Source organism: Cherax quadricarinatus, chromosome 9 (genome assembly GCF_038502225.1).
Source record: "Cherax quadricarinatus isolate ZL_2023a chromosome 9, ASM3850222v1, whole genome shotgun sequence".
NCBI lineage: Eukaryota > Metazoa > Arthropoda > Malacostraca > Decapoda > Parastacidae > Cherax > Cherax quadricarinatus.
This window is the reverse complement of record NC_091300.1, coordinates 49,590,815-49,662,903: the sequence shown is the minus strand read 5'-3', so window position 1 is coordinate 49,662,903 and position 72,089 is coordinate 49,590,815. Positions and strand designations below refer to the sequence as shown.

Sequence of the window (72,089 nt, the reverse complement as noted above, 5' to 3'; positions counted from 1 at the left end):
GCAAAAAGTTTGGTGGGGCCTCACATCTCACTCAGGTTTGGGGAAAGTACAGACTCCTTCCGCTCGTGCTGCATGTGAGTACAAACTTGTTCTACTGGGGCTTATGGACGTGCAGATTCATTTCACTAAGGCTTCAGGTGAAGGGATGGGATGTATAAGCAAGCCTTTGTACATCGACTGCACAAGTTCAGCCAGCAGTAGAGACGCAGAAGCTAGTAGACTGTTGTGAATCATCCTGGGAAAGAAGCCCACAGAACTTCGACAAAAGTTAGCAACAGTACTTGGGTTTTTTTGGGTAATTGACATTCCAGGATTACAAACCCGAAAAAGTCTAAACTCTGCCAAGATTTCTAAGGCAAATGAATAGGTAATTACTCTTTCTCCCCTTTCCAATGATCACTTGTTGGTACAATTTCCCCCATTACCTTCCCCTATCTTTTCTTTTTCTTTTTATTTTTCCCCTTTCTCTTCCGCCTCTTCTCGTCTTTCGTCTGAGGGCTTTGGAACAAATAAAATAAGATAGAAAGAAAATTGAACATGCTGATAGCTGGCCCGTTGAAACGTTATGCAAGAAACCCTTTTTGAACTGACTTTTTTTTTTCTATCTTTCCGGGGGACTATTCTCTGGCTTCTGGCCCTTCCTTCCACCAGTAATGTAGGCACCGTAGGCAGTGAAAAAAACTCTCCGGCATCGCGTTTAAAGAGTGGTATAAACAGAGAATCACTGAAAAAAGGTTTTCTGGGATGGAAAAAAAAAAAATTCATTTAATCAAACCCCTCTGCTTTAAAAGGCTAGATCCCCCATAATTTTTATTTCTATCTATAACACTTTTTAGTGATTGCGAGATCAACCCAGGCCGTGATGGCATTGTGAATCTGGCGGGCAGCTGGCCCAACACCCGGGTTGTTCTGTACCGTTACAAGAAATCTAGCCCTGGGCCCAAAGGGGGGAAATGGTGGTGATCCCGACAAGAGGGAAAAGACATTTATGTAAATTGGGGACTTTATTAAAAAGTTTCCCCACGAGTGGTTTTCAATCAGAAAAACAAAAAACACATATAAAGGGGGGGGTCGGGTGATAAGCGTGGGAAAAGGGGGAAGATGTGTAGTAATGGAATAAGGAGGGGGGGTTGGGGCCTTTTGGGATCAAGTAACCCCATTTCCCGGGAAATTTCTTGGTAATTTTGAAATACTGTAATACGTTTCGCTTTATTTTCTCAAAATTAAAAGTTTTTTTTCTTTTTAAAAATAGTTTAGCTTACGAATTTCATGAGGGGTCCTCGTCCTATGTTAAACCCTGGTTTTGGGTTTATTTCCAAAGGTTTTGTGTTCTGTATCGTGTCAGAGCTGGCTGTTTTTCCCCCACATATACTTTTTTCACCCCTGGGAAGTGGATTCCGCACTTGTGCCAGAACATGCTTTTTTTTGAACACTATTGGGGAAACCGTTACAAAAAAGCAGTTTTCTAAGTCAGAATCCTTTTCCCTAAAATGGACAAGGTGGGAAAAAAGAAACTGACATCAGAACAACCAAAAAGCTTTCAAAAAATCCATGTGTTAACATGGGATGTTGAACTCATGAAAATTATTGAAAAGGGAAGCAAAGGGATTGGCTGCACTATTGTCGTAACCTATAAAACAAAAAGGAGTTGTTTCAAATTTCTAAGCAGGAATTACCCTCCCGGGAACTTTTTCTGATAAAATCCCCCTATCCTTTTCTACTCCTCTCCACCTCTCCCCCGCTTCCCTGCCCCCCCTTTTTTGTTTTTCATTTTCTGTTTAGAACTGAAAAAACCTTTCCTTTTAAAAGTCTGAACTGTACATAGTTTTTTCCACCCTAGGAAAAGGTTTGAGGTTGATCTCTCGAAATGGTTAAGGGATGAGGAATGATCCAGAAGGAAAAAACCTATCCCTTCCGTTTCTGGGGATTGTGGGCTTGTGATTTGTTGCAGCCTTAGTATTGTGTATTTTGACAGCATTAGGGGTCTTGTATGTTTTGAACATAAAAATTTTTAAAAGGCAACAATGGGTCTCCAGCATGATCCAAGAAACTGAACTTACATCTCCTAGTTTCTGTACCACTTTGACAGGTTTACTGCTTCCTCTACATATACTATTTTCCTTACTGAGTTTTCCATACACTGCTTGAAAATAATGGTTATTAGTGGCTAGTTACTCTTGATGTTCAGAACAGTGTGTGTGTCTGTGTGTGTGTGTGTGTGTGTAACGGAGACCAAAATATACAACTCTGTAAACGTATATTTTGTGCTAACAGATGCTAGAGCGATGCTGTTGTCTTCCTGTCTGATATCTGTTGCCGGATGGTCACGAACAACCAGACGAGGTAATACGAAAGTTTGCTTATAATATTACACACAGAAGCTATTGTTTCATGAATTTATACACATTTATATAATTTGTATGTCATCAATCATTATTATCACTATTATCCTTATCAGTCACCATCATAGATACTTTCTTAGAATGATTTATTTGCAGTGTTTAATAAGAATTCTACCCTCCCAGACAAAAACTCATTTTATCGACACAAAGAAGGAAAATGTAATAAAACTCGTACATAAAATTCAGTGTAGGGAGGGGGAGGGACTTACGTAAAAGTTCTGTCCTGTTGTAAGAATGAATTACAAACTATTGCATTGCTGCCCTTCTGCAAGATTTGCTTTTATTCATGGCTATCAGAGATGACCTGGAGTTATAGATGCATTAAGACACTTTACTTTACTCAGTTTCATATGGAATTTTTATTTCTCTAACGTGTATTGGAATCCTCTACCAGTATGTGTGAGCGATGTAGAAGGTAATTAACCACTTCCACACAGATATTTAAAAGCCGGATTTTTAAGTTGAATGTGCGTGGCGGAGTATGGCAGGTGAAAAGATGATTCTCTCTCTCCTCTCTCTCTCTCTCTCTCTCTCTCTCTCTCTCTCTCTCTTCTGAGTTAATAAGTTATGCTTTAGGTCGTTTTAACAAAATCGAAAACCTAGATGGCAGTGGAGATTGGATCATTAGGGAATGAACGATTACTGGATTATTAATTTATATTAAGCAGTTTGGTAACAGACGAAACATGGTCAAAAGAAAAAGGAAAAAGTCATTTTATTATATTTGTAAAGAATACTAAACCTTGTACGGTTATTTAGGTAGATGGCATGTTCGATATGAATTGGTCATTGTTTAGTGGTGAAGTTATTGTAAGATTAGGAGGAAGATGGAGAGCAAGAAGGCAGCTGAGAACAGTGAATCATTATTAGAATGTTTGAGATTAAGAAATAGCTTTGGGGAGAGAGAAGAGGTAAACATGACAACAAACTGACGTCTCAAAGCGGAAAAGCATGAGTCTGATAATGAAGATAGAATTAATATATTGTGTAATCACCTAGTTGTACTAACTAGTTGAGGTTGCAGGGTCGAGTCCAAGCTCCTGGCCCCGCCTTCACTGGTCGCTACCAGGTCACTCTCCCTGAAACTGTGTATGATCATACCTCCGCTTAAAGCTGTATGGATCCTGTGTGTGTGTATGTGTGTGTGTGTGTGTGTGTGTGTGTGTGTGTGTGTGTCTGTGTGTCTGTCTGTCTGTGTCTGTGTGTGTGTGTGTGTGTGTGTGTGTGTGTGTGAGAGAGAGAGAGAGAATGAGATTTATGAACTTCACGTACGTCATTAAGGTCACTGTTCTCCCCATAGATATTATTGTCTAACTCTAAAGTAGACATTAGTGTCTGTTTACGTCAGTCTCTATTTTAGAGATAAGGCATTTACCGGTGATGGGCCTGAGGTGGGCTACTGTTGGCCCGTGTACGCCTGGAGTGATCGCCCTTCCGAGGGTGGGATAGGGATGGCTGCATGGTCCAGGTGGTGGCCAGGATGTCCCGTGTGGCGGCCTGGGTGGTGGCCTGAACACTTTTTTTTTATTCGCCGGTACTCTCCTGGCCTGGGCCCAATAAATCCTAAAATTAAGTCTCAGCAAGTATAGTCACGCTCCGGCGCAATTGTATCAACAGGGATAAACACTTCTCGGCACTTTCAGTATTTATACACCAGACATATGCCTTATTAGTGGTAAATAGCCAACAACACCAAAAGGGGAGTCATCTGTCAGTAGAGGAATATATTGTCTTGGGTTGAGAAGGAAACACGTCTGTTGTTTACATGGGAAGACAGGTTGTGCGATTGAATATATCTTCACATGACTTTTTCTGAGTGGCAGTACACATTACATTCTCACCTCATTCTCCTCTCCCGCCCTCTTCCTCCACAACGCCTCCCTCCTGCCCCCACCACGTGAGTCACGAGCCTGGTCAGGTAGTCAGTATTACACACTGCAGGTCCTTATCGCTTTGTTCTGTCAACTAGGCGCCACTCCGTCTGTCACATGGGATTGCCACGGTTTCTGTCCTGCTTTTAAATCTTTTAAATTGTCTGCGCAATTTTTCAAATTATTTTTAATATCTATGGAGAAGCAGGAAACTGAAGAGGATACGCAGTGTCGGGGGAAATGTGAAGGTAAGGTAATCAGGCTTAATTCATGTATGTAAGATGATCAAGAAATCGTAATGATTAGAACAAATTATACTTGGCTGGATGAACCTGGGCGGTCATAGTCTCTGAAGCTCCAGCCTGTCGCGCGTAAATACCAGACTGCGGGTTCAATCATTGGGGGTATGGCTTGGAAGGGGAAAGATGCTCTAATTCCTTCAATTATAACCCTTCACCCGCATCATAGAAGGGCTTTTTGTTCAAAATCAAAAGATGCGTTTTATAATGCTTGTTTAGAGATGTTAATGTGTGTTTAAAGTTGATTACGAATACAGATTTATCCTAATAAAACAGTAAAATATAAATAAAGAAGTGCTTAGGTCTGTCTCCTCATACAGGGGCAGAATTTCTCAAACTCATCCCTTCTGAGATCAAAGGCATACAATACCAACACTGATGAGTAAGACGCAACACCTGGCGCGTCACATCTTCATTCACAATCATTCTCACTGTATTGTCCAAACTATTTTTAATACTAACGTTTAAATAATGACTACTAGATTGTTCCACTCACCCACAATTTATTGCCAAACTAGCTCCTTGCCAAATAATTTCAAAATCTGACCTAATCTATCTTGAATCCATTGTCTGAGATATTTCTGATTTTATATATTTTTTAGCACCCATTTATCTGTTGTCTAATCTTGTTTTCCACTGCTTAACCTCCATCATATTATATTTTCCCATTCCACATTCTTCAGAAGTGTAGGTTCAAGGCCTTCACTAGATATATATAAAAAATCTTTATAAATCAGTTTCCATTCTCTGCGTGTTCTCCACTCCATTGTAGAGCACACTCCATTCTGCGGTGTCTAGACTCGAACTGATGGGTACAGTCTAAGGAAATCCTCAGCGATGCTGTGTAGAACTGAGCAAGACACGTGAGCAACAGTTGGGTAATTTCATTGTCAAACTTTTCGCTCACGTATTAGGTTTCTACAGTCGAATACAAATACAGAGGAGACAGCAGAAAGTTTGAGGTGATCAGTCCTCGCCAGGTGGCTGTTGACTGACCACTAAACTATTACTCGTCACTCCATCTTCACTTCACTGCACTGCTGTCTTTGTACTCCACTGAAGCCTGCAGTAGGCGAAATATTTCGACAATAAGGATATCTCCCCAAGCTGCACGTGCTACTCATCTACTTGTAGGTAGTGCAAGAATGGTATATAATATCGATAAGATGAATAAGACACATGTGCAACATCTGGGCATATCTTGATAGATGTGGGTTATCCAGTTGGTTTCATCAATACAAATTCCAGAACATAATCCTGAAAGATAACAGGATCATATACAAGATGATAATCAGTCCTGAATTTGTATTTGATAAAGCCACTGGATGAACGTTCACAATAAAGATACCCAGATGCTACATGTCTTACCTAATCACTCGTAGGTACTGTATACCGTTATTAAAATTGTGTGAAGCTGAATTCCTACCGTTTATAATTTTTGATAAACCCAAATGGTCTGTTACCGTAAATAAGACAAGTGTAACACCCGGATTATTCGAACTGGAATCTTGAGGTGTATGCAGTTCCTGCACGCCAAATAGTGTGATATTTGCTGTTTGCGGGTCATTTGAACTGTCGCATCTGCGCGCTCTGGCAAGGCAGTGTGAATAATATGAGTTTCTTTTTCGGTTCAATTCTGTGTATAGAGTACCTGAGAACAATTTGACACCGGAGTTTACCCAATAGACCCTGATAATTTTCAAGAGGGAGCTGACATACTCAAAGTCAAAAAGAATCAGCTGGCTGTGGTTCGTACGTTGGACTACGCGGCCAACAGTAACAGCCTCGTTGATTATGCCCTGATCCACCAGGAAGTCTGGTTATGGACCGGGTCGTGTTGATCCCCGAATGTCCTCCAGGTAGTTACTTATAACAGTGTGAGATCTCGTGTCATATATCACGTAAGATGTATCTTTCTGTTATCGTGGTTATAAGTTTATCAAGAAAGCGCCGAAGGTGCCAACATCATTATTCTAAGGATATTAATGTTTCTGCTCAGTTTAGTATGTTGCAACAGCCTATAGACTACATGTTAGATAATTATAACTAACTACATGTTTACTGCAGAGAATGTTTGGTTCTAAAAATAAGGATGAGTAAATTTGGTTTATACACACTTGTTTACTCTAACGGACTTTACTTTACTCAACTAGTCATATCTTATCATTTTAATAGCCCAATATCTCTATAACAGATACAAAATCGCATTTACTCATTGTGCAAACTTTGTCTGTTTTACAATATAAATTAGAGCAAGATTCTATATATATATTTATCGCATGTCTGAGTTGGACACTATATTCATTAAGAAATTCAGATTTTTTTTTTTTGAAATATGAGACGGTTCTTTTCATAAATTGGGCTTATTAAGACATTTATTCTTGCAGGAGTGTTGATCTGAACCGAAAATTGAGCCCAGTTGTTCTGTTTACTCAATTAAATTTGGTTTTAGGGTGCTCTGGTTTCTATTTCATTAATCCTAATATAGACTGGGATACGAAGTTGTTAGTGGAGGTTAGTCACCAGGTTTAAACATTCAACATTTACACGTTCTAAATCAACCCCATTATCACACCCACGGGGTAGTACGTTATTATCACTGGCACGGGGTAAAGCAGCACATCACACTGGCACGGGTAGTACAGCATCATCACACTGGCACGGGTAGTACACATTATCACACTGGCACGTAGTAGTACAGCATTATCACACTGGCACGGGTAGTACAGCATTATCACACTGGCACGGTAGACAGCACATCACACTGGCACGGTAGTACAGCATTATCACACTGGCGCTGGGTAGTACAGCATTATCACACTGGCACGGGTAGTACAGCATTATCAGCACTGGCACGGGCAGAAGCAGCATTGGTCACACGCACGGGGTAGGACAGCATTATCACACTGGTACGGGTAGGACAGCATACACACTGGTACGGGGTAGTACATTACTACACCGCACGGGTAGTGACAGCATTATCACACCGGCACGGGTAGTACAGCATTATCACACTGGCACGTAGTGCAGCATTATCATTAATTGGCACGGGTAGTGTTAATATCACACTGGCACGTAGTGCAGCATTATCACACTGGCACGGTAGTACAGCATTATCACACTGGCACGGTAGGATAGCATTATCAGCACCAAAACGCGTAGTACAGCATTATCACACTGGCACGTGCAGTGCAGCATTATCATCGGCACGGGTAGCAAGGCGCATTAATACACCGGCACGGCAGTGCGATTACCAACCGCACGGGCAGTACAGCACATCACACCGCACGTAGATATTATCACACCGGCACGGGTAGTACAGCATTATCACACTGGCACGTAGTACAGCATTACCACACTGGCACGGGTAGCAAGGCATTATCACACTGGCACGGGTAGCATGTTAATATCACACTGGCACGGGTAGTACAGCATTATCATACACTGGCACGGGGTAGGGACAGCATTACCACACTGGCATTTCGTAGTACAGCATTACTCACTGGCACGGGTAGCAGCATTATCACACTGGCACGGGTAGCGCAGCATTATCACACTGGCACGGGTAGTACAGCACATCACACTGGCACGGGTAGCGGCATTATCACACTGGCACGGGTAGGGGCAGCATTATCACACTGGCACGGGGCAGCAGCATTATCACACTGGGTACGGGTAGTACAGCATTATCACACCGGCACGGGTAGTAACAGCATTATCACACCGGCACGGGTAGGCAGCATTATTACACCGGCACGTAGGACAGCATTATCACACTGGCACGGGTAAAGGCATTAATTACACTTTTCGGCACGGGTGGAGAGCAGCATTATCACACCGGCACGGTAGACAGCATTATCACACTGGCACGGGTAGTACAGCATTATCACTAATGGGTAGTGCAGCACATCACACTGGCACGGGTAAAGTACAGCATTATCACACTGGCACGGGTAGTACAGCATTATCACACTGGCACGGTGGCACAGCATTATCGCTAGCTCACGGGTAGTACAGAGCATTATCACACTGGCACGGGTAGTACAGCATTATCACACTGGCACGGGTAGTGCAGCATTATCACACTGGCACGGGTAGTGCAGCATTATCACACTGGCACGGGCATGGCATTATCACACTGGCACGGGTAGTACAGCATTATCACACTGGCACGGGTAGTACAGCATTATCACATTGGTACGGGTAGTACAGCATTATCACACTGGCACGGGTAGTACATTAATACACTGGCACGGGTGGTACAGCATTATCACACTGGCACGGGTAGGGGCAGCACATCACACTGGCACGTAGTACAGCATTATCACACCGGCACGGCAGCAGCATTATCACATCAGCTGGGTAGTACTGTTAATATCACACTGGTACGGCAGTACAGCATCATCACACTGGCACGGGAAAATAGCACATCACACTGGCACGTGCAGTACAGCATCATCACACTGGCATCGGGGCAGTACAGCATCAATACACTGGCACGGGTAGTACAGCATCAATACACTGGCACGGGTAGTACAGCATTATCACACTGGCACGGGTAGGCAGCATAACACCGGTACTGGCAGCGCTATCATCACACTGGTACGGTATACAGCATTATCACACTGGCACGGGTAGGACAGCATTATCACACTTACACGTGGTAGTACAGCATTCACACTGGCACGCAGTACAGCATTATCACACTGGCACGGGTAGTACAGCATTAATATACGGTACGGGTAGTACAGCATTATCACACTGGTATCGGTAGGGGCAGCATTATCACATTACACGGGTAGGGCAGCATTATCACACTGGCACGGGTAGTACAGCATTATCACACTGGCACGGGTAGTACAGCATTATCACACCGGCAGCGGGTAGTACAGCACATCACACCGGCACGGGTAGGTTGCGTACATACACCGGCACGGGACAGCATTATCACAATGGTACGGGTAGGCAGCATTATCACACTGGCACGGGTAGGACAGCATTATCACACTGGCACGGGTAGACAGCATTATCACACTGGCACGGGTAGTATGGCATATCAGCACTGGCACGGGTAGTACAGCACATTGCCATCAGTACGGGTAGTACAGCATTATCACACTGGCACGGGTAGTAACAGCATTATCACACTGGTACGGGTAGTGCTGTTACTATCACACTGGTACGGGTAGTACAGCATTATCACACTACACGGGTAGTACAGCATTATCACACTGGCACGGTGTACAGCACATCGGGCACTGGCACGCAGTACAGCACACACACTGGCACGGGTAGCACAGCATTATCATTATCGGCACGGGTAGTAGCAATAACACCGGCAACGCAGTGGCATTATCACACTGGCACGCAGTACAGCATTATCACACCGGCACGGGTAAATACAGCATTATTATCACACTGGCACGGTAGTACAGCATTATCACACTGGCACGGTAAAGCAGCATTATCACACTGGCACGGCAGCATGTTAATAGTCACACTGGCACGGGTAGGGCAGCATACTACACCGGCACGGGTAGTACAGCATTATCACACTGGCACGTAGCGCAGCATTATCACATCACGGGAAGGTTGTTACTATCACACGCTGGCACGGTAGTACAGCATCACACTGGCGCGGTAGTACAGCATTATCACACTGGCACGTAGCAGCATTATCACACTGGCACGTAGTACAGCATCATCACACTGGCACGGGCAGTACAGCATCATCACACCGGGCACGGCAGTACTAAAAGGCCATCACACTGGCGGGTGGTACAGCATTATCAAGCACTGGCACGGGTGCAGTGCAGCATTATCACACCACGGCAGTGCAGCATTGACCACTGGCACGGGTAGCAGCACATCACACTGGGCACGGGTAGTACAGCACACACACTGGCACGCAGTACAGCATTATCACACTGGCACGGTAGTACAGTTATCACACTGGCACGGGGTAGTACAGCATTATCACACTGGCACGGTGAAAGGTGCATTACCACACCTGGCACGGGTGGCAGTACAGCATTATCACACTGGCACGGGTGTACAGCATTATCACACTGGTACGGGTAGTACAGCATTATCACACTGGCACGGGTACAGCATCATCACACTGGCACGGGGTAGCAACAGCATATCAACATCGGGCACGTAGTGGTTGCAGCATTATCACACTGGCACGTGCAGTACAGCATCATCACACTGGCACGGGTAGTGCTGCGCATTATCACACTGGCACGGGTAGTGTTATCATCACACTGGCACGGGTAGTACAGCATTATCACACTGGCACGGGTAGTACAGCATCATCACACTGGCACGTAGTAGCAGCATTATCACACTGGCACGGGTAGTGCTGTTAATATCGTTAATTCGGCACGGGTAGTACAGCATTATCACACTCGGCACGGGTAGCAGCATTATCATTACCGGCAATGGGTAGTACAGCATCATCAGCAATTGGCACGGGTAGTACAGCATTATCACACCGGTACGGCATGGCATTATCACACTGCACGGGTAGTACAGCATCATCACACTGGCACGGGTAGTAGCAGCATTATCACACTGAAATGGGTACAGCATTATCACATTCGTTCTTCGCTGGAGGACCAAGTAAAGAACAATCCCAGCTTTGGAATAATGCTTGCTATAAGTCTACGAAAATATTTCATTTATTTTATGTGGGTCACTTCAAGATTTAAGTAAGTTTTGTCTTAAGTGTCAGAAAATTTAAGAAAAAATCACACCATTAGAATATCCATTAATTCATATTTCAGTTTTTTTATCTGAAAAGCAAAAAATTTTAAGATTAGTTATTAATACGTATACATTACAAGTTCTAAATGTTAAATTTATGTTTGCCTTTTCACTGTTAAACATTATAGATGATAGATTAGAGATTGTGATTGTGTTATTCGTGATGTGGGGTTAGTGAGAGGTGGCAGCGCTGGTGCTAACACAAGGTCTCTACTACTCGTCTTTACTAATTACCAAAAGTCTCTGCTTAATTATGGAGCAGAGAGACAGTAGTATTCGATATAAGTAATAGACATTTACTACCGGTAAGGTGTCAGAAAATTTAAACTTTCAAATTATACCAAGAATATCCAGGAATAACTGAATCTGAAGTGAACTGAAACCAAATAATTACTTGTTAATAAAAAAATATTTTGTTCTTACTGAGAATATAACTATCTTAAGAGGTTAACTGATCACACCTCATAACTTGGGGAGAGACACCATACAACAGCACCACCGGAGACAACCATACAACAGCACCACCAGGGACGCCACCATGACTCGTACTACCTTCAACATCACCACCGTGTACTCGTCAGCACAGTGTGTACTTTCTGTAGTGGGGTCTGTTGTGATCCTGTTGTCTGTGCTTGCATCCTTACTACAGCCTGATTCATACTCTGTGGTGAGCGTGCCAACCTCATGACCTTCCTGCTGGGTGCCATACTCATTACCACCATGGTAGCTGGAAACCCTTCCTCAACTGCTGGCACCGCAGATTTGAGCGAGAGGCTCGTGAACGTGACGGGTGGTGCCCAGAAGTAAATCACTGTATTTTTCTCACCACTACAATATTAATATTAGGAATAATCTAAAACTGCGTGTTAAAATGTTAATACAGAGATTAAGTTCGGAGCATTTAACATTAGTTTTAATAAATTGACACTAAAATATATTAAAGGAAATTACACCTGCTTGAAAAAAATAGAGGTAATATTTAAGTAGATTTGTGTTTTAGTAATTAATATATAACCAGCAGTTGCATTTGGCAAATTTAATGAACGTTCAAGATGCTTAGTGTACACAAATAACCACATAATAGAGCTTAGAACTAATGTTTGGTCTAACTTTATGCTTCGTGTATTTTGACTTGCGTTGTTGAGCTACGGGCGATATCAGTCGAAACACAAATAAAGTAACCGGATGTCGGCTGCCTTAAGATAGCGAGACAGTAAAGCTGACGTAGCATACGTAATCACTAATATTGGTGACACGTCGGCTACACTACTGCAGAAAAAATAAACCAATATCGGCCCGAATAATTCACCAAAATTCTGCTCAGGAAGCAAAGCCTGTGCCGACGATCCCTCCTAAAGCCATTGGCCTGTTGAGGGACTGTAGAGGATATAGAAGGTGGCGGTGGTCGTGGAATTAGCGGCGGCGGTAGCAGTAAAAGTAGCAGGTGGTGGTAGTAGCAATAATGATAGCAGAATAATCTGATAGCAATGATAGCAGGAGTGTAGTATTATTAGTCGTGTTTCCAGCATGGGCCAGCAGGTCTGGCAGTGCTCCCCTTCGTTCTTATGTACTACTACATACTGCAACTATTATTACTAAATATTTCAATACTAATACTCTAGTACATCTACTATTACTTCATTACTTCCACTATTACGCACTACTGTTGCTATGTCTTACTGCTACGAATTCTATGACCACTATTGGCTACTTCACTTCTGTTACTATTACTACTATTCCCCTCTTTCTTCCCCTCTCAGTGTTTTCTAGTCTCTCTGTTTTTTTCTCTATCTGGCTTGATACAGTAGTTAGACAGACTGAAACGTTGTCATGAGGTTTCTCCTCCTCCCTGTAGTCAGGTTTTATGACCATCTACTGTGATTCTTCAAGTTGTTTATTTTTTTTTTTACCTTACCAATTTCCAAACTGGTTTTTCTTGGCATTTACACTTTCATTTTGGTACTTGTTGAGCATGTGTTCTTCACTGGCATTTATCAAATTTATTAAAATTTAGGCTCACATGATAATAAAGTTACTGTCAGTTCTCGAGCTGCTACATTAATTCACTGTAGCCACTCTGTTTGCAGGTGCTGCTGTTACCCTCGTGTGTGGCTTCAGGAGTGCTGACTGGAAACGCATTTTAAGTTTCTCCACATCTTGCTGTTCTTCCTTCTGCCATAATTACACAAGGTTTGCAGAGACGGTGGGGACTTTTAGAAGAGTAATTTGTTAATATTTCGATGAAAATTTTAGCTGAATGTTGATTATTTTAACTTAGTATGAGAGTGTGCTGAGCATTTTTATTGCATTTTTTCTTTGTTTTTTGTTAAGACACTGTCTACTTTTTATTGCTAAGGCATTGAATGACTTGATGAGGTCCGTTGATCTGGTATCACGACTACTAGTCTTTCCATGCTGCGCTTACCTCATCACCCTCCCGCCCACCATTGCCTCTCGTACCTGGAAGGTGATTCTCAGCCGACGCCGCCAGTCCTGCTCTGGACGCCGGGCCGGGAATTCCTCTCTACCTACCTGGTCTACACTGCCGCCTCTTTCCTTCCGCGTTTCATATTACATTTTCCACTTACACGATAACAGATACCCATGATGGTTTTGCGTTCGAACTAGTTTCTGAATCATTGATAAAAGATTTATGTAATCGGTAGCTAAAATGCCCGGAAAAGAAAGCAACTTTGGGGTGAGGCATCAGGAAGGTAAATAAAGTGAATAGTACGCCATAAACACAACTGGAATTCAGGTTGGTCTTCACGAAAGTGGCTTAAACTGGCACTCTGAAACAAATGACTGTGTAAGCGTCCAATATAACTAGAAATAACAAAAATAAAAACACTCTCACACACACACACACACACACACACACACACACACACACACACACACACACACACACACACACACACACACACACACACACACACACACACACACACAGATCAAGGAAAATTATAATACGTGACTCAGTCCATCAACTGACACTGAGGAAGTGATGCAGCAAAAACTACTTCCTGTTCTGCACATAGTTTTTCTTGCTAAGTCGCTTCTTCCTTTTAAGGAGGCGTCTTAATGATGGGGCGAGCCCGATCCGAACTTGACTTTCTCCATTCTCGGATAAACTCTGATTTTCTTCCACTGCCCCGGCGCTTTACGATCCCTATGGTTAGTGCTTCCTACGCAAAATTATGTATAACTGAACCTACCCTGACCTTCACACCTGACCTAATATCTGGCTTATTTCCTACTATGGGTCAGCAAGACGCAGTAATTCGTTTTCTCGGTATTTAAGTTATCGTTGTCGACAACAGTGTCTTGCGATGAACTGGGTTCTTTTCTATTTTTTTCTCCCTTGTTCGATCGTCTAGCAGGAAGTGTGTAGATCGTGTTTCATGAGGTGTACTCTTTGTATGTTAATGCCTGGCCTTACCTTTCATATACCTTTGATTAGCTTATATTTTTTTTCTACTGAACTCGTCATGGGGCCAGGCTTCTGTCTGATACTTGCCTGGTCAAGCAGGCTGTTGCTGCTGGCGGTTACTACCACATATCCATCATAGCCCGGGTTGATCGGGCACTGATGAGATGCTCATCCAGTTTTCTCCCCGAAGACTTCTGTACTTGCTCCAAGCAGTGTTTCTGGTATCCAGTGGAAAAAATTTTTGGAATAACTGAGACCAATGGATGATAAGAACATAAGAACGAAGGAACACTGCAGCAGGCCGCATCGGGCCCAGGCGTGAGGCAGCATCCAAGTCTTCATTGGCTTGGCCACGCACCCCTAACCTAGTCAGGCCAGGTCACATTGACTTCTAAGGGAGGAACACGGCAACCGACCTGGTAGCAATGGGCTCGATCAGGTCCAACTCACCCACCCACATCCACCGTGTGTATTTATCCTAACTCATTTTAAAAGCTACACAACGTTCTGGCTCTATAATCACTAGAGTTTGTTCCACCATCCACAACTCTATTACCAAACCAGTACTTCTTTCATATCCTTAACTGAATTTTTCCATTGCTGCGAGTCTTGTCTAGGCTAGATATTTCTACACTCATTTACATCCCCTTTATTTATTCCTGTCTTCCATTTATACACCCCAATCATATCCCCTTAATTTAATGCCTTCTGTGAGATGATTCAGCCTCAGTCTATCCTCACAGGAAGGTTTCTGATACATGATCAACTTTGTCATCCTCCTTTGCACACGAGCATTTATATCCATTCTGTAATACGGTGACCAAAACTGCGCATATAATCTAAATGAGGCTCAACCAAGGATGTATAGAGTTGAACAACCTGAGGACTCCTATTATCAAGACTTTGATATGACAGATTCCATTAGCTTCTATTGCGAACACTTATGCACTGTTGTCTTGGTTTCATCACATAACCAGAACTCCTAAATCTTTTTCGCAACTGTACATTAAGATCTACATTATTGGTTTATACGGCATGTGCTGTTGTCCTGTCCAACACGGAACTTTGCATTTGTCTATATTAAACTGCATCTTCACTCCTCCAACCATATCAATCTACCCAAATCTTCCTGGAGCGCTCTAATGTCCTCTGTCAGGAATGAATTCGACGGCCTATCGGTGTCATCGGCAAAACTTGCTGATGTCGCTCATGCCCCACCATGTCGTCAGACCGCGGGTTCAATCCCCCGGCCGGGGGCATGGTTTCTCTGCTGCCTCTTTGTCAATTACGCTTCTATCCAGGAAAAATTTCTCCTATTCCAGACAATTAATTTTCTCAATAGTTTCGATGTGGGACTCTGCCAAAAGCCTTACTAAGTCCATATGCATAATATCATATTCATTACCATGATCTACCTCCTCAAATACCTTAGTGAAAAGTTAATAAATTATATGTATAACGCCCCTTTGTAAACCATGAGATTCGTTGATTAATTATGCTTTCTGCTGCGGCTACGAACTGCCTCGGCAATTATTGATTCCATGATGATACGCCATCTTCCCAGTTCACGGTGTTCATAAGTCACTGATTGTAATGACCTTCATCCTCCATATCTCTTGCCAGTATGTTATGGCAGTGTTCAGATGGAAATAAATGCAGCAAAATACCATACAATGGAAATATAACGATATGTATAGAACGTGATCCTTTATTGGATAACGTTTCACCCACACAGTGGCTTTGCCAAGTCACATAGATCTACCTGTGTGGAAGTACGGAGTATTTATAGTCATGTTCAGAAATGTTGAGGTCAGGTGGGGAATGCTGCATCTGATGGATCTACTGGGTGGAGTTATAGAGTCTCGTAGCTTGGTGTATTGATAAGTTGTGAGTGTGACTTGAAAGCCCACTGTGTGTTTGAAACTTTGTCAATAAAGACCATTATACTGCATATGTGTTTATATTTCCAGGTGTTCAGATTTTGGACATGGCGTTCAAGCATTCTTCCACTTATTCTAAGTATCTCTGCTTAGGAATGGATTTAGACTCTGAGACCCAAGCAGCTGGAACTTAACACTGAACGTCATGTTTTGCACACTTCCCAGTGGAGAACCTGGGGACAAGTCGTTGCCACACCACGCCCAATAAGCCTGACCTCAATTGTAGGCAAATTGGAAAGTTAAGACACATGTGCACATCTGGATATCTTTATTGTATTTACCGCCATCCAGTGGCTTTATCAATACAGATTTCAGGATAATAGGAAGACAGTAGAACTATATACAAAAGATGAGGTAATCAGTCCTCGGCCTGGAGAAGTGTCTACGCATCGTGGTGGAGGAGAGAATCGAGATCGATTATAAGAAGCCATCTCGATAAGCATAGCTTGATTAATGATACTCAGCATGGATTCACAAGAGGCCGGTCTATCTAACCAACTTGTTAACTTTTTTCAGTAAAGCTTTGAGGCTGTTGACTATGATAAAGAGTTTGATATTATTTACTTAGATTTTAGTAAGGCTTTGATAGTTCTGCAAGTAAATTCAAAGACCGTTAAAGAAAGTGGCAGCTCATGGCATTGGGGGGAAAATGCCTGTGGATCGAGTCATACTAGACAGGAAGCAGAGGTGTCCATAAATGGGGTTAAATCCGTGTGAGGATTCAACAAGTGGCGTTCCACAGGGATCAGTCTTGGGCCTGTTGTTACTATAATATATATCAATGACCTTGATGAGGGAATTAATAGTGATAAGGAGCAAGTTCATTGGACACAAAGATAGTAGGATAATTGATCTCAAACGTAGACTAGGGAACTCTTGTGATGATTTAAACAAACTATACTCTGGTCAGAAAAGGGCAGATGCAAAGTTCAATGTAGATAAATGCAAGGTTCTAGTCGGGAGTGTCCATAACCTCTAGTACTTATAAGGTTAAATGACAGAACTTAGCCATACAGATTGCGAAAAGGACTTAGTTATGGTTAGCAGTGCAACCTTAACTCAAGACAGCAATGCCTAAGCGTAATGCATGGAAGGCAAATAGGATTACTGGGATTTATATCAAGAAGTGTAAGTAATAGGTCCAGAGGTCATACTGCAGCTTTATATACAAATGGTATAAAATACTGACAGGTTGTTAGCAAGACATATGCAACAGTTAGTATCTTTATTTGAAACGTTTCGCTCATACAGAAAAGCTTTGATAGAAGCAGAAGAGATTTGAAGACGATGTTATCAGTCCATCACCCTTAAAGTTTTGAGGTGGTCAGTCCCTCTCAGTTCAGCAGAGCATTGTTCCATAGTCTGAAACAATGGGTGTGGATGAGAAAGCAAACTTTACTGATATATGCTTCCGGAGGGTTAATAACTTAGACACGCGCCCGCACGCAGGTAAATAGAGCCAAGCAGCAGCTTAACTTCTTTGGTGCCGTGTTTCCAGAATGCGACCTATAGCAACCGAATATTTTCAACTATATATATCTACTGCCAGGCTAACGGGAGCAGCAGGTAAGGAGACCTGACTTCATCTTTCTGTATCTCCTGCTGGGTACGTTAGGTGTTCGTATATTAGGTAAATGTGTGCGTAGTCTTGGGGCATCATTTGTAAATGTAGATTGAATGTCCACGTAGAGTACAGTGAGTGCTTAGCGGAGCCACACATTGTAAGCATAGGTATTTGGTGCGCAGTAGTAGCGAGAGCGCAGCATAGGATAAGTGCGTTCAGCACAGGTCCAGTGACATTTAGGTAGGTGATGCGGGTCAACGGCGTGCGGGCGTAGCGTCGTGTGGGTCACGAGCCATGCGGGTGATGATTGTTCCTGGTTACTAGACCACATCGGAAACTTTCCACCGAATTCTGCTGAAAATCACATTGGCTAAAACATATTGTAATCCGGTGGTTTCAGCTACAGGATGGGCTATAAATTCATCTGCATGACAGATTTATAAAAAAAAAAATATTTAGTTTCACCTCACCGGATATGAATCACCCAGCAAAGAGGCCATAGGCAAACGTAGTGTTGGGCCGCAGAGGACACCCAAGCAGAACAATGCGAAAGTGCATGTCATCCGTTCACACATCTGGCACACACTATTGTAGATGCTTCCACGCGACAGGTAGACGCTTCTTCGGTGCGCATCACCTACAAGGTTTTGAAGTAATTTTTATCCCGCATTGTGTTGGGAGGCTTTCGGTCTTGAGTTGCCTAATGGATACAGTTTTCACGGCCTTCTCTGCCGTGAATCACGCCAGGCAACACCTGCTCTCAACTTAAATCTTTCTTAATGTTTTGCATTTTCCTTAGTTTCATCACACCATCCCTTTGTAATGGTTCTTGTGGACAGGCTGCTGCTGACGCTTTTTTTTCTTTGTTCGCATCTGCTGAAAAGCCTTTTCCACTTGATATTGCTAGCTTCGGTGTTAATGTCTTCGGAGTGTTGGAGTATTTTTGTTATCCATCATATGTTTTTTCGGTTGTCTTCCTCATATTACATTTTTTTTAATTTAAGCGTAGGAAAAACAGCCTCGCTAAATATGAATTTGTAATTTGTTATGCAAGACCAGGACTCAAACAGTAGCGTTCAATTTGCTACCTAAAACACCTATGTAATACTGTAGGCGAGATTAAACGTGTGTAACTTGCCTCTACACCTGCTGACCCTGTTTATCTCTAGTGGAACATACCTGGGTGTTAGCCGACTTTTGTGTGTAGCATTCTGAGAAAGAGGGACCAGAGGTTCATAGTCTCAGAGGCAAACAGTATGAAGAAACATTCGTCAATAATTGTATTAAATAATTTTATCTCGACCAGTCTTGATGGCCCCAGCAATTTATTTGCAGGATGTTCTATCTGTATCGTGGTGGTGGAAACACTTATTTGACTAGCTCAACTTTTCGTCGACCAACTGTTTATGTAGGCTTGTGAAAGACATGTACTGAATCGTGATTGTTACAGTTTTTGACGTAGAAGTGCATTTTGAGACGCATGTGCTGGGATGAATTTTTTTGCTTCCATTCCCACCCTATTCCTTCTATTCACCTGCAATTTCTCTCAGTACTTCTCTATCTCTGCACATTGCAACTGTATATTACAAGGCAGTCCGAGAAGTCTACCGTGTCCTTAATTTAGGATGGTATGGAGGGTAGGGCAGTCCTGTTACTGTGAACGTGTTCTGTGTTTTATAGCTTCTGTTGCTGAGTGTTTCTGGTGTCTTACTTATAGTTTCTGCTACACGGCTCCTTCATAGTAACTATAAAGGCAAATCTCCCACCTCAGGATACCACTCTGTCAACACTTACTGAATCTCTCTCTCATTTATAGTCTGTCAGTCTTGCAGCAACATATGTGCTGTTCTACATTATAGATGCAAGATTTGGTGATTAATATACCTGTGGGCATGAGAATCTCCTGTCTCTTGTTTATCATTATTATCTTTATTTACTACAGTACATGTACATGTATGGCAGCCCTAGCTGACATCAAAGATGATACTGCTATATAGAAAGTCTCTTGTTATGCAGAGCATTTCAAGTGAATTAGGGTCAGTTTGTCCCAGGATGCGACTCCACACCAATGACTAACACCAGGTACCCCATTTTATACTGTTAGGTGAACATAGACAACTGGGTGTGGGCGGAAACACGTCCGATGTTTCCACTTCGCTGGGAATCGAACCCGGACTCACTGCGGAAGGAGAGCTTTGCCATCAGGTCACAAATAAGCATGGGATTCGGGCTGTGATGAAGTAATTATCTCAAGAAAATTACCAATGACACTGGTTTAAAACTGCTGGCTACTCCTCTTTCTATAATAAATTTGCCAACCATACTAAGGGTGGGGCTTGAACCTGCGGTCAGAGTCGTAAAACTCAGACACACTACCGCGGGTTCAAGCCCGTCCGTGGTAAGGTTTTGCTTGCAATCGTGTCAATTACGATATCGTAAGTCAAATTTAGCTACACTTGACATTTTACAATTAAATTTTGCCTTATACCAGCTACTTTTTTATTCATCCGAAACAAAATTGTATATAGTTTAAAATGCAGCTCGTCCTGTGAGCTGCCATTTTGTTATATAGTACTCATTGAATGATCTTGTAACAGCAGAAATCAAATATTGATAAATTAGACACATGTGTACTTCTTAAGAGTCTTGACAGGAACGTTTTCACACAGGCGATGAAGCTACTGTAAAAGAAACGTTTCACAAAGATACCCAAGAGTTGCACATGTGTCTAATCACTACCATGTCGGTTCTCTGAACCATCTATCTACAAAACCAAATATTGCAAGGATCAAAATAATAATTTTGTTTAGCCCATCAAGTACATGCTCTAAATTATAAATACTAGCACAGTTTCGGAAATTATATTTGATACTGTGCGTAGATACCATTGGAAGACAATGTGGTAGATATTTCATCATTGACCATAAAGCCACAGACACATTGTCATATAAGGGATGTACTGCCACAGGTTGGTTTCCAATAACAAAATGCTGCATAATGTGAACCTCAACATAACTCGTACATTTTGGTACAACGATGGATGGTATTTCTTCTTTCGGGAGTGACAGTAAACAAGTTGTCAATTTATTTTTGTTTCAGAGCAATAACAATTAATGTTGCATAAGACTCATTGTTGTCTGACCACTAATGTTGGCTTCACTTTTATTTTCCAATTTTTAATCATATGTTACATATAATTTTATATCTCATAAATGCATAGATTTTATAAAGACACTTCGAGTAGAGTAAACCTTGTTATATACAAAGTTCTGTCCACTTTGTGCTATAAAACTCCACGCTGGGCTTCCTACCATAACATGGACACTACCCGTGTTATATAAAAACTCGCATACATACTAAAAATAAATTAGTTAAATCAAACTTTTAATTGTTTTAATCGGATGAGGGATGGCACAGAGATACAGACATCTCACTTCGTCATAGTGAATGAAATAAACCTAATTTATTTAATTACAGCATTTTTTGGGTCGCCTCAACTGGCCTCTCTACAGCCATTCTGTGGGAATGGCGAAGAGGACTGTTCCTGTCTACTGTCACGTTCCACACCTTTGACCCAGTTCTGCAGATTGATATCCGGGTTGACTTCTAGTGGCGAGGCTTGGAATCTGGCAGTAGCACAGTAGTTTGAAAGTAGGGTGAATTTTTTCTCGAGATGTCTCAATGTTTTGTACTCTAGTTCAGTCAGAGACAGAGAGACACACACAGAGACACAGACATGCAGGAGAGGACACATACAGGAGACAGACATTACAGAGAGACACATTAGCTTCTGTATGTGTCTGTGACTGACAGACATACAGACACATAGACACACATAGAGACAGACATACACAGACAGACACATACACAGACACGTATGAGACAGACATAGACATATAGAGAGATTATTGAGGCTTGTATAACCTCAGCGTCTGTGACAGACACATAGACACATAAAGAGACACACATACAGAGACATAGACATAGAGACACATACAGAGAGAAACATACAGAGACAGACACATACAGACAGACACATACAGACAGACACAGACACATACAGAGACACATACAGAGAGAGACATACAGAGAGAGACATACAGAGACACATACAGACACACATACATAGACACATACAGAGAGACAGACATACAGAGAGACAGACACATACCGAGAGACAGACACATACCGAGAGACACATACAGAGACACATACAGAGACACATACAGAGACACATACAGAGACATACAGAGACACATACAGAGAGAGACATAGAGAGACATAGAGAGACATACAGACACACATACAGACACACATACAGAGACACATACAGAGACAGACACATACAGACACGTAGAGACACATACACACAGACACATACAGACACATACAGAGACAGAAACACAGACACAGAGACAGAGAGAGAGAGAGAGACAGACACAAACGCAGAGGGACACAGACAAACGCACACACACACACACACACACACACACACACACACACACACACACACACACACACACCAGGCCAAGTGTATATCGGCAAGTGCTTTTACCACTAGTAACTGTCTCTCACTCTCGTACACTTGCACCCTAACGTCCCACTCCTCTCGATATATTTCGTGATGACGAAAGTCTTAAACAATTGTCTTGGCACTTGACGTTCTAGTCTTGGCTGTGGAGTGAGGGAATAATATCGAGGATGCTGTCAGCTCTGGAGAATGTCATCAGTCGTAAACCTTAATAAGCGTCAACCTTACCTTGTGAGGCTTAATTTGTTTTATCAGTTTCACGAGTTACAACGTCTGGACTGACGGAGTCTGGGGTCACAATTCGTTGTTTTGTAATTCACATTGACCCCAGTGACTGAGTACAGTAATTAGCATGGGGTTAGTCATTGGTCTGTATATTGCAATGATTAGTCTGAATCAGTGATTAGTCAGGGTCACGATTGATCTAGTCGGTCGCAATGATTGGTTTGGCCTGAGTCATCATGATTGGTCTTTGAGTGTTAGTGGGGTCACAATTTAATGATCTAGTCTCTTACAATAGTAAATTTTGAAGGTCACAGTGACTGGCCTGGTGGGTCACAGTGATTGGCCTGGTGAGTCAGTGATTGACCTGGTGGGTCATGATGATTGGCCCTGTCCACTTCCCTTCCTCCCTTCCCTCCACCCTTCCCACCTCCCCTCCCTTCCTACCTCCCCTCCACCCTTCCCACCTTCCCGCCACCCTTCCTACTTTCCCTCCTTCCTTCATGCCTCTCCTCCACCTTTCCTTCCACCCTTCCCACTTTCCCCTCCACCCTTCCCTCACCCCCTTCCCACCTTTCCTCCCACCTGCCTTCCCTCTACCCTTCCCACTTTCCTCCCTTCCCACTTTCCTCCCTTCCCACTTCTCCACCCTTCCCGCCTTTCCTTCCACCTTTCCCCACCCCTTCCACCTTTCCTCCACCCTTCCCACCTTCCCGCCACCCTTTCCTCCTTCCTACGTTCTCTCCACCCTTCCCACCTCCCCTCCTCCCTTCCCACCTTCTGTCCACTCTTCCACCTTCCCTCCACCCTTCCCACCTTAATCTGATGACCACATTCCAGCTCAGGCTGACAGATTTCAGCACTTTAACAAAGTCGCCCCGTGTGATGGAATATGACAGGGAAAGCCATCCCTGTGATGGAATATGACAGGGAAAGCCACCATGTGATGGAATATGACAGGGAAAGCCACCATGTGATGGAATATGACAGGGAAAGCCACCATGTGATGGAATATAACAGGGAAAACCACACCGTGTGATGGAATATGACAGGGAAAGCCACCATGTGATGGAATATAACAGGGGAAAACCACACCATGTGATGGAATATGACAGGGAAAGCCATCCCGTGTGATGGAATCTCTTCCCACTTCCTGTACTTGGGGAGCTTTTACTTAATATCTGAGATAAGTCTTTTCGACCCTGGACTTGTTACAAGGGTTTTGGCAAGTCCCTCTTCACGAGGACAGCCAAGAGCTAACTGCATTCTCCACTCCTACAGGTCATTATCACTTCCTCTGTATGGCCTTTGGATTATGATCCTCCCCTATCATATTCTCAAGGCTCATGACTATCTTTAGAGGTCTCATAGGTAATGCACTTATGGTGTACTTAGATGACGTAATCGTCATGTCTAAAGACGTGGATGCACACTTGAAAAGACTTGATGTAGTACTTGGTAAGCTTGAAGAAGCCAATTTAAAGATCAAACTGTCTAAATGTCAATTTTTCAGATCAGCAATAAAGTTTCTTGGTCATGTAGCCAATCCTAGAGGGGTTACGACACATTGAGACATTATTTATCAGTACTCTGTTCATGTCTTGACAGACCATGCTCCACTGATGCCTTTATTCCAGAACAACATACTGGAAGGTTAGCCAGATGGACCTTGACTATCCAAGAGTTCAATCCTACCTTTGAACACTTACCTGGCAAGTCAGATGTAGTCGCAGATACTTTATCGCGACATGTTAGTATAGTAACTGCAGACCCTCCATTTACTGCCGAGGATGTAAAGAATGCTCAAAGAGCAGATCCCATGTGGTCTGGTGTGATTCGATTCCTGCTCCAGGAAGATCTTATTGTGACTGTGAAACCACCAGCACCCACCAGTGACTTTGTCATCAACCAAGAATTACTGTATCGAACAGCCGAGTTGGGTACTCCTAGCAGAAGGGTATACCAGTTAGTAATTCCACAGTCACTAGTGAATGTAGCCTTACAGCTAGTTCACAATGTACCAGGTGTTGTGCACCCTGGTATGGATTGTTCAGTAAAACAAGCCAGATTGAAATACTTTTGGCTTCGTATGGCAGACATTTCTGAGTATGTTACGAAATGTAGTGTCTGCATGTAACATAAAGGTAATGTTAATGGTCCTAATCCAATCCAGGTGTATCCAACTACTAGTGAACTGTGGGAAAGAGTTGCGCTAGATTCGTTAACTAATTTCCAATGTTCCCTTCAGGGCAACAAACATCTGTGTTATGGTAGACCATTTCACCAGATATTGCTGTATAGTCCTTGTGGCTTAGCGCTTCTTTTTGATTATAATAATAATTCACCAGATATTGAGAGTTAGTTCCTAATGCTGATAAGACTGCTGAGACAGTAGCTAAAGCATTTAAAGAACGCATTATCTGCAGGAAGACCACCTCTAAGTCCCTAGTAACAGATAATGGAGGTGAATTCTGTAATGAGATTCTTGAAAATTTGTGTACCTTGTTCAAGATCTCTAAATCCACCATTGTTCCTCATCATCCTGCCAGCAATGGGTTAGCAGAATGAACCAATAAGAAAGTACTTGATGTCTTGAGAGCCACTATCAATCCCAACAGCGAAACCTGGGATGAAGTTATACCTGATGTTCAGTGTGCCATAAATTCTGCTTACAATTTTTCCATAGGCGACACTCCACATTATGCATTGTACGGTGTAGATAAGTGTTTGCCTTATGAGTTATATTCTAACCCGAAACTAAATTACAACCCTGATGATTTCATAGCAACTCGTACCAGCTTAGCTAGCTCAGTGTCTTTAGAAGAATCCGTGAAGTACTTCATAAATCAACAGCAGAATTTACAAGAGTAGCTAACACTTGAGCAAAGCCGTCCAAAATTACATTAGGTTCGAGAGTTACGCTGACTAACTTTAAGAAAACGTCTGCAATGCCTAAGCTTGATCAAAAGTTTGTTGGTCCTTATCGAGTAGTTGAACATATCAATGGCAATAAGTATAAGGTTAGAGAAATTAGTACTGGTCAGTATAAAGAGTCGCATTTGGATCATATGAAGTTAGTATGTGATGATCCTGTACCCTCCACCTCTAATACTCAGGTGATCAACCTGAATGTCGTTATTCCCTATGTACACGATAGGTATTGAGAAATCCTCAAGTATCATTTGTAACTACTAATTCAGATTTGCCTCAACATGGCACGAGTTAGCCAGTGCAACAGAGTTTGATCCTCCCAGAGATGACACCCATTCTGCATATGTCATTCTCACCATGGCAGAGTTGGGGTTAAATGTAAATAATCTGTTTAGATGAATAATGTAGTCTCAAATGTATTTCTATTGTCTACTACAATATCAACTTACTAATATTCAAGATTTTTTTTTTTTGTGTTCATATTCTCTCCTAATTCTGAGATTTAAGTCTAGATGTGAGTGCACAAAGTCTGCCTTTCTGTTAAACACTTCTTTCTTTGTATATATACTTTCTCAGAATTTGTAGACCACATGAATGCAGATCGATCGATCAATTTTTTTTTCACTTCTATTGTGTAATCCCAATGTTGAGTCTCATTCCATGAGTTGTGCTATATCATACCTTGTAATGCATTACATTAGCTTTCATTCCAATATTCTCCTTATGTATGTTATAATGTTCATTTGTTGTGTGCTTTGCCATTGTATAGAATCAGCCCAAACTGTACGCCTGCCGTCTCTAGTTAGTATTAGCTGTACGTCGGGATGACATACGTTAGCGTCGCCGAGCTTTCAGTAGTATCAGTTACCAGTAGTATGACTCAGTACCAACCGTCTGTGTGAATCACTTGTTATTCACGTTACAGCTGACCATAGCATGTTTTTGAACGCTGCTCACCCCTAGGCATCATTCGTGAGTCAGTCTTAAGGAGAGAGAGCAGAGAGACGTAGGTCAGGCCTGGTGCTCCCCATATATACTAGAACATCCAACGTGTTTATTACCCAATCCATGTTTCGAACCCCCACGTGATAGGGAAAGCCATCCCCATGTGATGGAATACGACAGGGAAAGCCATCCCCATGTGATGGAATACGACAGGGAAAGCCATCCCCATGTGATGGAATACGACAGGGAAAGCCATCCCCATGTGATGGAATACGACAGGGAAAGCCATCCCCATGTGATGGAATACGACAGGGAAAGCCATCCCCATGTGATGGAATACGACAGGGAAAGCCATCCCCATGTGATGGAATACGACAGGGAAAGCCATCCCCATGTGATGGAATACGACAGGGAAAGCCATCCCCATGTGATGGAATACGACAGGGAAAGCCGACCCGTGTGATGGAATACGACAGGGAAAGCCACCCCGTGTGATGGAATGCGACAGGGAAAGCCACCCCGTGTGATGGAATATGGCAGGGAAGCCACCCCGTGTGATGGAATATGACAGGGAAGCCACCCCGTGTGAAGGAAACCACACCGTGTGATGAATATGACAGGGAAAGTCATCTCGTGTGATGGAATATGACAGGGAAGCCACCCCGTGTGATGGAATATGACAGGGAAGCCACCCCGTGTGAAGGAAACCACCCCGTGTGATGAATATGACAGGGAAAGTCATCTCGTGTGATGGAATATGACAGGGTAGGTTTCGTTGCCAGTGTATAGAGTTGCGTGTGAGGTGTTTGCTGACCTTCCCAGTGTCATATAAAACAACACACTTCCAAGAATACAATGTAGCAACGTCGATGTTTTGCTGGTATAAATACTGGATGTGGTTTCCCGGCCACATGCTAGGAGCTGGATGGAACGGGAAGGGAGAGGGAGGGAGGGAGGAAAAAAAGAGAGGAAGTAGAGAACGGACAGCATATAAATAACAAGAAGGGAAGGGGATGGACAGCATACGATGGGAAGGGGAAGGAGCAGCGTTTGAATGAAGGAAGGAGAGGCGCGCAGCGTACGGTTAGAGGGAAAGGAGGGAGGGGGGGCTGGAAGCGTGTGGAGGGAGGAGCATCGAGCAGTGTGGAGGAGGGGGAGGGGGAGGGGGGGGTGTAAAGTGTTTCTGCACCACATTGCAAAACAACGAACAAGAGCACAGGTTGACACACAAGGTGGTTAAGTAACACTGACTTTGTTTACTTAGACACAAACACGTAATAGTTCTGTAGAGTGGAGGATGAGTTTCTGCCAAGTAATTCACAGTTAAGTCCGCAGTTCATTGTAAAGTCTGCTACAAGCAGTTTGTGTGTTATATAGATTTATATAACTGAGTAGTAGGCGGCGGAGCAACGTCGCTCCTCAGTCCATATCTCTTCATCGTTGATTTTAAGCGATCAAGAGAACTAACGAAGACAGTCAATAATCTCCCTCACATGAAATTATGTAAACAAAACGCTGTCTCGGAAGCATTAGGGAGATAGTGAACCTGAAGCACGAGTGTTATTAGAGAACAATTATACAGTATACGCTTTGATCACAGGAATATTAAATACATCTACAAAATTGTTTTGCAAACTGCTACCCGAGGTAAAACAGAGAAGGACCTTGGAGCAGACATTAGTAATCACCTCAAACATACACAGTAAAGGTCTTCCTACGAGTAAGAAAACATTATGCCAGATACTCACTAGTACTAAGCTCGGTTCACAATAGAAGCGTTATTGTGGAGTATTACATCACCAAGGTAATTTGTGGTAATTAGATAACAAAAAAAGGCACAATACCGTGACTGGAACGATACACAAATAACCCGCACATAGAAGAGAAAAGCTTACGACGACGTTTCGGTCCGACTTTGTAAATGGTCCAAGTCGGACCGAAACGTCGTCGTAAGCTTCTCTCTTCTATGTGCGGGTTATTTGTGTACTGTGGTAATTAGGTTTGATCCTAGGAAGAGATGTGGCTCCATTACCTAGGATCAAGAGCTCTTTGCCTACACTAAACCCCATAAAGGGTCAGGAGGGTAAAGACACTGTTAAGTATCTTCACATCTGGTTTCTCTGTTGATGGAGCAGTGTAAAGGGTGGGGCTCTGAGGCGAGTTGACACACACAAACAGCTCTTCTCTTGTAAATTCAACAGAATAAAAAGAAAGATGTCTTAAGACTATCTTGTGTCATGGAAAACCTTGGCCAACTATTCCATTGTGGTTTGGCTGTATCCTGTATCCAACACTCCACCAGGGCTACCTAAAAACTAATTACGGAAAGGGAGACTGGGAAAACACAGTTCAAACTAGCAGTGTTAGCGGCACCTGGACACAGTTCAAACCACCTGGACACAGTTCAAACCAGCAGTGTTAGCAGCACCTGGACACAGTTCAAACCAGCAGTGTTAGCAGCACCTGGACACAGTTCAAACCAGCAGTGTTAGCAGCACCTGGACACAGTTCAAACCAGCAGTGTTAGCGGCACCTGGACACAGTTCAAACCAGCAGTGTTAGCGGCACCTGGACACAGTTCAAACCAGCAGTGTTAGCGGCACCTGGACACAGTTCAAACCAGCAGTGTTAGCGGCACCTGGACACAGTTCAAACCAGTAGTGTTAGCGGCACCTGGACACAGTTCAAACCAGCAGTGTTAGCAGCACCTGGACACAGTTCAAACCAGCAGTGTTAGCAGCACCTGGACACAGTTCAAACCAGCAGTGTTAGCAGCACTGGACACAGTTCAAACCAGCAGTGTTAGCAGCACCTGGACACAGTTCAAACCAGCAGTGTTAGCAGCACTGGACACAGTTCAAACCAGCAGTGTTAGCAGCACCTGGACACAGTTCAAACCAGCAGTGTTAGCAGCACTGGACACAGTTCAAACCAGCAGTGTTAGCAGCACCTGGACACAGTTCAAACCAGCAGTGTTAGCAGCACTGGACACAGTTCAAACCAGCAGTGTTAGCAGCACTGGACACAGTTCAAACCAGCAGTGTTAGCAGCACTGGACACAGTTCAAACCAGCAGTGTTAGCAGCACTGGACACAGTTCAAACCAGCAGTGTTAGCAGCACCTGGACACAGTTCAAACCAGAAAACATATTCAAAATATTTCCCTAATAAATATTAACTAAGACGAGGTGGGAGAGAGGAACGGTTAGTTGCATGTGATTTATTGATCAGTGAATGTTAATACATACATGGAAGATACTACAGAGTAAGACCCTCAATCTGAACATTTTTGTAACTTACTACAGTAAGATATACAGGTGTGAAATAAACTCGGTAAAAAGCTTGAGTAACATAGGACCAATTTGCGAACTGTTAAGATTTATGCTACCAGAGGATTTCACGGTGCCCGGTGACTAATGCTCTCGCTTCACGGCCAGTGAACGGGTTCGATTCCCGGCGAGGGTAGAAACATTCGACGTGTTTACACACGTTGTCTGTTTTCTATCAGTAAAATAGGTACCTGGGAGTTAGTCGACTGGTGCGGGTCGCATCCTGGGACAAAGCTGACCTAATTTGCCAGAAATGCTCTGCATAACAAGCGGTTTTCTATGTAGTATGTACATTAATATAAAATATATATAATAATATATATATATATAATATAAATGTTAAATATAATATATAATATATATATTAAATGTTATCGAAATTAAGCTCGCAAGTAGGATGAACATATCGAAGTGACAGCCAGACTGAGAGGGTAAAAGAACTCTCGAAACCAGTCACAGGTATCGAGCATTTCCATGAAATTAGGCTGTCATTTGCTTGAAACTCTATCAAGAGGGATCAGTGTGTGAGTATTCAAGTGGAGTTTTCAAAAGAACTGTATTAGTTCTGCTGGAACTGTTGCTCAGTTTTTTTGTTTATTTACTTGAATGTGGCTCGACCTGGTTGAATTTTATCGAAGTCATTGCTTAAGCGAACCCAATCATTATTTTTTTATTGGAAATCTTGGTTTAATATGTTTATATTATGACATTCATATATTTACACGCCTCCCAGGTGGGCAACAATCGTTTCTGGGATCATTCTGGCCAGGTTCTAGACAAAGCTTTCCTGTTGATAGCCTGATCAATGAGGCTGGTGGTGCTTGTTACACACAGTTCCAACTATGCACCACAGGCCGGTTGATCCTGCACTTAAGGTTCCCTCTTAAGTGATTGTTCTGGTATGATGTTGTCATCAAATTTGAGAGAACGAGTTTATGAATTTTGGGAATGCGGATGACTTTTTGTAGGTCAGGGGTCATTACAGCCCCCTTCCCCCCCGACAATTTCGTGAGTCACAGAACTCCCCCCCCCCTTCTCCATCTCCTCTGGCGAATCACGCCTCAATCCTGTCTCAGACATTGTCTCTGAGTGTCAGGCCTCTTTCACGTGACAAACCCCAGTCCTCGTATCCCTTCTTGTCACTGATCAGCCCTCACCTCCTGTGTAACACAACCCTCATCCCTCGTGGGTTATTGCCCCCAGCCCTCGCGTCTCGCGGGATACAACCTCACCCCACCTTACGAAGGGTCACAGATTATTATTATTATTATAATCAAGGGGGAAGCGCTAAACCCGGAGGATTATACAGCGCCTGGGGGGGGGGATGTGGAAGGCATTCAGGCTTAATTCGGGGAACTGGAGCACAGATCCAATTCCCTAAATCAAGAGCCCCTCACCAACATCAAGGAACCTTCCTTGAGGGGAAAGGGTCACAGAGCCTTCCCTAATAATGTGCAGTAAGTGTAGCAACGCTGAAATGGGTGGCAACACTTGAGTGGTTCTCTCCAGCATGACGCCCTAAATAGTGTGTCTCCACTCTGCTGTAGCAGTGTACCTCATGCTATCATGCGGTCTACCGCGCTACAATTATATCTACACTGCAGTGTACTGGTAATTATTATTACACCCGAGCACCTCTGGTATAATTATTTTGGTGGTATTTAAGATTATATTTGAAGCTGAATGTCTTTGATGTCATTAGTCATATTTGATCGCTCTGTTTATACATTGGCTTTATAATATTTTTCTTGGCTAGTATTCTAGTAGCACTGAGTGATGTTCTTAGCCTTCTGTTATATTCTCAAATATGGTGCCTAGGTGGTGGTAATATAAATAAAATATTCAGAAACGTCACACTGGTGGTCAGAGAGTAGGTGCGTTTGCACCTACCACCCAGGGAGGTACATACTACCGTCCTGCCAAGTGAGTGTACAACGAAAACCTGCAATTGTTTTACATGATGGTAGGATTGCTGGTGTCTTTTGTCTCTCATAAACATGCAAGATTTCAGGTATGTCTTTCTGCTTCTACTTAGGTCACACTATACATACATGTACAAGCATATATATACACACCCCTCTGGGTATTCTTCTATTTTCTTTCTGGTTCTTGTTTATTTCCTCTTATCTCCATGGGGAAGTGGAACAGAATTCTTCCTCCGTAAGCCATGCGTGTTGTAAGAGGCCACTAAAATGCCAGGAGCAAGGGGCTAGTAACCCCTTCTGTTTATATTACTAAATGTAAAAGAGAAACTTTCGTTTTTCTTTTTGGGCCACCCTGCCTTGGTGGGGTACGGCTGGTGTGAGCTTTAAGATATCAAGCCTCTGTTAAATATCCAAAAGTTCCACTGCATCTTCTGCCAAATTAAATACCATCTAGGACGCGCATCGTTTATTCAGGATTCAGTATTTAATGAGACCATTAGATTGGCTTTATTTTTTCATAATGTAGCTGTCAGGACACTATTAAACCGTACATAGTCTCCTTAGCACATAGGAGCATGTAACACTGATGATTGAAACTTGTCGAAAATTAAGCTCATTGGAAAGCGCTAAACCCATAGTTGTCAAATAGAATCTGGGGAATGAGACATAATAAGGTTTGATTAGGAGACGAAGGAAGCTCTGCTTCCAATGATCAAGAACCACTTACCAGCATTAAGGCACGTCCTTAAAAGGAGATCATGGATGATCTAGCTATCCATTGTGACAGCCCATTTGCTCGCATCAAAACATTGAGGATCAGGTTGTTCAACTCTATATATCCTTGGTTAGGCCTCATTTAGACTATGCTGCTCAGTTCTGGTCACCGTATTACAGAATGGATATAAATGCTCTGGAAAACGTACAGAGGAGGATGACAAAGATGATCCCATGTATCAGAAATCTTCCCTATGAGGATAGACTGAGGCCCTGAATCTGCACTCTCTCGAAAAGGCGTAGAATTAGGGATGATATGATCGAGGCGTATAAATGGATAACTGGAATAAATAAAGGGGATGTAAATAGCGTGCTGAAAATTTCCAGCTAAGACAGGACTCGCAGCAGTGGTTTAAAGTTGGAAAAATTCAGATTCAGGAAGGATATAGGAAAGCACTGGTTTGGTAATAAGAGTTGTGGATGAGTGGAAGAAACTCTCGAGTACAGTTATTGAGGCTTAAAACGTTGTTGTTTTAAAAATAGGTTTGACAAATACACGAGTGGGTGTGGGTGGGTGTGAGTTGGACCTGACTAGGTTGTGCTGCTGGGTCTGGTGCCATGCTCCTTAAGTGGAGGTGACTATGCACTAATCCGGGGGAGGGGGGGACATGGACCTGCTCCGCATGGGTCAGTAGGCCTGTTGCAGTGTTCCTTCTTTCTTATGTTCTTATTCCCCTCACTTCCCCTCCACTTCCCTTGCATTTCAAGAACAGCAATAGCTTCGCATAAGCTGTATAATTTCATTAATATGCAGCAATTTTCGTTACGTTTGTGAAGGTGGATGTATGTACGCAGTATTTAGACGCTCAGTGGTAGTTTATACGATTAGTTAATGATGGAGTTGTGCAACACCACATTGTGGGATGAATGCACAAGACAAATAATAGTTTGTTGCAATGAAAATCTGATCTTGAGTCTTTATTTACATCAGAGAGATCATTAACTTTCCTACATTCACTGCTTGCAGAACTTTGCTGGTGTTTGATAGATGCTAACTACGCAATCTGTGGAATAAAAGCTGCCTGTATAATACAGTAAGTGCCTGAGGTCGGCCGGCTGTGGGTGTTGCCTTGGAGCTAGGTGCAACGCCTTATCACTGGGGTAAACAAACGCTTGTGTGAGAGGCAGCTGACCAATAATAGTAGAAGAGGGTTTCTCGTGTGTATAAAACGCTAGTGTGTATATAATATTATTATTCTACCCATAACACGAGCTGTGGTTCGTATGTTGGAGTGCTTGCTGCCAGCAGTAACGACCTGGTTGATTAGGCCATGATCCACTGTCAGGCCTGGTCATGCACCGGGCCGCCTTTAACTACAAATAAGTAATCAGAAACACCCACTCTCATGGTATAAAACAAAACGAAACTAATAATGTTGAGCAGCGCCAAGTGACAACCGTAATAACAGCGCTGGTGATACCTACTTCTACACATAGGCTTTGCAGCGCCACTGACAAAAGCACCTAGATACATTCCTCATAGCGGTAAAAGCATTCCACACAGCAGAGAGTGACAACAGAGCCTAGATAGACTCCGCTAGCACTTACAAGGAGATCAAGGTCGCCAGGGTTCGGTGGAGGCGGCGTTGCTTAGCTTATGTTGTGAAATGTTGATAGTGAGAGTAACATTGGTGACTTAGCGAGTCATTCTGTGATTGTGGTAAACTTAATAGTGAGAGAAACGGCAATGGGTGAACCAGCTGTTTTGTGATTGTGGTGAACTTAATGGTGATAGATTCAGAAGTATTGTTTCAGTAACAACAATGGTGATTACAGTAATTAACAAATGTTAATGCGAATCAGAGATGAGTAGTAAGTTGATGGTCGTACACTATTAAGATTCATTATTTTGCTCCCAAAAATGTGCACAAATGTGTCATTTAAATAGTCAAAACAGGTATAATAAGGTACCGAGGACACATGGCAGTATGCACTCATAACAGTAACAGGATTCTGTAAGATTCCTGCGTCGTTATACAGTTGATGTTCTTTATTGCGTGATCGCCTTCTACTTCACGAGCATCATTACTAATAGCCTTGTTGTTCTTCCGGATATTCAAACACAGAATGAGCATGGCAAGAATAACAAAGCCCACCGTTACAAAGAAACACCGCTAGCACTATCTAATGGTTTGTTTACCCAAGAACACTACTAACAATCATTAATTTACATCCTAAAAAATGACTCTAACAGAACTTTATGGTGTCAAAAACGGATCTATTTGTAACTTAGTTTCGCACACAGTGGACTTTTTGTCAATATGGGATCGCATTATCGCATTATATTACACTTGTCTTTATCCATCTTAAGTCTTCACTTGACTCACCAAGCGTTTAGCCCCTGTTAACTTTCTATCCCCGACCACCCCTCCTGTTCCACGCTCCTTTGTTTACTTAGCCCTCGTTAAGATGAACATCAATTTAACTCGTAATCACACTAGTAAAGCACCTGAAGCCTTCTCTAGACGTCCCACGCCGTCTGTTCGTTGATAGCCTCAAGGGAAGGCGAGCTCTACTCTGGCATTTTCCGGTTGATTACACTGTTTATTGTGTCTTATCACGTCTTGTCACCACTTCTGGGAAGAGGATGACCAAGGGCGGGGGTGGAGGAGGGGAAGACAAGGCAGATGGTGCACGCGAGAAACGGTGAAATGAGAGGAATAGCCAACTAAAAAACTTCTTTAAACACACACACACACACACACACACACACACACACACACACACACACACACACACACACACACACACACACACACACACACACACACACACACACACACACACATATATACACACATACACACACACACACACACACACACACACACCAGGAGCTCGGACTCGACCCCTGCAACCTCAACTAGGTGAGTACACACACACACACACCTACCTACTTACTTAATTATATTATACAATACCCCACACTACGCATTTTTATCCAGTCATACCAAACATTACACATTCTACACAATACTATACACAGTCCAACATATACTTCAGTACTACACATATTACCTCACACATACACTATACCACACACGTCTTAGTACATACGAAAGCACGGCTATACTACACTCAATACCATACTGTTCTCTGCTACAGACAATACCACAATAAAAATAATTAGCATTACCATACCACGCAATTGTGAGTATGATACAGCGGAGTCAGAATGTCCTGACGTTGAGAACAATAACTGTTCTTTATGTACATTCTGTTCAATCCTGAACTTTCAGCTGGTGTAAATTGTCAGAATTAGCCAATTCTTAGAGAAATTAGAAAACTAAATGATGGAAGAGCAGCCGGGTGAACACTGAGAAGGCACTGGATTGTAATGAAGGTAGAAAGGCCAAGTCTGTCTTCACTTTGCGATCTTTTTTTTTCACGTTCGATAGTTCGTTTATAAACACACTTTCATAATAAATTGGCTGGTTGTGTTGATGCAGCAGCTGCCGGGTGACGGATAAGATACACTGTATATGTTAGTGATATAGTTGCATAGTAAAGACAACAGAGTAAAGACAAAAAAACGTTGGGAAACCAACGATGTTTTCATTGGTGAACGCGAGTTTCTTGCATGTTTCGTAAAATCATTTATTTCTCATAGGATGAGTTGTTCCAAAATCTGTTTTCTTTGGTCATTACAGAAACTCTCCAGATAATAAAAAAAAATATATAACGAACAAAAGAAATTTCCATTTTACTTATCATTACCCCACAAAATGTCATTACTCATAAAATAGTGCTTAAACATCGTTATTCACATGATGCTGCTGCAATGAATCTATTCTTTACTACTGGTCTCCCATTAGCGGATAACTGTGTAGAACACTGATGTTTCTTTGAGAAAGTGGCTGGATAATTCATCCATGGATTATGTTTGCATACCCATAAGACTATCATCGTCTTGATAAAGAATGTGATGATCATTGGTCTTTTGATTTGATGAGGGTTTCTCACCTGTAAGGTAGACCGAGTGCAGGAGGACGAGGTTTCTCGCTTGTACGGTGCCCTCAGCATCTGCCGTTGAAACTTGTTGCTCTGCTGCTTCTCCCGTGTCTATTGCCTGATGTTTATAAGGTTCTTAGATCAACATACAAGAGTAGAAAAAATACTGACGGGACTCAATATTCATAATTTTATTTTTATTCATCTTTTGTATTTATATTCGTATTAATTTTTCCATCATATCACATGCCTTATCTTAGGATATCGTTAGGTTTCATCAAAATAATTTATTTTTATCGTAGTCCTCTTTAGCTTCAGATAAATGCCAGGCCTTTTTTTCATCCATATCCTAAAATAAAGTTCCTTGATGCTGGTAAAGTGCTTGTGATCTGAGGATTTAGAGCTACCCTTCCCTTCATTGGTTATCATCGGGAAAGCGGTAAACCTGTTAGGGTCATGCTGGGCCTTGAGAATGAGAGGATGTGGGTGTCGGTGGATATGCTTTTATCCAAGGAATAGGAAGTGTAATCCATAACAGTTATAATAGTTAATGTGCTAGCTGAATTTCTGTTCATAGGAAGATTAGCATGGACCCCACTGTGACCATTTGTGCAATTCATTACAGACGAATCTTACACCTTGCAGATGAATGTTACACCAGCATAACTGTGGCGTGCTGTTGTTAAGACTCGTACAAAGCAATGGTCACACTGGGACCCATGTTAACTATCCTAAGGTATATAGAAATACACCTAGTTGGATGGAACTTATGTCTGTCGGCAAGTATTGGTGCTCGGATGTTAAATTAGTTCATTAGTATAGCAAAGGACTCAAAATTTACGTTTGACTGTTATCATTACGTTAATGGTATATGCTACTGACAAATATATAAATAATGCATACCGTACAAAAGATACCCAAGTATTGCACATCTTATTACGTTTGAGAAGATCACCACTGTACGTTGCCTACTTGTGGTGCAGCATTGTCAGTGCAGTAATACAAGTCATTCTCCTTTCTGCAGCTTCCCCTCCTAGGTGCTCCTTAGTTCCTTAGCCTTGACCTGGTAGTCCATGCCATTACTGGCTTTGATTCGGTTAGGTAATTTATTCCAGACATTTATGTGTATAAAGGAATTATTTTGCTGCCTGACTAGATGCCTTGAGCTGTCTTCACTTGGCTTAGTATCGTGCTGAACCTGACTCATAACTTTTGTCTTTTATATTGTTACAAGTGTTGAAAGAGTCGTGTCACCTTACTGCGCAAAGCGATTTTGTCGCAAACCCACCACAAAAAACGCGCAGCTGTGCCCTGGAAATATAACACATCAGTATTGCATATGGAAGAAATGTTATAAATAAACTACAAAAGTACCGTAATCCCATAAATGCCATCATAGTTATTTTTTTTTTGTACGTACATTCGTCTAAGCAGTTGTCAACAAGGCTGCATATAACCTAGTCAACACCAGTCAAGAATTCTCAGTACATTTATGTACATTGAGAGAGTTGCATTTCTCGGTAAAAAGATCCTGTGACAGCACGGATCATCTGAGTGTTGACCTACGTGGCTCAACGTCACTTACACGCCACAAACACCTCAGCTTGTTACTGGTAATTAAATAAAGATCGACCGGTTTTTGAGATACTTTTGGTAACTTTTTTACATGATAATGTCAGTTTTGGTTCATTTGGCTTCCACCATTTTCCTTGTTATATCTATAATCAAGGGGAAAATAAAATACGAACTGTCCAGTTCGTGAGTATTTAGCGAATTTAATCAAGAGAAATATAACACGACTTCTGCCGAGTCACAAAGTGGGCAGCCAACAACATGGGTGAAATAACAGTATATTAAATGATTACATCAAAATTTTTATTACAGTACATAAATAACCCGCACATAGGAAAATTAAACTTACGACAATTTTCCGGTCCGACTTCGATCATTAACTAGTCACACTGAAGGGAAGGGAGCTAGTATGTATGTATGTAAGAGGGAGACGGGGCCAGGAGTAATACAACTAGGGGAGGTAATGATATTTTGTTAGGATTTTTAACCCCGGAGGGTTAGCCACCCAGGAAAACCCAAGGAAGAGAGTACGTCGAGAGAGCGTTTTACTTCCACCGGGGTCCTCAGTCTTGTCCCCCACCAGTCGACTAATACCCAGGTGCCTACTTGTTAGGCGAATGGGACAACAAGTGTAAAGAAACAAGCCCAATGTTTCCACCCTTGCCGGGAACTGAACCACAGACACTGTGTGTGAAGCGAGAGCGTTGCCTACCAGGTCACGGGCCACAGTCCAGTCATGGTATTGTGCTTTTTAATTATTTCTGATATTAAACAAAATTTGCTTTCCTTCCCCTATGTCTCTCCCTACCTTTGTCTGCTTGTCTCCCTCTGTCTTCCTTCATCTCCCTTTGCCTCCCTTTGTCTTTCTCTCCCTTTGTCCGTCTACCTCCCTTTGTCTGTCTCCCTTCATCTGTCTCTCTGTGTGTATGTAATAAAACTCGTATATTTTCAGCATTAACTAGAGCATAAGATCACGTGTTGGCCGTAATGTTCATTATAATGTCATATTATTAATAAATTAGTTGTTCAACTCTGGTAACGGTGTTAAAAAGCATCGAGAATGAGACGGAGAAAATAGTTTTCTCTGTTTATGCATGCATGCATTCGCGTTCGTGCTTATGTCCGTGAAAGTGCGTTCAAGTGCGTGTGTGAAGGTTAATGCGGCGTGCATGCGTGCGCGGCCTGGCGTCTCCACTCAAAAAAGGTCAACTTCCTGTCTAACCTTTCCTAACTAATGTCAATCATGATTTTCTTGCTACTTATCCTGGTTTTCTTAGGTTAATTTTCTTATGGCAATTCCCACCTTCAGTAAATTTCCGGTACTATTTTCTTTATTGTAAAGTGAGTTTGGGTAGATTGGGTCAGGTTACATAAACCTACAAACAATGCATATTTAACCATAAATTAAAAACCTCTGCGATACGTCTGGCAACGCGGTGACTGAGCAGTGCCCGGAAAGGCTTAAGTTTACACGCGTATCACTTGTGACTCCAGAACGGGTTGTATATTCACAGCTAACACGCAAATTGTAAATGAAAACTAGTTGGCATTTTGGTCCGGCCTGGACCATTATCCAGTCGCTCGTGACTTAATAATCAGCAATTATCGGGGCGAAAACTTCATCTAGTTTTCATTTTCAGTTTGCGAGTCAATGGCAAACTGTTCCATGCACAGGATTGTAACTTACTCGTGTGTTAGGTAAGACACATATGCAACAGTTAGGTATCTTTATTTCGAAACGTTTCGCCTACACAGTAGGCTTCTTCAGTCGCCTTCAGAAGCCTGCTGTGTAGGCGAAACGTTTCGAAATAAAGATACCTAACTGTTGCATATGTCTTACCTAACAACCTGTCGGTATTTTATACCATTTTAATGTTCAACTTACTCGTGTGCTGAGGTATTGTCGTGGAGGAGCCAGTAGGAACTATGCTATTCTACTGATAACCAAGAATTCTGTGCCATTCTGTGTGACTGACCTCGTAGATTTGGCAGCTGCAACAAATGGATCCTGATGCCATATTCAGAGGCGAAACTGGAAGTTAGATCGGACAGATCAAGACGTTATAGGTAGTTGGATGCTAGGTTCTGTCTGAGACACTTTATAACTTTGATTACCCTAGAGCTGGTTACAACGAAATTATCCGAAATGTTTTTCCTGGCAATATAGTTATTGTTATGATTGTTGACTTAATAAACACAACAACAAGAGCTGTGTATGATGGTTCTTTGTTGGTAATGCATCCGTCGCCCGAGGCGACGGATGCATTACCCTTCCCTTCTCTCCCTCCTTCCCGTCTGCCATCCTGAGGTGATGGAATGTCACGGGAAAACATAACCAAATATTGTTCCCACTATGCACTAACCTATAGAATAATATCCAACAGCATTACGGTTGTATCCATTTTTATTTAATTGAAGACTTTCCTTCGCCTACCTTCCCAACCCTGGTCTCTCACCCTCGTCCATCTCCACTCACTAAATTTGAACCTAACTCATTTTCTTCTTAATCTCCTCTACCTACATGGAGTCTACCTGAAAGGTGTTCCGGGGATCAACGCCTTCGCAGCCTAGTCCTTGACTAGGCCTCCCGGTGGATCAGGGCCTGATCAACCAGGCTGTTACTGCTGGCTGCACGTAGTCCAGCATACGAACCACACTCCGGCTGATGGGGTAATGAATTTAGGTATTTGTCTAGTTCACTCTTGAAGGCAGCCGGAGGTCTATTGGTAATTCCCTTTATGCATGATGGGAGGCTTTTGAACAGTCTTTGGCCCCGGGCGCTTTTTTTTTTTTTTTTTTTTTTTTTATCTTAGTGTACTCGTGGCGCCACTGCTTTTCATTGAGGTGTTGCACCGTCTGCCTAGTCTTTTGCTTTCATAAGAACATAAGGCAGCAGGAGTATTGCAGCAGGCCTAGTGGCCCATGCTAGGCAAGTCTGTCACCCACTGGCCCAAACCAGTCAGGTCCAACTCGCACCCACCCCACTTATGTATTTATCTAACCAATTTTTAAAACTACACAACGGGAGTTTGTTCCACTCATCTATAACTATTACCAAAGCAGTGCTTTCCTATATCCTTTCGGAACCTAATTTTTTTCCAACTTGAACCCATTGATGCGAGTTTTGTTTTGGTTAGATATTTTAAGCAAGTTATTTACATCTCCTTTATTTATTCTTGTTTTCCATTTATACACCTCAATCATATCCCCCTGTTTTTACGCCTTTCTAGAGCGCAGATTCAGCGCCTGCAGTCTATCCCTCGGGCCGGAATCTGTGCTGTAATCAACTTTGTCATTCTTTATATGCTTCCCAGCACATTTTTAATCATTCTGTAATACGGTGACCAGAACTGTGCAGCATAATCAAAATTTGTAGGGAATGATGTACTCACCTATTTGTACTCACCTATTTGTGGTTGCAGGGGTCGAGTCCTAGCTCCTGGCCCCGCCTCTTCACCGGTTGCTACTAGGCCCTCTCTCCCCGCTCCATGAGCTTTATCAAACCTCGTCTTAAAACTGTGTATGGTTCCTGCCTCCACTACGTCATTTTCTAGGCTATTCCACTGCCTTACAACTCTATGACTGAAGAAATACTTCCTACTATCGCTCTGACTCATTTGTGTCTTCAACTTCCAATTGTGGCCTCTTGTTTCTGTGTCCCCTCCCTGGAACATCCTGTCTTTGTCCACCTTGTCTATTCCACGCAGTATTTTATATGTCGTTATCATGTCTCCCCTGACCCTCCTGTCCTCCAGTGTCGTCAGGCCGATTTCCCTTAATCTTTCTTCATAGGACATTCCCCTTAGCTCTGGAACTAACCTTGTGGCAAACCTTTGTACTTTCTCTAGTTTCTTGACGTGCTTTATCAAGTGCGGGTTCCAAACAGGTGCTGCATACACCAGTATGGGCCTGACATACACGGTGTACAGTGTCTTGAATGATTCCTTACTAAGGTATCGGAATGCTGTTCTCAGGTTTGCCAGGCGCCCATATGCTGCAGCAGTTATCTGATTGATGTGTGCTTCCGGAGACATGCTCGGTGTTATACTCACCCCAAGATCTTTCTCCTTGAGTGAGGTTTGCAGTCTTTGGCCACCTAGCCTATACTCGGTCTGTGGTCTTCTGTGCCCTTCCCCTATCTTCATGACTTTGCATTTGGCAGGATTAAATTCGAGAAGCCATTTGCTGGACCAGGTGTCCAGTCTGTCCAGGTCTCTTTGAAGTCCTGCCTGGTCCTCATCAGATTTAATTCTCCTCATTAACTTCACATCATCTGCAAACAGGGACACTTCTGAGTCTAACCCTTCCATCATGTCGTTCACATGTGTGTGTGTGTGTGTGTGTGTGTGTGTGTGTGTGTGTGTGTGTGTGTGTGTGCAGCTTTTGGACCAGTCCCTCTTAAGAGTTTCCAGGTGTAGGTTATAATGTATCTCTCTTGTGCGTTCCAGTGAGTACAGGTTGAGACTCCAAGCGTTCCCAGTAATTAAGGTGCTTGACTGAACTTGTATGGGTATTTGTATCACCACATCACTACCCTCAAACACCACTTGAGGAATGTAAATACGTCGTATTCTTCTCAGGTTTACACTTCTCTTATTCAGTTATCTCCTTATTCTCCTACTCCGCCACCACCACCTCCAAGCCCTTATTTTTCTCCACCCTAAACCATATTCTTAATCGCCCAATAAACAGTTATGAAGAGAGATTAGTTAAGATTTGCATACTGTAATATAATTAGTGATGTTCTTTATGCCAGATCATACTACACAGTCTAAGACTTAGGAGAATAATGAGTAACGATTTTCAATGAGTTCTCTTAGAGCAGAACGAAGGTCATATTAGTGTAGGTATTGTCTTCTTGGGTGATATTAGTGTAGGTATTGTCTTCTTGGGTGATATTAGTGTAGGTATTGTCTTCTTGGGTGATATTAGTGTAGGTATTGTCTTCTTGGGTGATATTAGTGTAGGTATTGTCTTCTTGGGTGATATTAGTGTAGGTATTGTCTTCTTGGGTGATATTAGTGTAGGTATTGTCTTCTTGGGTGATATTAGTGTAGGTATTGTCTTCTTGGGTGATATTAGTGTAGGTATTGTCTTCTTGGGTGATATTAGTGTAGGTATTGTCTTCTTGGGTGATATTAGTGTAGGTATTGTCTTCTTGGGTGATATTAGTGTAGGTATTGTCTTCTTGGGTGATATTAGTGTAGGTATTGTCTTCTTGGGTGATATTAGTGTAGGTATTGTCTTCTTGGGTGATATTAGTGTAGGTATTGTCTTCTTGGGTGATAACGAAACAATGAAAAGGAAGGAAAATGGAAGATAATTATCATATTGAATTATTCTCTCAATAACGTGGTAAGTTGTTCTTCAGGGACATGCGAACTGTGACGCGAACACGCAGGCTGTGGTGAGTCAAGTGATATTCAGTGACGTGGTTGTGCGCGTATGGTGGTACACGCGGTGACGTGGTTGTGTGTGTGTGTGGTGGTACACTGTGACGTGGTTGTGTAGTGGCACACTCGATACCATGTAGAGGTGTGTAAGGCCTGGCACCAAACAGAGCCGCTAGGGTAGAGTTGCAGCAGGTTCCTGCAGTGACCTTTGTGGATGACTCAGCCAGCGTCTAGGTGGTAGACTGAGATAAACTAACACCGTCATCTTGGGGTATCCCTCGAATATTACTTACAATATGAACATTTCGACGCTCGCTCTACTTGGCAAGCGAATCACGAGCAAGATGAGAAGAATACACCAGCTGCTCATGTTAACCAGCCAAAGAAAATGGAGATAATGAATCTACCACAAGTCCGACCTTCTGCTTTAGTGTCCTTTTAAATTATAATAAATACAACATTCACTTAGGAAATCCTGAGCGGCTAGTTTATTTCGCACTCATGCTTATCATGTGAGCAGTAAAGATACAAGATCAATATTACCGAGATCACAATAACCATTTATTAGACCTCACTGGGTATGATTACTTCTTTAAAAATATTAGTTATTTTCTATATTACAGTTTCTTAACATATCTGCACAATACAGTTTGGAGGTACAATCTCAAGGTTAGTCTCATTAAGACTCGTCCCCGCACGTGACCATCCTGACAGGAACACAAGAAAGGAGCACTGCGGTATAGTGATACAGACAGTATGTCCTGAACTGTACATAACTGTCTTTTTTCCATACAGTGACTCCACTCGGGAGTTTGTTCCACTTATCTACAACTGTATTACCAAACCAGTGCTTTCCTATATCCTTTCTAAGTGCCATAGTCATTTTCTTTTCCAAAGCTTAGAACTCTGCATTTGTCTGTAGTAAAGTGCATCTGCCACTTCCCCGACCCCTGCATCAATCTAGTCAGATCTTCCTGTAGCGCTCTAGTGTCCTCGTCAGAATTAATCCAGTGGCCTATTTTGATGTCATTGGCAAACCTGATTATCTTGCTGTTCATTCTCTCATCTATATCGATTATGTATACTGTAAGCAATAAAGGGCCTATGCACTTTGTTACTTCTCCCCACTCAGATTTCACCCCATTTATGCAAACTCTGTTGCCTATCTGTCAACCACGCTTTTATGCAGGGAATAAAATTCGCTCCTGTTTCGTGTGTCTACGTTCCTCAGCAATCTCTGGTGTGGAACTCTTTCAAAAGCCTTAGTAAAGTCCATATCCACAACATATTCATTGAATGTCGATAAACAGCTCACAGAACCGACAAGTTGATAAATTAGATACATGTGCAACACTTGAGTATCTTTATTGAGAAAAAGTTCAGCTACACAGCGGCTTCATCAGCCCATCATTGGACTGTGGCGAAACGTTTCCTCAGTGAAGATACCCAAATGTTGCACATGTGTCTAATTTATCATATTCATTACCATGATCTACCTCCTTAGTAAATTCATAAGTCAGGAACTCCCCTTTCTAAAACCGTGCTGAGATTCATTGATCAATTTCTTTCAAGGTGGCATCGAATAACCTCGACAATTATTGAATCCAATTTTCCCATAAATTAGGTTATTCTAATTGATGTATAATTCGAAGCTAGGGACCAGTCGCCTGCTTTGTAGATAGGTATCACATTTCCCATTTTTCCACTTATCTGGCACTGTGCCAGTTTGTAGTGATATGATGATGAATGAAGCACTTGTGCAATAATTGCATCCGTCATGTTCTAGCAACTGCGGCATTATTGTCTAGTCACGTTTCGCTGAGAGTAGTGCAGATGAACTTGGTAAAAAAAAGTCATAGGAGCTTTCCGTATATCTTTAACTGTTCCCGCCCATCAGTACTGTTATAGTTTTGCATCTATATTTTTCAATCGTTACTTCCATGTATATTTTTTCAGTTACTTCCATCTATACTGTTACCCTTGATACTAGCACCAGGTATGCTACCGTTGCAAACACATTTGATACAAAATGCTGACGTAAGTTTTCAAACTGATAATTTCACTGCGGCGTGTTTTGGCGGTTACATGTCTCAGCGGTTACGTGGAACCGCGTGACGCGGCGGAAATGTACACGAAGATAGTTTGACCTCGTCAAGCGAGGGTGAGTGTGGCAGTGACGGGGAGAGGAGAGGGAGTGTGTCAAGAATGTCAAGGCGAACCAACAACAATCACATAACCGCCTTACTACGTTTGTCCTTTTATTTTCTTCAACTTTCTAAGCCATAATTTTTATTGCCCTTACACCTCTGGTGTATTTGTATCAGGAAAAACTGCTTGGTGTCTGCCAGCCCACCAGCACCAGGTGTCTGCCAGCCCACCAGCACCAGGTGTCTGCCAGCCCACCAGCACCAGGTGTCTGCCAGCCCACCAGCACCAGGTGTCTGCCAGCCCACCAGCACCAGGTGTCTGCCAGCCCACCAGCACCAGGTGTCTGCCAGCCCACCAGCACCAGGTGTCTGCCAGCCCACCAGCACCAGGTGTCCGCCAGCCCACCAAGACTACCTTACCCGAACTCTCCATCAAAATTTCCATCCTCATGTCATAATTAATCCTGAAGGATCCAGTCTCTGGACTGTGCCTATGTAAACGTCATATTTCTTTTTATTGCGTCCACAGGATGGGTGTGGTGTTCATGATAGTTATCAAACTTAGCACATCCCAAGTTATCTTTGCCTTTCCTCTGCATTACAGTCTTAAGTTTTCTATCTCTTATCCTGAAGTCCTACACAAGTTTAGTCGCCTTCTTTCACAACTCCTGGATACGCTTCACAACATATGTCTTCCCTATTTATCCCCCATTATTACTTATGTTCACAACTTTCACTCACGAGTACAACAGGAGCCGAATTCTCCTTACAGCTCACTTCACACTGTGTCCCAGTGTGTCACTGACATACTTCTGTTGTGACACTTTGTATGTTGGTGACACCGTCCCACCCTGCATGCTGGTGACACCACCCCTTCCACTCTGCATGCTGATGACACCATGCCTCCCACTATGCATGCTAGCGACACCATCCCCCCCACTATGCATACTGACGACATCATACTGGTGGTAACACCATCCCTCCCACTCTTATGCTGGTAACACCGTCATACTGTATGCTGATGACTGCTCAGTTGAATATATAATAACTGTAACACACTCCTTGCAGCCCACGCAGCCTGTACTTCTGCACTGTAATACTCTTAATGACACCACAGTTATCTACGTGCGGTACAGTTGCTTCAATAATTTATAGAATGATTTTAGTGTTGAGGTGAGGTGAACTTCTGTCTTCAGTTCCTTGTGCTCTCCGCCCCCAAGATTGTTATCTTCCTCCTCATGTATCTTTCCTGTCTTAATCTTCCTGCTGTCTTTTAGAATAGGGTGGTAAGCGCAGTTCCCATTTAGCCAATTTTGTTAATTATAAAAGCTGCCTAAGGCGTATTCTGGTTTCTGTAAAAGTATAAAAATTAATGCATGTCATATGCGAAAGACTTGTGTATTATGTGTACGTGGGGGTCTTAAGGTTTATTGTAGGTCATATACAGTTCAGCATGTAACTGCAGTCAAAGTTCACGACTCCAGCTTACCACAGAGTAAACTGTCAAGTCACCTTACTGGCTTTACTCTATACCACTGCAATAAATAGTGTTCCTTATGCATTTTACATGTGGAGATATTTATGTATAGTGGTGTGTGTGTGATTCACTGTCTGCCTTAAATTGCTCTCCGGGCTCCTAAGAATATTAGTGATTCCTGAGTACTGCTAAACAGATTAGCTGAGCAGAGGTAAGGTTATGTTCTTGGAAAAGCATCGAGCCCAATTAAGAGTTATTACTGCACCTGGGAAATAGGAAGTGTGTGAGTAATCAGGTTTGATTTGATGAAAACGAAGGTAGATCCAACTTCTGGGATCAAGAGTACTTCCGTAGCATCAGGCATCCGGAGCAGCATTTACCACAATTCCTGTGTTGCAGCCAGTCCCAAGCCGCACTCACAAATAGCAGTCATCTGATATGTGAATTGTGAATCCTCGTAATGGTTCTTGCATGTTAACTGACTGAATTATTCATGCACTGTCTTTATAAGACCCCTCATGGCAGTACCCTTGATACTGGTGAGTTGCTCTTGATTCTGAGAACTGAACTCGTCCTCTCCTTCGTTGCAACTTGAGTCTTATTGCCACCCCTTCCCTAGGCACTGTACGAGCCCTACAATATTAGCGTTGTTCCCTAAATCAATGATATATAGTAATAATAATATAGGAAAATAATAAGAGTATCCCTGGGTAGGTGGGCATCAATATAGTGAAGGTTGTGGCATGTTCAGCGTGAGAGTACCCCTGGGTAGCTGGGCATCAATATAGTGAAGGTCGTGGCGTGTTCATCGTGAGAATATCCCTGGGTAGCTGGGCATCAGTATAATGAAGTTTGTTGTGTGTTCAGCGTGACGTTAGCTGTGTCCCGCCCCTCCCTGCCCCTCCACCCCCACCTTTGCAGTAGTCTAGTTACTTGCTACATCTTAAGTAATATGGTCGTATTCTGAGAAAATAAACTTCTAATTTTTTTTTCTAGAAAACAAATTTTACGAAAAGATTCTGTAATAGTAACAAGAAAACCTTCATTACATAGCCAGCGTTATTGTTTACCCGTCAGTAAAACTGTAACAGTTTTCAGAATTTGAGAACCGTGGGGGGGGGGGGGGGGGGGGCGCGCGCGCACACACACACACACACACACACACACACACACACACACACACACAGGAGCTCGGACTCGACCCCCGCAACCTCAACTAGGTGAGTACACACACATAACAGGAAAGGCACTGCAATGGATCAGAGAATATCTGACAGGGAGGCAACGAATCATGGTACGCGACGAGGTGTCAGAGTGGGCGCCTGTGACAAGCGGGGTTCCACAGGGGTCAGTCCTAGGACCTGTGCTGTTCTTGGTATGTGTGAACGACATAACGGAAGGGATAGACTCAGAAGTGTCCTTGTTTGCAGATGATGTGAAGTTAATGAGAAGAATCAAATCGGACGAGGATCAGGCAGGTCTACAAAGAGACCTGGACAGGCTACAAGCCTGGTCAAGCAACTGGCTCCTTGAATTTAACCCTGCCAAATGCAAAGTCATAAAGATTGGGGAAGGGCAAAGAAGACCGCAGACACAATATAGTTTAGATGGCCAAAGACTGCAAACCTCACTCAAGGAAAAAGATCTGGGGGTGAGTATAACACCGAGCATATCTCCTGAGGCGCACATCAATCAGATAACTGCTGCAGCATACGGGCGCCTGGCAAACCTACGGATAGCGTTCCGATACCTCAGTAAGGATTCGTTCAAGACTCTGTATACCATTTACGTCAGGCCCATACTGGAGTATGCAGCACCAGTTTGGAATCCACACCTAGTCAAGCACGCCAAGAAATTAGAGAAAGTGCAAAGGTTTGCAACAAGACTAGTCCCAGAGCTACGGGGATTGTCCTATGAAGAAAGGTTGAGGGAAATCGGCCTGACGACACTGGAGGACAGGAGGGTCAGGGGAGACATGATAACGACATATAAAATACTGCGCGGAATAGACGAGGTGGACAAAGACGGGATGTTCCAGAGATGGGACACAGACACAAGAGGTCACAATTGGAAGTTGAAGACTCAGATGAATCAAAGGGATGTTAGGAAGTATTTCTTCAGTCAGAGTAGTCAGGCCATGGAATAGCCTAGAAAGTGATGTAGTGGAGGCAGGAACCATACATAGTTTTAAGGCGAGGTATGATAGAGCTCATGGGGCAGGGAGAGAGAGGACCTAGTAGCAATCAGCGAAGAGGCGGGGCCAGGAGCTGTGACTCGACCCCTGCAACCACAAATAGGCGAGTACAAATAGGTGAGTACACACACACACACACACACACACACACACACACACACACACACACACACACACACACACACACACACACACACACACACACACACACGCTCGCTCGCGCGCGGTGCCACAGGGGTCAGTCCTAGGACCGGTGCTGTTTCTGGTATTTGTGAACGACATAACGGAAGGAGTAGACTCCGAAGTGTCCCTGTTTGCAGATGATGTGAAAGTTGATGAGAAGAATTCAATCGGACGAAGACCAGGCAGAACTAGAGGGATCTGGACAGACTGCAGGCCTGGTCCAGAAAATGGCTCCTGGAGTTCAACCCCACCAATAGCAAAGTCATGCAGATTGGGGAAGGGCAAAGAAGACTACAGACGGAGTACAGTCTAGGGGGGACAGAGCCTACAAACCTCACTCAAGGAAAAGGATCTTGGTGTAAGTATAACACCGGGAACATCTCCTGTGGCCAACATCAACCAAATAACTGCTGCAGCATACAAGCGTCTGGCAAACCTAAAACAGCATTCCGATATCTAAATAAGGGGTCATTCAGGACCCTGTGCACTGTGTACGTTAGGCCCATATTGGAATATGCAGCGCCAGTTTGGAAAACTCACCTAGCCAAACATGTAAGGAAACTAAAAGTGCAAAGGTTTGCAACAGGATTTCTGGAGCTAAAGGGTATGTCCTACGAGGAGAGGTTAAGGGAAATCGACCTGACGACACTGGAAGACAGGAGAGTTAGGGGGGATATGATAACGACATATACTGATAGGTATAGATAAGGGGAACAGACAGGATGTCCCAGAGATGGGACACAGCAGCAAGGGGTCACAGTTGGAAGCTGAAGACTCTGATGAATCACAGGGATGTTAGGAAGTATTTCTTCAGACAGAGTTGTCAGGAAGTGGAATAGCCTGGGTAGTGATGTAGTGGAGGCAGAATCCATACATAGCTTTAAGAGGAGGTATGATAAAGCTCACGGAGCGGGAAGTGTGACCGGGTAGCGGCCAGGTGAAGAGGGGCCAGGAACTGTGACTCGACAACCACAACTAGGTGAATACACATGCACACGCCCGCCCGCCCACATCTGGTAAAGTATTTAAAGAAGATGGAAAAATGCAAATGTTTGCAACAAAACTTGTCCCAGAGCTCAGGTGGTATGAACTATGAGAGGCTAGAGAACCGGCCGTCACTAGAGGACAGATGGACCAGAGTTGACCTGATTATAACGTACAAAATAATGAGAGGAATTGACAGTATGGACAGGGAGTCAGTTTGAGAGGCTGGTCTCGGGTGCATGAGGCCATAGTGATGCTGGGAAATACTACTACTTTAGCTTACAAGTGACCAGGAAGTGGAACGACTTGGCGAACTGGTAGAAGCAGAAATCATACATAGTTTTAAGACTCAAGAAATCGTAATGACACGATTGCAAACAAACCATACCCCCGGCCGGGATTGAACCCGCGGTCTAGTGGCTAACGCGACGGGCTGGAGTTTTGAGACTCTATGACCGCGGGTTCAATCCCGGCCGGGGGTATGGTTTGGTTATGGATAGTTTTAAGAATAGGAATGATAGGGCTCACGCAGCCATGAATGAAACCAGTAGCGGCTAGCAGAGGGGTGGGGCCAGGAGCAGAGACTCGACCCCTGCAACAATAGTTAGGCGAGTGCACGCTAAAAACACTCATGTTGGTTAGAACATTACATGTATACCATCAGAAAAGTAACTTCGTATACACATACAAATTATTTACTCGTGCCACTTGCGAGTATAAATCGACGTACCACTAGCATACAATTTTGGGCGTTAAAATCAGATGTCATTAATTTTTTTCCCAGGTATATTTCTTTAAAGAGAAACCATACCACGGGTGGGGTTTGAACCGCGATCAGAGAGTGAAAAAACTCTGATCGCGGGTTCAAACCCCGCCCGTGGTATGGCTTGTTTGCAATCGTGTCATTACGATTTTGTGAATCAGTTTTGTTTAAGGAGATTAATTTCAGCCATGGTGTCGCGAGTATATATTTCACACACAGGCGTGACATAGTGACGTTTAATAATGGTAGAGTTACAGATAAAATGTTAGGTACATGGACACAGGTGCATCTATTGACATTTTATTGTGACGTTTCAATCCTGGAGAGCAAGACGTTGCCATGAATAAAACGTCACATTAGTCGCATCTGTGTCCACTTAACATAGTGACGTTTACATACTAGTGTCCTTAAGAACAAGCATAATAAGAGACCGAAACAGAAAATATACAAAAAAAAAAAAAAGACAAACAGAACAGGTACGAGATACACTTTTTGAAAAGAATCAGAAACAAGATAGCTATTTAATGTGTGTATAAGACGCTCAAGGGTAAATTCTAAGAATTAACAGACCATTATATTAAATGGTTTATGGTGAGGAGAGGTCGACGATCTTCCTTTGTTTGTAAGTCATTGTGATGATTTTTCTTAATTAAAACTTATAACAAGATTATTCTCTCTGTCTCTGTCTCTCTGTCTGTCTCTGTCTCTGTGTCTCTGTCTCTGTCTGTCTCTCTGTCTCTCTGTCTCTCTGTCTCTGTCTCTCTGTGTCTCTCTCTCTCTCTCTCTCTCTCTCTCTCTCTCTCTCTCTCTCTCTCTCTCTCTCTCTCTGTGTTACAACTTCTCAGACGGCTCGAATACGAGAGAAAATGAGATTGGGTATAAGAATAAAATCAACAACAATATTTCACGACTAACTCGCACTTCGGCGAGGAAACTTGACGAGACTTTTCGTTCACAGCTGTGACTTGATAATGGTCAAAGACAGACTGGAAACCTTGTTTAAAGTTTCCATCCAAATTGTAGGTTGTTTGTGAACTGTTCCAGCCACACTGTTGTGACTTATTCTCGATAAATATTATTATTATTATTATTTATTATTATTTAGTATTATTAGGATAGTCATGAGCAGGCACAAGACCCGCAAGGTAGCACAGCACCTGGGGAGTGGGAGGCAATCAGACTTAATCCCAGGTAAGGGAGGGTAACTCAAAATCCTTGGATCTAAATTCTTTCACCAGCATCAAGACACTACTAAAACAAAAATGAGTAACTGTTTGATAAGTCGTGATTTCCTGTTTAAATGCTTACATAGGAAAAAAAATGATAACTTTCGGAGGAGTAACTTACTGAATGATTTGTTAAACCATACCCCCGGCCGGGATTGAACCCGCGGTCATAGTCTCAAAACTCCAGCCAGTCGCGTTAGCCACTAGACCAGCTAGCCACAATAAGATTCATCCAACTAGGTATATTTCTACACCATAGGAAGGTTAGCACAGGCACCTCCGTGACCACAAATGCAAGTTTTTACAGACGAATCTCCAGCTAGCGTGGCCGTGACGAACTCTAGCTCAAGTCCCTTCACTGCCGTCAACATGACTAGTGGCTAACGCGACGGGCTGGAGTTTTGAGACTCTATGACCGCGGGTTCAATCCCGGCCGGGGGTATGGTTTGTTTGCAATCGTGTCATTACGATTTCTTAAGTCATGAATGATTTGTTTGTTGGAAATTAAAAAAAAAGTTATTAATCAACTTTTAGAAAACTGATGATAATTTACCAATCGTGCTGCGAGCGATTATCCTGATGTTAGGTGAAGTGTACTAAAATATTACATTACACAAATAGTCTAAAGATTAGCTTTATTAGGTTTATCTATTCATGGTTTTACAGAGCATTATACAGTTATAGAATTGTTGTAATAAACCCAATAGTTTAAAACTAAAATTTAATCTAAAATAAAAACAAATGTCTCGTTTCTGCTCGAGTCCATTTGCTTATAGATTTTATTCATTTATTACTGTGGATTTCATGCTGTTACTGTTATACTGTATGGGATCATTTGAGAAGACGCAACGCCATGAGTTGTCCAAAACTTGAAACCAATTAAAGTTGAATCCTAAATAATAAAAGTAGCAACCGGAACTAAGTGTGCATTCACAGTAAAAATGTATCGGGCATTACAGTTCCAAAGTGTTAATCGTATAAACTTAGTCCTAAAATTGGCAATTCAGTCAAAGCTACCAGTCCCCAACAAAGGCATCAATCTCCACTTTAGCTATCAATGTAGCTTAGAATTTGTATACAAGGAGGAGTTTGTGAAGATGAATAAAAAGTTGCTGTATGTTCTGAGAGTTAAACATGCTTCAGCCGATGGCCACACCCCGTCACCTCAGCAGAAATTTAAGAGCCACCAAGTACCAGAAAATACCGAAAGAAATTGCCAAACATCTGAACAAGAAAATACTAATAATAGTGACATTAATATCAATGTAAAACATATTTCTACATAAAAAAATGGATATTTTGCAAATGAATTATTACATTCATGGGGGAGTACTAAACCCGTAGGGGTAGCCATAGTTCCTTGAGCAAGAGCCCTTCCCTGGCCTCGAGAGTACGTGAATATTATATTCAGTTACAGTAGCCACGGGTTGTACAGCAGCCTGAGGAAAATCTAGTAACAACATGTTATATTGGACCAGGAGGTACAGTGGTACCTGGTCTCTCTCGTGACTGTGACACATGTTACATCAGTCACTATTGTTTTCTGTGAACATTATATTTTTTTGCCTCGTATATTTTTCACAGTCCCACACTTATTTCTTGACAGTTGAATAAATTTTTTTTTATACTAAGATCACAGATGAATTAGTCATTACGAAATACTTTTTCAGTCCTCGAGTAGCAAATAAATGAATGAGATAGCCGAGGTGATAGAAGCAAAGTACATAAAACATTGTTAAGAGTAGGTTTGATATTATCTAGGTCAAGACTTAGGATAGTTCAAAGTGTATCAAAGGCACCGACCAATTGTGAAGAGGCGGGGCCAGGAGCTATGAATCGACCCCTGTAATCACAATTAGGCGAGTAGACACCACGCAGACCAAACACACACACACACACACACACACACACACACACACACACACACACACACACACACACACACACACCTTTCCCTCCCCCACAGACCTTTCCCCTCCCCCACTCTTGCCTTCACTCCCTACTCCCTCCTATCTTTCCCTCTCCCCCTCCCTCGCGTGTCTCTCTCTCATAGTCTTTTTCCCTCCCCGTCCCCCTACTCTTTCTCTCTCTCTCTCTCTCCCTCTCTCTCTCTCTCTCTCTCTCTCTCTCTCTCTCTCTCCCTCACTCCCTCACTCCCATAACCCTATCTCACCCTCCTCTCTCTCTATAGGCTTCTCTCTCCATCTCTCCATTTCTCTCTCTCATAGCCTTTTCCCTCACCCTCCTTTCTCCCCCTCTCTCTCTCCCTCTCCCTCTCTTTCTCCCTCTCTCTACCCTTTCTCTCCCCCTCACATTTCTCTCTCTCTTTCCCCCTTGGTCTTATCCCTCACCCCCATACTCTCTCCTCTCTCTCCCTCTTTCTACCCTTTCTCTCTCCTCTCTCTCCCTCTTTCTACCCTTTCTCTCTCCTCTCTCTCCCTCTTTCTACCCTTTCTCTCTCCCCCTCGCACCCTCTCCCTCCTCTAGCCTTCTGTCTGTGGTAATAAAAAAAAAAAAATGGGTGGCCCTAGAGGACGGAAAACCAGAGATCTGGTAGACGAACCAGGGAGGAAAGACTGGGAGTTAGAGCTCCAAAAAAGGGAGGAAGAGTGGGGAAGGAAGATAGTAGAGCTTGGTAAGAAAATGGAGGAGCGGATAGCTGAAGAGTGCAGGAAGTGGGAAGTACAGGTCTTAGCAGCAGAAGCTAGGATACAGTGCTTAGAAGAGAAACTGCAAAGCCTGAAACAGATTAGAGAGACAAATGACAATTCAGATGTGACATCAGGAAATTCAATGTCAGGCGCAGACAAGGGGACGGTAAGCAACAACGGAGACATGACGTACACGAAGGCCCTATCAGACCCACGTGGGGCCAGGGAAAAGACGAGGAGCACACTAAGATCAAATGACAGGTCCGAAGACAATGAAGGTATGCTATATGCAGAGATTCTAACAGCCAACTGCAGTAGCAAGGGACAGCTGGTCATGAAAGACAGTTCACTGAGAATAGAAGTTTCAGATATGACAGGGACTGAAGGCAAGAACATGTCAATGGAAGGAAATAAAATGCCTCAGAGGAAGCAGATGGAGACTGTGGGAGGAGGAAAGGGTGAGGTCAGTTTTTGTGTACGGGCTCCAAGAAGCCAAGGGGGACAACTTTGAAGAAATAAAACAGGAGAAAAAAATGATTGAAGGCATCATGAAAACAATAGGTGAGGCCGATATGACCCAGGTGACAAATTCTCAGAGAATTGGGTGGTTTGCGAGTGGAAGGATACGGCCTGTCAGAGTAACTTTCAAGGAAGAATCAGTTCGAACCAGGATTCTGCAAGAGAAAGCAAGACTGAGGGACAAACAGGGGTACCAGAGAGTATACCTTGACCGCGACAGAACACAAGAAGAAAGGACTACACTGAAAGAGAGGGTACAGAGACGCAAGGAGGAACGAGAGGCAATGACGAAAATGAGCAGGACACAGACACAGGAGGAAGGGCAAACACACCCCACAGAATCTCCCACCAAAAGACTCCAACCGCGACATTCCCAATGCAGCTGAGCAACCTATACTACAACCCACTCACTGTTCCCTCTGCCACCAACCCCCATATCAAAAACCTCACCCCAACAGCTGTCCCTTATGGGCATTCTGACCCCACCCCCATCATCACAAACCCCACCAACACCACAGCCCCATATAGGCCCCCACCAAGGCTCTCGCTCCCCCAACCCCAAAATTCTTGCATGACCACAATGATAGAAAAGAAACTGAAAGTTTGGTACACAAACGCAGATGGAATAATGAATAAACATGAGGAGTGGAACGAAAGAATCAGTGAAAAATCCCCAGACATCATAGCAGTCACAGAAACAAAACTCGCTGAGACAATAACAGACACAATCTTCCCAACGGGATATCAGATCCTGAGGAAAGATAGAAGGAGTAGAGGGGGAGGAGGGGTTGCACTGCTCATAAAACACCGATGGGGATTTGAGGAAATGGAAGGCATGGACATGATTGGAGAAAGAGACTACATTGTAGGTACAATTCAATCCTGAGAACATAAAGTAGTCATTGGAGTGATGTATAACCCACCACAGAACTGCAGGAGGCCAAGAGAGGAGTACGAAGAAAACAACAGGGTGATGGTGGACACACTGGCTGAGGTGGCAAGAAGAGCTCACTCGAGCAGAGCAAAGTTACTGGTAATGGGCGATTTCAACCACAGGGAGATCGACTGGGAAAACCTGGAGCCACATGGGGGTCCCGAAACATGGAGAGCCAAGATGATGGATGTGGTACTTGCAAACTTCATGCATCAACATGTCAGGGACACAAGCAGAGAGAGAGGGGAGGATGAGCCAGCAAGACTGGATCTTGTGTTCACCCTGAGCAGTTCAGACATTGAAGACTTCACTTACGAGAGGCCCCTTGAAGCTAGCGATCACGTGGTTCTGAGTTTTGATTATATAGTAGAGTTACAAGTGGAGAAGGTAACAGGAACTGAAGGGGACAGGCCAAACTATAAAAGGGGGGACTACACAGGTATGAGAAACTTCCTGCAGGAGGTTCAGTGGGACAGAGAAATGGTAGGAAAATCAGTAAACGAGATGATGGAATATGTGGCAACAAAGTGCAAGGAGGCAGAGGAAAGTTTTGTTCCCAAGGGAAACAGAAATAATAGGAAGACCAAAACGAGTCCTTGGTTTACCCGAAGGTGTAGGGAGGCAAAAACTAAGTGCAACAGAGAATGGAAAAGGTACAGGAGGCATAGGACCCAGGTAAACAAGGAGATTAGTAGAAGAGCCAGAAACGAGTATGCACAGATAAGGAGGGAGGCCCAGCGACAGTATGAAAACGACATAGCATCGAAAGTCAAATCTGACCCGAAACTGCTGTATAGCCACATTAGGAGGAAGACAACAGTCAAGGACCAGGTGATAAGGCTGAGGAAAGAAGGTGGAGAACTCACAAGAAACGATCAAGAGGTATGCGAGGAGCTCAACACGAGATTTAAGGAAGTATTTACAGTAGAGACAGGAAGGACTCTGGGGGGACAGACCAGATGGGGACACCAGCAAGGAATACACCAACAAGTGTTGGACGACATACATACAGATGAGGAGGAGGTGAAGAAACTGCTAAGGGACATCGATACCTCAAAGGCAATGGGACTGGACAACATCTCCCCATGGGTCCTTAGAGAGGGAGCAGATATGTTGTGCGTGCCACTTACCACAATCTTCAACACATCCCTGGAAACTGGGCAACTACCTGAGGTATGGAAGACGGCAAATGTAGTTCCCATTTTTAAAAAAGGAGACAGAAAAGAGGCACTAAACTATAGACCTGTGTCATTGACGTGTATAGTATGCAAAATTATGGAGAAGATTATCAGGAGGAGAGTGGTGGAGCACCTGGAACTGAACAAGAGTATAAATGCCAACCAGCACGGATTCACGGAAGGCAAATCCTGTGTCACAAACCTTCTGGAGTTTTATGATAAAATAACAGAAGTAAGACACGAGAGAGAGAGGGGTGGGTTGATTGCATCTTCTTGGACTGCAAGAAGGCCTTTGACACAGTTCCTCACAAGAGATTAGTGCAGAAGCTAGAGCATCAGGCGCATATAACAGGAAGGGCACTGCAATGGATCAGAGAATACCTGACAGGGAGGCAACAACGAGTCATGGTACGTAATGATGTATCACAGTGGGCACCTGTGACGAGCGGGGTCCCACAGGGGTCGGTCCTAGGACCAGTGCTATTTTTGGTATATGTGAACGACATGATGGAAGGGTTAGACTCAGAAGTGCCCCTGTTTGCAGATGATGTGAAGTTAATGAGGAGAATTAAATCTGATGAGGATCAGGCAGGACTTCAAAGAGACCTGGAAAGACTGGACACCTGGTCCAGCAAATGGCTTCTCGAATTTAATCCTGCCAAATGCAAAGTCATGAAGATAGGGGAAGGGCACAGAAGACCACAGACAGAGTATAGGCTAGGTGGCCAAAGACTGCAAACCTCACTCAAGGAGAAAGATCTTGGGGTGAGTATAACACCGAGCATGTCTCCGGAAGCACACATCAATCAGATAACTGCTGCAGCATATGGGCGCCTGGCAAACCTGAGAACAGCATTCCGATACCTTAGTAAGGAATCGTTCAAGACACTGTACACCGTGTATGTCAGGCCCATACTGGAGTATGCAGCACCTGTTTGGAACCCGCACTTGATAAAGCACGTCAAGAAACTAGAGAAAGTACAAAGGTTTGCCACAAGGTTAGTTCCAGAGATAAGGGGAATGTCCTATGAAGAAAGATTAAGGGAAATCGGCCTGACGACACTGGAGGACAGGAGGGTCAGGGGAGACATGATAACGACATATAAAATACTGCGTGGAATAGACAAGGTGGACAAAGACAGGATGTTCCAGGGAGGGGACACAGAAACAAGAGGCCATAATTGGAAGTTGAAGACACAAATGAGTCAGATATTAGGAAGTATTTCTTCAGTCATAGAGTTGTAAGGCAGTGGAATAGCCTAGAAAATGACGTAGTGGAGGCAGGAACCATACACAGTTTTAAGACGAGGTTTGATAAAGCTCATGGAGCGGGGAAAGAGAGGGCCCAGTAGCAACCGGTGAAGAGGCGGGGCCAGAAGCTAAGACTCGACCCCTGCAACCACAAATAGGTAAGTGCAAATAGGTGAGGCGAGTACATAACAAATAAGTGGGAGGAGTGGCACGAAAGAGTCAGAGGCATCACCGGACATCATAGCTCTCACAGAAATCAAGCTTACAGTTATGATAACAGATGCCATCTTTCCAACGGGATACCAGATCCTGAGGAAAGACAGAGGGAACAGGGGGGGTGGAGGAGTGGCACTGCTGATCAAAAACCGATGGAATTTTGATGAACTGGAGAGGAGACAGCGGAGAAGTGATTACATAGTGGGAACACTTCACTCTGGAGGTCCCAAGGTGGTAATTGCAGTGATGTATAACCCACCACAGAACAGCAGGAGACCAAGGCAAGAGTATGACGAGAGCAATAGAGCGATGGTTGACACACTGGCTGCAGTGGCCAGAAGAGCTCATGCATGCAGGGCAAAGCTCCTGATCATGGGTGACTTTAACCACAAGGAGATCGATTGGGAAAACTTGGAGCCACATGGGGGCCAAGATACATGGAGGGCTAAGATGATGGAGGTGGTACTGGAAAACTTCATGTGCCAACACGTAATGGACACTACAAGAGAGAGAGGAGAGGATGAACCAGCAAGACTGGACTTAGTATTCACCTTGAGTAGTGCAGATATTGAGGACATCACATACGAAAGACCCCTTGGGGCCAGTGATCATGTGGTTTAAGCTTCGAATACACAGTAGAGCTACAAATGGAGGGGGAAGCAGGAAGGCCAGGACGAATGAAGCCAAACTACAAGAAAGGGAACTGCATGGGAATGAGGAACTTCCTGAACGGGGTTCAGTGGGACAGAGAACTGGCAGGGAAGCCAGTTAATGAGATTATGGAATATGTACCAACAATGTGCAAGGAGGCTGAGGAGAGGTTTGTACCCAAGGGTAACAGGAATAATGAAAAAGCCAGGATGAGCCCATGGTTCACCCAAAGGTGCAGGGAGGCAAAAACCAAGCGTGCTAGGGAATATAAGAAATATAGAAGGCAAAGGACCCAGGAGAATAAGGAGAGCAGTCGTAGAGCCAGAAACGAATATGCACAAATAAGAAGGGAGACCCAACGACAATTTGAAAACAACATAGCAGCGAAAGCCAAATCTGACCCGAAACTGTTATACAGCCACATCAGGAGGAAAACAACAGTCAAGGACCAGGTAATTAGGCTAAGGAAGGAAGGAAGGAAGGAAGGAAGGAAGGAGGAGAGACAAGAAATGACCGTGAAGTATGCGAGGAACTCGACAAGAGATTCAAAGAAGTGTTCACAGAGAAGACAGAAGGGGCTCCAGAAAGACGGAGAGGTGGGGGACACCACCAAGTGCTGGACACAGTGCACACAACCGAGGAAGAAGTGAAGAGGCTTCTGAGTGAGCTAGATACCTCAAAGGCAATGGGGCCAGATAACATCTCCCCATGGGTTCTGAGAGAGGGAGCAGAGGCGCTATATCTACCCCTAACAACAATATTCAATACATCTATCGAAACAGGGAGATTGCCTGAGGCATGGAAGACAGCAAATGTAGTCCCCATCTTTAAAAAAGGAGACAGACATGAAGCACTAAACTACAGACCAGTGTCACTGACATGTATAGTATGCAAAATCATGGAGAAGATTATCAGGAGAAGAGTGGTGGAACACCTAGAAAGGAATGATCTCATCAACAGCAGCCAACATGGTTTCAGGGACGGGAAATCCTGTGTCACAAACCTACTGGAGTTCTATGACATGGTGACAGCAGTAAGACAAGGGAGAGAGGGGTGGGTGGATTGCATATTCTTGGACTGCAAGAAGGCGTTTGACACAGTTCCACACAAGAGATTAGTGCAAAAACTGGAGGACCAAGCAGGGATAACAGGGAAGGCACCACAGTGGATCAGGGAATACTTGTCAGGAAGACAGCAGCGAGTCATGGTACGTGGCGAGGTGTCAGAGTGGGCACCTGTGACCAGCGGGGTCCCACAGGGGTCAGTCCTAGGACCAGTGCTGTTTCTGGTATTTGTGAACGACATGAAGGAAGGAATAGACTCTGAGGTGTCCCTGTTTGCAGATGACGTGAAGTTGATGAGAAGAATTCACTCGATAGAAGACCAGGCAGAACTACAAAGGGATCTGGACAGGCTGCAGACCTGGCCCAGCATTTGGCTCCTGGAGTTCAATCCCACCAAGTGCAAAGTCATGAAGATTGGGGAAGGGTAAAGAAGACCGCAGACGGTGTACAGTCTAGGGGGCCAGAGATTACAAACCTCACTCAAGGCAAAAGATCTTGGTGTGCGTATAACACCAGGCACATCTCCTGAAGCGCACATCAACCAAATAACTGCTGCAGCATATGGGCGCCTAGCAAACCTCTGAACACCATTCCGACATCTTAATAAGGAATCGTTCAGGACCCTGTACACCGTGTACGTTAGGCCCATATTGGAGTATGCGGCACCAGTTTTGAACCCACACCTAGCCAAGCACGTAAAGAAACTAGAGAAAGTGCAAAGGTTTGCAACAAGACTAGTCCCAGAGCTGAAAGGTATGTCCTACGAGGAGAGGTTAAGGGAAATCAACCTGACGACACTGGAGGACAGGAGAGATAGGAGGGACATGATAACGACATACAAAATACCGAGAGGAATTGACAAGGTGGACAAAGACAGGATGTTCCAGAGATTGGACACAGCAACAAGGGGACACAGTTGGAAGTTAGACACAGATGAATCACAGGGATGTTAGGAAGTATTTCTTCAGCCACATAGTAGTCAGGAAGTGGAATAGTTTGGAAAGCCATGTACTGGAGGCCGGATTCATACATAGCTTTAAGCAGAGGTATGATAAAGCTCACGGTTCAGGGAGTGAGACCTAGTAGCGACCAGTGAAGAGGCGGGGCCAGGAGCTCGGACTCAACCCCTGCAACCTCAACTAGGTGAGTACACACACACAGACGCACACGCACAGCTAGACTTTAAATAAAATATTAAAAGAACCCTAACGGAAATAAGTTACTTCGTCTTGACTCTTTTTTTTAAGGTTATCCTAGGTAATTTACACACATGTTCCTACGTATGATAATTGTGGTCGCCTAAATTCGTGTAACTACTCTTATGTGTACCTGTACTTAGTTATGCACAACCTTCACTTTATCCCGACTAACAATGTTTTCATCTCTCAGAGAGCCCTCAGAGACTCTGCAGCAGTGGAGGGAGGGAGTACGGGCGACCCCGAGGATAAGCCTCCTAGTTATGACGCTATCCTCACCTCTGATGGTCTTCCACCTGACTACTATTCCATTCTCTCCGAGAAACCCCCTAAGTAAGTCCTCGCTAAGCTCTGCACATTATTCCTGTGTTTCCTCACAGCTTAGTTTAACTACTAAGGTTTTGTTTTGTTAAGTATTCATGCCTAGTCAGAACATAGATTTCACTATTTTTTTTTACCCCACTTCTTTGGTTTTAGTGTAATGTGAAATATATTAACGACTCGTTAATAAGAAGGTCCAGGAATGATGTTTCCTCCTCTTTAATTATATTTGACGGAATGATATAAACACACAACTCAGATATCACTTATGGGACTGAATTTAGTCCTTTTTCACTTCTGAAATTACATTTGTGCAACAGCAGAAAATCAGAATTCAATACTGGTCTTTTACTCTTTAATCTCTTCACTCTCAGTTAGAGGGAAAGTTATTCCTGGATTCTAGCCCATTTTTTGCTTGCATTCGTAATTAATACTATTATTGTTTAACCTTTTCATATCAGAACACATTTTGTATTGCAGAGGCCATACCTCTAAATATTGCCTAATAAATAGTGGCATTAATTAGAAATATCTGGTGACACGAATGATTTGGGCATAGAAATTTGAGTAAGCACATTTTTAATATAATTTAATTGTTGGTTTTTAATTAACGGGTCTTGCACCAGTACGAAACATGAACAGTGTCAAAAAGAGCGAGTTATGAAAATTATTCATGGGAGATTATTCAGTAAAAACGCCAAATATCATAATTGGCAAAATCTGAGTGCCACAAATTTGAATGAGTTTTTAATTGCTCAATTTTAGCAAAGTTATGTTACATAATGTTTTGGTGCAATTTAAAAATTTCATGCCATATTAATTCATTATATTTAAATTAAGGAAATGCATTTTTTAAGAGCGTTCAGCTTGTTTGAGCAGCTTGGCTTGTTAGGCACGATATATATATATATATATATATATATATATATATATATATATATATATATATATATATATATATATATATATATATATATATATATATCGTGAAGTATTTTATGTTGGACATATTTCATCCCAAATTTATGATTGAACTATTCCGCCCTTTTATAATTAAATTGCAAAGTTGTTATTTGGTCCGTGTTTATACAGTGTTGTTAATTACCACTTTTTTTTCCCCCCAGGTACGAGGAGATTGCAAATCGTATCATAACCACCACAACAGTTGCTGATGCAAGTTCCAATAGTTCAGATACAGACTCCAATAATTCCATTGCTATTATATCTGGGGCCTCGCCTTCAACGGAAGTGACATCATTTAGCAGTGTAGGTGTAGAAAGCCTACCACAGGTGTTTCATTCAAAAACAGTTACCAATGATGATGAGTTAAACTCGTTCGCTCAAGTTACTAGCAACAACATAGATGAAAGAGAGGCTACAAGGCAAGGTGAAATTAACCAAGAAACATCAAGTGAAACACGTCAGGAAGCATTAGGTGAAATATCTCGAGAAACGCTAGGTGACGTGCATCCAGAAGTATTAAGTGAAACACAAGAAGCATTAGGAATACGTCAAGAAACAGGAGAATCACATCAAGAAATCCTAGGAGAAACTGATCAAAAACGGCAAGATGAAAGAATTAAAGAAACAAGCCAAAAAAGAGACGGCAGAAGATCGGGAACCGATAATAATTCTATCAGTAGACAAAGTTCACAAGGCAGTTTGCAAACTATCAGTGAATCATAGTCACGATAACCAATTATTAATGAATATCCCTCTAAAATTTGTGCCAAGTTACTGGAATTTTTCTCGTGATGAGAAACCTACTTTTATATTTAATTGTTCCTTGGTATTTCATGTGTGCTTAATACACATTTTAAACCATAAACTGATTACTCTATGGTCATTTAATTTTTTAAATTACCAGAAAACTAGTCTCGCGATTAATTTGTTAACACAGGAGTGATTTATCCTTAATGCATTATAAACATTGAAATTAATGTTTTTACAACTTAGTCATTTTGCTTCAGCTAAGCGCTTATATTTCAGTTCAATGTACGTGTGATTTATGAATAAATTAATATTTAATTTCTTAATTTGATTGTAAAGCTACATTTTTTTTACTGTTGAAACATTTGCTTCAGCAGTCTATTTAAGATTTTTACACTTTCTGAAATATAGTGTATGTTCAATGTTACTTTGAAAGTATGGAGGATTTTGTTACATTTTAAGTAATGCAGTACTGAGTGGCCCAGAAACCATACTATATTAATTTGCATCTCATTAGGCTTGACAAACTTTATTTCATTGATGAGTTGCTTTTGAACGAAGTTTGTTTTTGGTGTGTTGATAACTTAATGATGGTTCATGCTGGCTTGCAAAAGTAAATTAAATTCAAGATGCTAAATTGAAATTTTAGTAATTAATCTTTATCTGCATTGACACTTTGGCTGATACAAGCTTCCTTTGCACTTTTATTATAGAATAGGTTACCAAAGGCAAAATTGCCCATTTATTAATGTTTGTTTATATACAAAATGTTCATGTTACTGAGACAAAATATTTTACAAAACAGAATTCAATTTTTTAAACACTTAGTGCAATGAAAAATGTAAACTTTCATAGACAAACCGCATACCACACCTAAAACATTGGTAGAAGGCTGAGGCTTGGTGCTTATATTATTACTAATGTTTTCGAGAAATGCTGAATTCGTAGAGGATCATGCAGAGGATCATGTAGAGGATCTTGTCAGCATCAAGAACCCTTCCTGAAGGGTGTGGATAAAGAAAGTTAGTTGTGGCACGATGCTTAGAATATTAAGAGAAGGTTGAAGATTATAATTATGAAGTTTTTTCAGTGGCAAAAGTTTGCTTTAGTGTAACAAAGGGCAAAGGTTTGCTTTAATTTAACCTCTGAGACAGTTTTGAATCTGAAAGTATAATATTCAGGAAAAGCTACATAAGGGTTAGTGAACAATACGGCTAAATTATGAAAAGTGCAATGTAGAGTAAATATGAATGTGGTCTGAAAATCATTAGAGAAATTAGTATGAGACAAGACCCCACTGCTGAATATCACAGTTAGTGAAGAAACAGAAAATGAGCCATCTACAGCAAGAAAAATAAGCAGAAAGGAAGCTCAAAATTAATTTTCATTGGAAAGGTGGATGAAACCACAGATAGTTATACTCTACCCCTATCAAAAGCATTGAATATATCTAGGGCTCTGTCAAATAATTTACCAAAATATCTAAGCTGAAGATGAAATACTTAAGAAATGTCGTTAAGAACAGATTCGAATATCGTTCGTCTGAAATATTTACTAGGATTGGAATGCTTTTCATTCGTCAAGACAGGTTGAACCAAAGCATGTTTCCAAAAAATAAAGGTTTAGAGGACAAGATAGTCAAGTCAGTATAAGTGTAAGCTCTGAGGCACATTTCCTTAACACATGAGAAGACACACACCCTCTGGGTCATACACTTTCTTGCAATGATACATATCGATATGGACTGTACCTACAGTTTACTGCAGGTTGTGATACTCGCACTAGGTTAAGGTTTGTGCTCTTTATGTGATAATCATTTTATAATAAAAATTAATATTTTTATAGTAAGAATTAGTATTTCTTATCCCATTATAAAATAAGACTTGTTTCTCATTGGCCTTTTATTTTTTATCTTAGACTATAAGTTCACAAAACATTTCCAAAGACAGAAAATCTAAAAACAGCAATTACTTTAAAATAAATATATGCGACAAGGAATCGCATGAATTCCTCTAAAAATTTGGTAAAAAAAAAAAGCTTAATCACTGTCATCAAACCTCTTCAAGGGGGGAAAGGGACTCCTTGCAGTGGTGACAAGGCTCTTGGTCTGAGGAATTGGACCCTTCTGTCTTCTTCCTCCGATCGAACCTAATTACCTCCCATTCCCCTCTTCAAGGGGGGCTCCTTGGCGTGGTGAAGAGGCTCTTGGTCTGAGGAATTAGACCTGTTGGTCTCCTTCCTCAGATCGAACCTAATTACCTCCAGTTCCCCCTTCCCTATCCCATCCTCTCTTTCCCCTTTCCTCCTTCTTCCCCCATCCCTCCCTTATTCCCTTCCTCTTTTTGGCCATTGGGATTCTTCCCACAGGCCTACTGGTTTATAGGTAGGGGGAAGGGTACTGGGGTCAATCCCATTCCATTGAGGTTCTTGGCGGTGGTGTAGTTTGCCGTGGAATCTGGATTGCCTGGGGATGTCCCGTTCCCTCTCCGGTCCCCCAGGGAGGTGGCTTTGGGTGTCTTTCGGGTGATGGGTGAATCTCTGGAGGCCGCCTTTCAAATTCCGAGGGTGGTGGCCAAAGGAAGTATGCATTGTCACAGATATTCGGCCGCCCTCTCTTTTGTCCACCGAGGTAGCTCGGTAGATGTGAGGTTGCTCTCCTGGATTGCTGGTTAACTGGCATGAAGGGTAGGGTATGGCGACGGCGCCCAGCCCCCCCCAAAAAGGCGGAAATTTTCAAACCAGCCTGTCCCATGCCGGATCCAACTCTGGTCCCCCCTTGAATGCCAACAAAAAAATCTCCTGATGATGTTCTTTGTTATTTTTCCCCTTTTTACCCCGGAAAAGCCCAACACCCATGAACCCCCCTCCCCAGTTTCGACCAACAATGGACTAAATTTTTTATTTTAAAGACTTCCTTAAAGGGGGCCGGGCGGTGAAGAGGTTTTTGGTCTGGGGGAATTAGCCCTTTTTTTGGGTCTTTTTCCCTCAGCCCGGGAACCCCCAATTACCCCCTAAACCCCCTCCCCATCCCATCCCCCCATCCTCCCTTTTCTTTCCTCCTCCCCACCCCCCCCCTTTGGGCCCTTCCTTTTTTTGTCCGGGGATTTCCCCCAAGGCCCGCTTTTTCCCTTTGGGGTGGGGGAAAGGATCCCGGGTCCACCCCTTTTCCCATTGAGGTTCTTAGGGGGGTAGGTTGGGGGCCGTGGGAATCTGGATTCACCGGGGGATGTCCCGATCCCTCCCGGCACCCCGGGAGTAGTTTGGGGGTGCCTTTGGGGCGACGCAGGTATCTCTAAAAGCCACGGGAACTCCAGGTGGGCGAAATATGCTTGTGGCGGATACCCGGGCCCCTTCTTTTTTGTCCACCGAGTGGAAGGGGCAGATGGGAGTTGCTATCCCAGTTTTTAAAGTTTACTTAGCATGATGGGTGGGGCAGGCGGGGGTTTCCCATGCGGGCATCTCAGGTTTGGGTGCTGGGGTTTCCTTGGGCGCGGGGGGAGATTTTTTCCCTTTCATTCCTCCTGGGAACTATCCCTCCCCGGCCCCCTTTTTTATTTTTTTTATTTTTATTTTCTTTTTTTTTTTTCAAAAAAAAAGGGAATAACCTAACCATGGGCCCTAGCCCATAAACCCTTAAAAACCCCGGGGCCCTTTTTGATACCGAAACTCGCTCTGACCCTCCTCCCCCTTTTTGGGACCACTCTTCGACTTTCCCATGCCTTTACCTATTCCCGGGTGCTGTTTCCTCCCCCCTTCAGGTACTGAGGCCCGACCCCCAAACCCTTCCTTTCCCCGCCCCCGGGAAATTCCGGACCTTTTTTCGGCCCTTCCTCTTGGAACCTTACATCCCCCCCGGCCTTTTCTCTAGGGTTTTGCCCCCAATTTTAAAATCCCAATTTGGCCTTCCCCCCCTTTTCCGGTTTCCACCTGGCCCTTGGCCCGCCAAACCCCAAAACGACAATTACCGGGATGATACTTCTCCACCTTCCTTCTTCCCAGAAACGATCGACACCCCCTTTCACTCCCTTTTCCACCCCCGGGTTTCAGACTGAAAAATGGATAAATTCTTCATTAGCCCCGATTTTACTCCCTTATCTTTCGCCCAAGGGATTGGCGGCACCCACGCCATGTTTGGTAAAATATTTTTTCCATGCTCTTAAGAGCGTATGCGACTTAGGGCACGGGAACCCCAATCCAGGCCGCGGAGCTCTTTCCTTCCCATATCGATACTTTTCCCCGTCCCCTTTTAAAAAACATCTTTCCCCTCAATTCTTGTATTTATTCATTATTCTGCCCCATACCAATTTCCCCAAAAAAAATTTCCCAGACATGTGGAAGAATTTTTGAACACCCGGAACTCCAAGATTCCAATCCTCAAGGTAGACACTTTCCCTTGCCTGGGCGGAGAGGGTTTCCCCCAGCAATGGGGTTTGTTTAATTTTTGAAGCCGAGAACTCCCACCCTCAGTTTATATAGCGGGACATGGTTACAATTTAAAAGGGGGATCCCTACCCCACAAAATGTAGAAATTGCTGGCGTTTTTGGCCACCCGCCAAATTGAGATCTACGCCAATGCCCAGTCGGGGGGGCCATGACCATTCTAATACCCCTTTGAAAGGGATTCTTTTTCCCTTTTAACTGTCATGAGGCTCCCCCTTCTTTTCCCCGGGCCGTTGTCAAGTCTATTTAAACGAGCGGGAAATTCGTTACCTCAAAGAGACAGAAGGTCTCCCTTCCCATGGCATTTTCCCATCTCCGCCTCCAAGGAGCCCCCCACGTGTTTCTTATTCCTGTTTAAAAAGTCCCCATTTTGGTATCCATTTTCTACCCCCACCTCTGTGGTTCCCTTCTCCCATAATCACCCGGTTTTTAATTTCTGCCCTGGGGCCCAGACGCCCCTTACTTCAAGCCTCAGGGGTCTAATCCCCGCTTTCAAAGTTTTTCCAAAAGTTTCCGCCACGGAAGACCCGACACCCCCCTTCCCCAATGGCCCCTCTACTTCTCAAAAGTAAAAAAAGGCCCTTTTAAAAACCCCCTCCTACCCATCTTCCACCCCTTTTTACCCCCCCTCCCTGTCCCTGGTTCTTCCCCCCACTGCCCAGTTCAAGTGTAGAGGTTCCCCCTCCTCCTCTCTCAACCCCTTTCCCTCCCTGTTCCCCCGTTTCTTCCTCTTCTGCCACCTCCCAGGTTCCCCCTCTTCTGTCCCCCCACGTTTCCCATTTCCCCCTCCCCCCTTTTGCCCCCTCCCTTTGGTACAGCCCAAAATACAGTTCCCCCTTTTACCATCCCCCCCTACCATTCCCATTATTGTCCCCCCATACGACGCCTCTGAATTCAAACATTGGGCCAAATCTCTGAAATATTGCAAAGCCCAAAAACCATAAAGGTACCGATCCACCTTCCGTTTCTTTTTTTTCCTTTTTGCTCCACCCGCGAACCCCTTTTCTTAACCCCAATCGCCTTCCGCTTGAACGTTTTCCACTGCCTCCGCAGGGGATTTTTTTAAACCCCTCTGCCGGGGGAAACCCCACCTTGTTTTCTATTTTTAATTTTGCCAACATGGCCTATTTACAGTGGAATATACGCCCTCGGGGTAATGGGGTGAGCTTCGATGTTACTTCCAGTTTCCCCCCTGTTGGTGTTTTTTTTTACGGGAAACCCAAAAATTTTACATTTCCTGCTGTTATTTCTCACATCTCAGGCTAAAATTTTTATTGTATTCTTCAGACCCTTTTTCCTGATGGGCCCTTTTTAAAAAAAGTGCCTTTTTTACGAATTGATATTCCTACCATCAGCCATTTTTTCCATACCGCGCTTTAAAAGCAGCCCTATCCATTTGCATATGGAACCCCTTGTTTTTTAATTTCCCCTTTTTGGGGCATTATTACCCGGATTTTGCCTTCCTTGTTTCCCCATGGGGCCAACATTCATATTTGTTTTTAATGCCCACTATTTCCTTTTGGGGCCCCCCGTGATTCCGGGAATTCAGTTAGAGGCTTTTCTTGCCACCCCCCCCTCCATTTTTTAAATAAAAGGATTTAACCCCCTTTTTGGGATCCTGGGACTATACTTTTCATCGACCCAGTCTGCTCTTCCTCCCCGGATTAGACTTCACCTTGGTCTGTTTTTGGACTTAATGACAGGGGGATTTTTTCCAATCATTTTTACTTCAATTCGCCCCCTTTCTTCTGACCCCACGCTGGCAATTTAATCGGGAAAATTTGGGAACCCTTTTATTTCCACACCTAACTTTTTTTAAAGAGGCCCTTCTTCTCCTCCATCGATGAGTTTTTACCCCTTTTTCTTCGCCCTCCGTTTTCACCCAGCTTTTCATTCTATCCCCCTAAACCCCCGGGCAGGTTTCCAGAAATGGGGCCCCTTTGGGTCTCCTGTTTGGCTCGGGGAAAGGGGTTTTGAAACGCCACAGGGGGGCGGGTACCAAAAAGGGAACCACAGAGCAATTTCGTTTTTTTAAAAAAAGCGCATATCGCCGGGAAAATCATCCGTGATGCTAAACGAAATTGCGGCAGATTATGTCTCCACCATCACCCCCCTTTTGCAGGAAAATCTGGAAAACTGAGGGGTTTAAAATTCTCCTGCCCCGGCCCCTCGGGGCCCGGGTGTTGATATAGAAATTTTTTCCCAGATGTTGCCAAAAAAGGCAATCATCGGGCCCCATTTGGACCCATTTTCCCCCCGGACTTCATCCAAGCTGAAGGTGTCCCCCATGGATGTGTTCTGAGCACAACACTTTTTCTCCTTGCTATTAATGATTTGGCCTCTAGTCTTCCATCAAATATTTGGTCATCACTCTATGTTGATGACTTCGCTATTGCCTGTGCAGGCGCTGACTGTCACCTCATTACAGTTTCTCTCCAACACGCAGTCGACCGTGTTTCCAATTGGGCTACCACACGCGGGTTTAAATTATCCAGCACTAAAACCCACCAAATCACTTTCACTAGACGCTCTGTCATCTCCGATCATCCTTTGTACCTCTATGGCTTCCATATCCCTGAACGTGATACAAGTTTCTGGGCCTCCTCTTTGATCGTAGGTTATCCTGGAAACCTCACATTACCTCTCTGAAGGCAACTTGTCACAGCCGGCTGAACCTTCTTAAAACCCTTGCTCATCTTTCATGGGGAGCTGATCGTCGAACCCTCCTTCACCTACATTCCACCCTTATTTTATCAAAACTTGATTATGGTGACCAGATCTATTCAGCGGCATCTCCTGCTACTCTCTCTAGCCTTAACCCCATTCATCACCAAGGATTACGTTTATGCCTTGATGCTTTTCGCTCTTCCCCTGTCGAGAGCCTCTATGCAGAAGCGAACATTCCATCCTTATCCGATCGCCGTGATGCCCATTGCCTGCACTACTATGTACGCTCTCATGATCTCCGCAATCCTTCCATTTATAGAATGGTCACTGATATTAGTAGACATTCTTTATTTGTTCGCCGCCCCTGTTTACTCCGTCCCTTCTCTCTTCGCCTTCATTCGCTCTTGTCTTCTCTTCAACTACCACCTTTCTATGTACATGTAGCATCTCACTTTTCCCTAACCCCCT

The 72,089-nt window shown here is 43.3% G+C and overlaps 1 pseudogene; it reads left to right on the top strand.

The window, feature by feature from the left end:
• The first annotated feature begins 11,878 nt into the window (after positions 1–11,878).
• On the top strand, positions 11,879–66,359 carry LOC138850915 (uncharacterized; annotated as a pseudogene).
• Positions 66,360–72,089: the final 5,730 nt, after the last annotated feature.